At 47.2% G+C, this 72,089-nt stretch overlaps 1 long non-coding RNA gene across 1 annotated transcript; it reads left to right on the top strand.

The window, feature by feature from the left end:
• Positions 1–29,749: 29,749 nt before the first annotated feature.
• LOC114815421 lies at positions 29,750–33,137 on the top strand. The gene is made up of 2 exons (XR_003763185.2): positions 29,750–29,945; positions 32,572–33,137. It is a non-coding gene; the product is annotated as an uncharacterized LOC114815421 (long non-coding RNA).
• Positions 33,138–72,089: the final 38,952 nt, after the last annotated feature.

Genomic DNA, 72,089 nt, shown 5'->3' with positions numbered 1-72,089 from the left:
GGGAGAACAGATATTTAATACCTGCTTTACAAGTGAGGAAACTGAGGCACAGATAAACTTAGGAACTTGCCCATGGACAAAGAGCAGACAACTGGCAGAGTCAGGATTAGAACATAGGACTTCTGACTCCAAGACCCATTGTCTTACTACTAGGCCATGGTGCTTCACTCTGTCACTCACTGTCCCTGGCCCAGGACTAGGAATACATTAGTAGAGTGCCTAGCACATAGTAAACGCTTAACAAATACCATCACCATCTATTTCTGAGAGGTTTCAGGCCCTTTCCTCAGGCATGCAGTCTTGTGTGGATGTATGTTCCCAGAACCGCAGATGCACAGGGAATTCATTTCACATTAGAAAATAGATTAAAGGCAGTTTCCTGAATTTAGAGATGAGTTTGGGCATAAGTTGCAATCACTGTCAGTAGTCAGCATTGCACAAGGTGTATGCCTGCACAAGGTGTATGGCAGTGACACTGCAAGTTGAAAAGAGTACAACACCCAATACAGTCTCAGACGCAGCCCCTCCCTGCCTTAGGCCCCATCTGCCCCAGGGATGTAATGTTGTTTTTCTCGGGCCCCTTATTCCATCCATGGGCTCTGCTGCTGACCCATTCTCTCCTCAGTGAGGTCCTCCTCCCCCAGCCCAGTTCCGACTTGAATCTGTGATTTTATTTAATACTGGTACTGCCTTCCTTTATTTTAACTGGAATTATTATCTCTTCCTCAACCTGCCTTCTCCATCACCTGTCACTATTTCCCCTTCCCTCCCAAACCTACTGTCCCCAACCTGCTCCTTTCCCTCGGAAGACCCTGAATCCTCACCCCAGACCTCACTGTGTGCAACCTTTATAACCTTGTCTTATCTGGCCCTTCCCTGCCATGGAGGGTGCTGTACAAGCCTGCCACACTGGGGGTTGTCCCTCAGTTCAGAAATGAGCATAAAGGTAAGCCTTGGCCCTCTGATCAAACATGCCCACAGGATGGTGACCCACAGAACAGCACTAGGGAGAAGCCAGGAGAGCCCTCCAGCACTGAAGGAGTTGTGCTAGGTTCTGTGAGGTGATTGTGGCTTTCTGGTTGCTGGATTCTGAGACTTATAGGTGGGTGGCTTCCCGGGGAGGAGAGATGGATTGTGCCTGTCTTGGAAATCCCGAGTCAAGCAGAACTAGAGCTCTGGGACCGATGAAAGCATGCATTCAAATGTGCTTCTAACTTGGATTTCTGTGTGTGAGCTTTTCATCCCGAGTGTGAAAACTTCCTCTTCTCTACCTTGGCCCATCCTGACTGCAGCCAGAATGGAGCTCTGTGTCCAGATAAAAATGATAATAATAACAATTTGATGATGATGATAAAAATATCCATAATAGTTGTGATATTTGTTAAGCACTTACTATGTATCAAGTACTAAGTGCTGGGAGAGACACAAGATAAATAAGTTTCATGTGGGGCTCACAATCTAAGAAGGAAAGAGAACATGCATTGAATCACCATTTTGCAGATGAGAGAACCGAGGCTTAAGAAGTCACTTAACTTCTTGCCAAGGCTACACAGCAGGTATATGGTGGAGCTTGGATTAGAAGCCAGGAACTCTGACTCCCAGGCCCATGCTCTTTCTTCTAGGCCATGCAGATGATGCACTACACACACCTTTTGTCTGATGGTGGTACTGCAGCCATGAACATTTTCATAGCATAAGCTAATTACAATATTTGTTAAGAAGTAACTAAGTGCCAAGCACTGGGCTAATGAGGTAGTTAATCAGATAATCAGATGAGATTCTCTGTTCTCCATGAGGCTTAAACTCTGAAAAGTCAGTGAGAAAGATGATCACCTCAGGATGAACTGTAAGAGAGGGTGACCACAGTGGAAGCAGAATAGTGGGGTGGAGGCGAAGCTTGGCACAGGGAAACTAAGTGAAATATAATGCTGTCATGAGGAATGGACCAATGCAGGCTGCTAATTGTCTAAAGATGGGAGTGCCTGCAGTCTGCTTTCAGTTTGGTCCAGGTACCCGAGAGCAGAATCCAAACTGTTCTGTTCCAGTTCACACTCAGATCCAGCATACCTCTTTCAGCTCCACTTGCAACATTTTTAATTGTCCTGGAGACAAAGGGCATTGCCTCTAGTGACAACCTTCAAGATTTCATCTTCTCCCAGACTGGAGTGAGGATCATGGGATGCACCTGCTTCATCATGTTCCACATCTCCCTGTTCATCCTGGGATACAAACCAAAGCCACTGACTTGATCATCCTCTACCTGGACAATAGAGAAGCAGTGTGGCGCAGTGGAAAGAGCACGGGCTTTGGAGTCAGGGTTCATGAGTTCAAATCCCAGCTCTGCCACTTGTCAGCTGTGTGACTGTGGACAAGTCACTTAACTTCTCTGTGCCTCAGTTCCCTCATCTGTAAAATGGGGATTAAGACTGTAAGCCCCACGTGGGACAGCCTGATTCCCCTCTGTTTACCCCAGCACTTAGAACAGTGCTCTGCACATAGTAAGCGCTTAACAAATACCAACATTATTATTATTAGTTCATGTTACCATGCTCTTCATCAAGGGGTCACTATGATGGTATCTGCATTGGAGCTTTGGCTATACCAGATTGTTTCTGGGTGAAAGATGATTGCCTTTGTTTATCATGTCACATAGAGTTTCTCCATCTGTAATAACTAATCTTCACAGCACAGCCCAGGCTATTACTATCAATCTTGGAAGTTCACAATGAGTCTAGCTCAAACCCCATGTCCCACACAGTGCATCCTCCCATCTTGGGTCTTCTTCTGTATCCTTAACCTACTGGCAGAGACCTTCCTCCTACTCCCTATCATTGCCTTCCCAATTGGGACACACCCACAACAATTGTTCAGGAATGACTACTGTTCCAGCACCGCTGGAAATAAGCGTTTTGGCAGCGTTTCTACACTGGTATCTGAAGAAAGAATCCAGGTAAAGTGAACCTGAAAACTGAAATTCTCAGAGAGACTAAGGCAAAAAGGGAAAAGCGCATGCTCTAGGATGCTTACAGAAAAGTAAGAAAGGGCCCTGCATAAAGGAAACAGCATTAAAGGACAGGGAAAAGTGCTATTGATTAAAATTTGTTTATATTGTTACCCAATTTGGTTTTTTTAATGATATTTGTTAAGTGCTTCTATTTCTCAAGAACTGTTCTAAATTCTGGGATAGATGCAAGTTACCAAGGTTGGACAAAGTCCCTGTTCTTCAGCCTCCTTGCTGACCTCCCTGCCTCTTGTCTCCCCAGTTCCAGTTCATATTTCACTCTGCTGCCCAGATCATTTTTCTGTGACACTGCTCAGTCAGTGTTTCACTCTTCCTCAAGAACCTCCAGTCGTTGTCCATCCACCTCCACAGCAAACAGAACCTCGTTATCATTGCCTTTGAGAAGCAGCGTGGCTCAGTGGAAAGAGCACGGGCTTTGGAGTCAGGGCTCATGAGTTCGAATCCCAGCTCTGCCACTTGTCAGCTGTGTGACTGTGGGCAAGTCACTTCACTTCTCTGGGCCTCAGTTCCCTCATCTGTAAAATGGGGATGAAAACTGTGAGCCCCACGTGGGACATCCTGATTCCCCTGTGTCTACCCCAGCGCTTAGAACAGTGCTCGGCACATAGTAAGCGCTTAACAAATACCAACATTATTATTATTGCCTTTAAAATACTCCATCATCTTACCCACTCTGACCTTACTTCACTGCTTTCCTACTACTACCAGCCCACACACTTTGCTCCTCTAAGCCAATCTATGCACTGTACCTTGATTTAGTCTATCTTGCCACTGATCTCTCACTTACATTCTGCCTCTACCCTGGAATATCCTCCCTCTTCACATCTGACAGACAGTCACTCTCCCCACTTTCAAAACCTTATTAAAGACACCTCCTCCAAGTGGCCTTTCCTGACTAGGCCCTTATTTCTTCTTCTTGCACTCTCCATGGTATGGTTCTTGTATTTGAATTTGCACCCAATAATAATAATGTTGGTATTTGTTAAAAGCTTATTATGTGCAGAGCACTGTTCTAAGTGCTGGGGTAGATACAGGGTCATCAAGTTGTCCCACATGAGGCTCACAGTTAATCCCCATTTTACAGATGAGGGAACTGAGGCACAGAGAAGTTAAGTGACTTGCCCACAGTCACACAGCTGATGTGGCAGATCCTGGATTCGAACTCATGACCTCTGACTCCCAAGCCCTCGCTCTTTCCACGGTGTCACCCCTCCCTCAGCCCCACAGCACTTATGTACATATTTACTAACCTGGCCTTCTTCCAGCTCAGGCTGCATGGCAGAGAGGTGAGTCCAAGGCTGCCTGAGCTGGAACAGGGCCAGGGAGCTCTATGCATAGAGCCTCTAGTGTCATAGGACATCCCTGGGTTGTTGCCATTTTCCCCTGCTGTCACCTAATTAACTCTATTGGGAGGTAACACCTCACAAGACTTCAAACTTAGCATGACCAAACAGAACTCCTTACCTTTCATCCCTGGCTTCCCTGTGACTTTCCCATCACTGTAGATAGTACCACCACCCTTCCTGTCTCACAGGTCCACAACTTTGGTACTACCCTTGATTCATCTCTCATTCAATCCACATACTCTGTCACCAAATCCTGTCTGTTCAACCTTCACAACATTGCTAAAATCCACCCTTTCCTCTCCATTCAAACAGCTACCACATTAATCCATGCACTTTTTCTATCCCACCTTTATTACTGAATCAGTCTCCTCACTGACCTCTGTGCCTCTTGTCTCTCCCCATTTCAGTCTAGACTTCATTCTGCTGCCGGGATCATTTTTCTATAGAACCATTTAGTCCATGTTTCTCCTCTTATCAAAAAACTCCAGTGGTTGCCCGTTCACCTTCCAAACAAACAGGATTACTCTTCACCTTCTCCTATAACACAGCTGCCTTTCTTCTGCTCAGGTGCATTACTTCTCCTTCATCAACTCCCATGCCCTTTGCTCCCCCTTCTATTTCGCTCCTGTACCCCCCCCAGATGTCCCCATCTTGTCCCTTTCTTGGTCCTGATGACCTTGCCAACTACTTTACTGTTACAATGGAGACCATCAGGCAAGATCTTCTTAAAATTCTCTCTCTCACCTTCTCTCCTCTCCATCCTTGTTATATCCCTATAGAACAAATTAGGGATGGGAAGGGAGGGGGGCATATTTGTGACTCAGCTTCACAGACAGAACAGACCACAATATTCAGTATCACTGAAAGAAAACATTTAATAGCATGCACAAAACATTAATAGCAATGGATCCTACTTCTGTTAAGCCCTCCAGCCCAGGGGAGAGGAAATCTTTGACACCATTTAAGCCCTACAACCCAGAGACATTGAGAATTTATCCTACCAATTTTCATGATTATTCTCCATCAACATTCAGTCCTTGTACATGCCGAGATCAGTGCAGACATCCCTGGCTAAAAGGTCTCCTCCTGCTCGGGATGTCTCTGCCATCACTTCGGTTAGCAGCAAGCAGCAGCGACTCACATTTCCCCCTAGCCTTTATACTATGGTTGTTGACCGTTACATTGAGCTTCTTCCACATAATGGCCCTAATCTACCAATTACAATTTCATTGTCTTCTGTTATTAGAAGACATCTCCCTGGAGCCTTGTGGGTGTGTCAACATTTGGTCTTCTCTTGGGGCCTATCTGTCTGGCTGTCTTTGATGACATGAAGCTATATGCTCAAGGGCATTAAATTTGACACCTTAACGTGCGGTACAAACTGCACTCTTCACCCTTACATCCACACTCTCATCCTTCCCTGCCAACTCTCAAGAGTTCTCCTGACTGCTTTCCAAGTCCCTCTTTACTTCTGATCCTGAACTCAGACTTGCTCACCTCTGGAAATACATACTCCCATGTTCCTTTCCCTCTGTAATTCTCATCTTCCACTGCTCACGCTCTGTATCCTTCATCTGTTTTCAGATGTACTCAAAAATGCCTTTGATGGAGCCCAGAGAACCCTCCAGTTATCATCCTATCTCATTTTTGTCCAAACACCTGGAACAGGTTGGGCACACCATATCTCTTCTTGATCTACTACCATCTGATTTCCACACTCTTCAGGCCACTGAGATCCCATGCTGTAAGATTATAAATGATCTCTTCTTGGCAAATAATTCTATCAAGTTGGACACAGTCCATGTCCCACATGGAGCTCAAGGTCTTAACTGAAGCTCAGAGAAATTAGATGACTGATCCAATATTGGACAGTAGCCTAACCATCTTTGACCTTGTGCACTGTTATGAGCATGGCCTCATCATAGAACAAAGGGCTGAGAGGCAGGAGACCTGAGTTCTAATTCTAGCTCTGCCAATGTCCTGCTGTGTCATCTCTAGTAAATCACTAATTCTCCTTGTGCTGCAGTTCTCTGATCTGTAAAATGGGATAAAATATTTGTTCTCTCAACATCTTATTGAGACCCATGTGGGATCAAAATGTGTTAGATCTGATTATCCTGTATCTACTCCAGGACTTAACAAATAGTAAGCTCTTGATAAATGATGAAATCATGTTCTAGAAATCATATATATCCGTGGCCTTATTCAATCTTCATTCTCCTACCTCCGTGGCTGCTCCTCCACAGGCTCCTTTTGTGTTAAACTGCCAACTCTCACCCTCTAGCTATAACTGTCCCTCCAGACTCCTCTACATATCACCTGTTCCTACCCTTGTTTGCTCCAGGAACTCATATGCTTCACCTCAAGTTAACCGGTTTTTTTCATGGCATTCATTAAGAGCTTACTATGTGCCAGACACTGTACTAAGTGCTGGGGTAGAAGCTAGCTAATCAAGTTGGACACAGTCCATGTCCCACATGGAGCTCAAGGTCTTAACTGAAGCCCAGTGAAATTAGATGACTGATCCAAGATTGAACAGCAGTCATTCATTCAATACTATTTATTGAGCGCTTACTATGTGCAGAGCACTGTCCTAAGCGCTTGGAATGTACAAATCGGCAACAGATAGAGACAGTCCCTGCCCATTGACGGGTTTATAGTCTAATAGTCTAATCGGGGGAGACAGACAGACAAAAACAATAGCAGTAAATAGAATCAAGGGGATGAACATCTCATTAAAACAATAGCAATAAATAGAATCAAGGTGATGTACATCTCATTAACAAAATATATAGGGTAATGAAAATATATACAATTGAGCTAATGAGCACAGTGCTGAGGGGAGGGGAAGGGAAAGGGGGAGGAGCAGAGGGAAAGGTGGGAAAAGAGGGCTTAGCTGAGGGGAGGTGAAGGGGGAGTAGAGGGAGCAGAGGGAGCAGAGGGAAAAGGGGAAGGTCAGTCTGGGAAGGCCTCTTGGAGGAGGTGAGCTCTAAGTAGGGTTTTGAAGAGGGAAAGAGAATTAGTTTGGTTGAGGTGAGGAGGGAGAGCATTCCAGGACAGCGGGAGAACATGGCCCAGGGGTCGACGGCAAGATAGGCGAGAACGGGGAACGGTGAGGAGGTGAGCAGCAGAGGAGCGGAGAGTGGGCGGTGGGCAGTAGAAAGAGAGAAGGGAGGAGAGGTAGGAGAGGGCAAGGTGATGGAGAGCCTTGAAGCCTAGAGTGAGAAGTTTTTGTTTCATGCGGAGGTTTATAAGCAACCACTGGAAATTTTAAGAAGGGGAGTGACATGCCCAGTGCGTTTCTGCAGGAAGATGAGCCAGGCAGTGGAATGAAGAATAGACTGGAGCGGGGAGAGACAGGAGGAAGGGAGATCAGAGAGAAGGCTGACACAATAATCCAGTTGGGATGTTATGAGAGCCTGTAACAGTAAGATAGCCATTTGGGTGGAGAGGAAAGGGCGGATCTTGGCGATATTCTAAAGGTGAGACCGGCAAGTTTTGGTCATGGATTGGATGTGTGGGTTAACAAGAGAGCCGAGTCAAAGATGACACCGAGGTTGCGGGCTTGAAAGACGGGAAGGATGGTCGTGCCATCCACTGTGATAGGGAAGTCAGGAAGAGGACAGGGCTTGGGAGGGAAGATGAGGAGCTCAGTTTTGGCCATGTTGAGTTTTAGGTGGCGGGCAGACATCCAGTTAGAGACGTCTTGGAGGCAGGAGGGGACACGAGCCTGAAGGGAAGGGGAGTCATGTGGTGGAGCCAGTATTAGAACCCAGGTCTTTCTAACTCCCAGGCCCATGTTCTATCCATTAGGCAACTCACGGTTAGAACTGCCCTTCTGATTTTTTCTCATTAGTGCTCCCTTCCTCTAACATTCCCATCTCTATCAATAAGACCACCATCCTTCCTGACACCAAAGTACACAACCTGATTCCTTACTTTCTTTCTGCACTCTCTTTCAATCGACTGCTATGACCCACTGATTCCTCTTCCGCAACATTTTCCAGACCCACCCCTTCTTTGCCTTCCAAACGGTCATCATCCTGGTTCAGGTTGCTTTCATTTCCTGGCTAGGCCATTGTAACAGTCTCCTAACTAATCTGGAATGTCTCCCCTCTCCAGTCCATGGTATAATGTTGGTATAATCACTTTTCGAAAACACTGTCTTGAATGAATGTCTGCATTCCTCAAAAACTTTCGATGATTACCATTTCCTTGCCTCATCAAGGGGAAACAGCTGACCTTAGGAATGAAGGGACTCAATCACTTCTTTTCTGTTCCCCTGATTCCCCTATGTCTACCCCAGCGCTTAGAACAGTGCTCGGCACATAGTAAGCGCTTAACAAATACCAACATTATTATTATTATTATTATCAAGGGGAAACTGCTGACCTTAGGAATGAAGGGACTCAATCACTTCTTTTTTGTTTACTTCACAGCTTTATTTTCTTACTCCCCAACAACCCACACTTGGCATTCTAACACAAGATAATCTTCTCATTGATTTTCCCATCTCTAATCCCTTGCTCACACTCTTCTTTTTCCCTGGAATGTCCTGGCCTTTCAAATTTGCCAAATTATAGCTTAAACCTACTTCAAAGTCCTCCTGAAATCCTCCACCTGCAGGAGGCCTACCTCAATTTGGTTTTCTTCTTCCCAGTTCATATCCTTTCAATTACCATAGTAAAGCTATTCATACCACTAACCTGCAATACTGGATCACCTCCACAGTTCTCTTCCTCTGCTCCTGTGTGCATGAGCTGCAAAGCACTGCTGGAGGAAATCCACATATCAACTTGGCCTGGTCTACCTTAATTCATTCACACCTGCTTTAATTTTGCCCTCTCCAAAACCAGCAACATGGTTTTTCCATACTTACTGACTCCCATGCTCATTACCCTGACTAGTTGTTAAATTAAATTCCCTCCTTAATCCCTCTGTCCCCTACCTCCTTCCCTAATGGCCTGCCCATGTATTTACTGATGATAATGAAAACAACAGGCATTATCTCCCTAAAATCTCCCCTGCTCCTATCCAGTCCCTCCTTGTATTGACCTTTCTTTGACTCTTCCATCTTTCTCAGCAGTACTTCAAGAGGAGATCTTCTGCTTCCTCTCAATAAGTATTCATTCCTCTGACCCCATCGCTAAGCACCTTATCAAAGTACTTGACCCTTCCTTTCTTCCCTCCCTGATGGCAACCTTCAACTGCTCATTCTCCAGTGACTTCTTCATCAGAACATGTACCACCTGTCCTAAAATGAACAGAAAAATCCATTCCTTGACCCCATGGATCCCTCCAGTTTTGCCTCAGATCCCTCTTGCCATTCCTCTTCAAACTCCTAGGGTCAATCACTCAATCAATCATTTATTGAACACTTACTGGGTGCAGAGCACTGTAATTAGCACCTGGGAGAGTACAGTGTAACAGAGTTGATAGACATGTTCCTTGTCCATAATGAGTTTACAGTCTAGAGAGGGTGACAGACATTAATGTAAACAAATTGCAGATATGTCCCTAAGTGCTGTGGGGCTGTGGGAAAGGTGAATAAAGGGTGCAAATCCAAGTATGAGAGCAACACAGAAGGGTGTGGGAGAAGAGGAAATGAGGCCCTGGTCAGCAAAGACCTCTTGGAGGAGATATGCCTTCAATAAAGCTTTGTAGGTAAGGGAAAGTGATGGTATACTGGATATGAAAAGGGAGGGAGCTCCAGGCCACAAGCAGGAGGTGCGTAAGAGATCAGTGGCAAGATAGATGAGATTGAGGTACAGTGAGTAGTTTGGCATTCCTTCCCAGCAGTATCTTCAGAGAAGATCTCCCCCCTCCTCCCAAGTGCCACCCGCTCCTCATGTGCTTTCAGACCCCATTCCCTCCCACCTTATAAAAACTCTTACCCCTTCACTCCTCCCCTCCTTAACTTCCATCTTCAACCACTCACTCTTCAGTGGCTTCTTCCCCTCTGCCTTCGAACCTGTCCAAGTCTTAATAGAGAAAGGCATAGATTTGGGTATCATCTGTATAGAGGTGGTAGTTGAAAGGAATGGGGTCTGAAGCACATGTGGAAGGGGTGGCATTTATGGACATATCTGCAATTTATTTATATTAATGTCTGTCACCCTGTCTAGACTGTAAACTTATTATGGGCAAGGAACATGTCTATCAGCCCTCTTTCCCCCACCTACAAAGCCTTATTGAAGGCATATCTTTCCAAGAGATCTTTCCAAACCCCTGGAGCAAGTCATCTACAATCACTGCCTCGAATTCCTCTCCTCCAACTCTCTTCTGGACCCCCTCCAATCTGGCTTCCACCCCCTCTACTCCACTAAAACCACCCTCTCAAAGTTCACCAGTGACCTCCTTCTTCCAAAATCCAATCGCTCCTACTCTATCCTAATCCTCCTCGACCTCTCAGCTGCCTCTGACACTGTCGACCATTCCCTTCTCCTCAACACATTATCCAACCTAGGCTTCACTGACTATGTTCTCTCCTGGTTCTCATATTATCCCTCTGTTCATTCTCAGTCTCCTTCGTGGGCTCCTCCTCCCTCTCCCATCCCCTAACTGTAGGGGTTCCTCAAGGATCATTTCCTGGTCCCCTTCTGTTCACTATCTATCCTCCATTGGTGAACTTATTCAGTCTCACGGCTTCAACTATCATCTCTCCGCAGATGACACCCAAATATCCATCTCTTCCCCTGTTCTCTCTTCCTCCCTCCAGACTCGTATTTCCTCCTGCCTCATCGTTTTATTAATGATGTGTATCTATCTATAACTCTATCTATTTTGATGCTATTGATGACTGTCTACTTGTTTGGTTTTGTTGCCTGTCTGCCCCTTCTAGACTGTGAGCCCGTTGTTGGATAGGGATTCTCTGTTACTGAATTATGCTTTCCAAGTGCTTAGTACAGTGCTCTGCACACTGTAAGTGCTCAATAAATACAATTGAATGAATGAATTCGCTCCCACAGCTTCAACTACCACCTCTATGAGGATGATACCCAAATCTATGTCTCGTCCCCTGTTCTCTCTTCTTCCCTGCAGGCTCGCATCTCCTCCTGCCTTCTGGACATCTCTACTTAGATCCCCTCCCGCCACCTAAAACGAAAGAGGAGGTGTTGACATCCTTCTTGCACCCCAGTGTTGCTTTCACACTATCCCACCTCCCCCTTCTTTTTCGTTCCCCTCCTTGGAAGCTCATATCATCCATATCTAACAACTACTCTAGATTCTTGTAGCTATCATCTATCGCCCCCCCAGGTCCCACCTCTATCTTTTTTTAACCACTTTGATCCCTTTCTCACATTCCTTCTCTTTTTCCATGCCCACTTTGATCCTTAGGGCCTTCAATATCCACAGAGATCTTCCTGATGAGCCCTCTGCTGCACCCCTTCTAGCACTCCTCAACTTTCCTGACCTCCTTCTCCACCCCACCACCCTCCTCAACAACCTGGACACACACTAGATATCATCATTTCTAACCAGTGAATATCTCTACCTTCACCAACTCTGAAATCCCTCTCTCTGACCATAACCTTCTCATTTGCCTCCTTTTCATACCCCTCCTCTCCATAAATCTGCACTATTCCCCCACAGAGACCTTTGATCTTTGGACCCCATCCAACTTTCTCAACTCATCATACCCTACTTAGCCTCCATACCAAATTACCCACTCTTGATGACCAAATAGGTGTTATCAGCACCACCTTCTACTACTGAACTCAACTCACTAAGTCACCTATTCCTTCTTCATTCTTGTACTACAAGCTACAGCTCTGGGTCACCTGCACAGTATGCCGCCTTTGCTCCTTTGCTCGATCCACAAAACACCATTGGTGTAAATCTGAATATCAGGGCGACTTTGTCCACTTCAAGTTTATCCTTGCTAGCTTTAACTCTGCCCTCTCCCTCTGCCTGGCAAAACTATTTCTCTTCCCTTACCAAAACCCATACCCATCACCCTCACCACTTGCTCCAGACATACAACTCCCTCCTCAGGCCCCCTGACCCTCCCCATTCCCCTCCCTTACCCCCATTGAGCTGGTCAACTATTAAGAAAATTAACACCATCAGGTGTGAGCTCCCTAAAATCGGCCCTGGTCCTCATCAGCCCTCCCTTGCCTAACCCTCTCTTCAATTGTCTTATCCTTCTCAGCAGTATCTCCAAAGGAGATCTTCTGTCTCCTCTCAAATGGCACCCCCTCCATATGTGCATACGCCCCATTTCTTTGCACCTTATAAAAAGTTTCACCCCCTCTCTCCTTCCCTCCCTAACAGCCATCTTCAACCATTCACTCTCCATTGGCTTCTCCCCCACTGTCTTCAAACATGCCCCTGTCTCCCCCATCCTAAAAAAATCCCTCCCTTGACCCCTCAGTCCCCTCCAGTTATCGCTCCACCTCCCTCCTACCATTTCTCTCCAAAATCCTTGAGCGAGTAGTCTACACCCACTGTCTCAAATTTCTCTCCTGGGCTTCCTCCATTCTGGCTTCCATCCCCTTCACTCCACAGATATCACCCTTCTGCTATAAGAATTTTTACCCTGATCTCAGAGTTTCCTGGTACAATTTGAACAGTACTGCCTGTATTTTGCATCTTTTGACTGCCAACAACTGTGGCCTTTTCTAATGCCTACCCTTGATCCTCACACACCCTCAGCCCAACACCTACTTTTTCTATAAAGACAAGAACTTGGACAAAATGTAGGACTGTTTATGCTCTGAAGGTCCCTCAAAACTCAGTTCTGTGTCTCCTTGTATTGTCTGTTTAAATCCACTCCCTTGGTGAACTCATTCACTCCCATGGTTTCAACTACCTTCTCCACACAAATGACTCCCAGAATTTATTATCCCAGCCCAAACCTCTTTTCCTTCTCTGCATTCTCATATTTTCTTCTCTTCAGGACATCTCTACTAGAATATCCCCCCAATAACTCAAACCTATCATGTGCAAAACATAGTTCCTAATCTTCCCATCCAAACATTCTCCTCTCCATAACATCTCATCATTGTTGTTAACACCTCCATCCTCCCTGTCTCACAAGCTTGTAATGTTGAAATTATCCTGGAATTTTCTCTCTCATCAAACACACGTAGTAAATCAAACACCAAGTCCTGTTGGTTATACTTTCACAGCATCTCTAGAATTCACCCATGCCTTCCCCTTCAAATTACTACTGTGCTGGTCCAAACACTTGCCACTTACTACTGCATCAGCCTCTCTCCTCCACAGTCAATATTTCACATTGCTTTCTGTATCAGTTTTCTCAGGTATCATTCTGTGTTCATCTCCTTATCTCCCCCCACAAACTCTGTCCTCTCCAGAACTTTCCCATCACTGTAGACAGCACAACCATCCTTCCTGTCTCACAAGTCTTTAACTTTGGCATCATCCTTGACTCTGTTCTCTCATTCAACTTATTTATCCAAACGATCGCCAAATCCTGTTGGTCTCACCTTAAAATCTGCCCTTACCTCTCCATTCAAATCGCTACTACATTAGTAAAATCACTGATCTTATCCCACCTAGATTACTGCGTCAGCCCCCTTTCTGACCTCCCAACCTTCTGCCTCTACCCACTTCAGTCCGTACTTCACTCCACTGTCCAGATTATTTTTGTACAGAAATGTTCAGGGCATATTAACCCCTTCTTCAAAAATCTCCAGTGGTTGTCTATCCACCTCTGTATCAAACCTCCTCACCATTAGCTTTAAAGCTCTGCATCACCTTGCCCCCTCCTATGACACCTCCCTTTTCTCCTTCTACAACCCAGCCCTCCCACTTCACTCTTCTGGTGCTAACCTCACTGTGCCTCGATCTCACCTATCTTGCAACTGACCCCTGGCCCATATCCTTCCTCTGGTCTGGAATACTTTTCCTCCTCAAGTGCTCCAGACAAATGCTCCCCTCCTTCAAAGCCTAACTGAAGGCACACCTCTTCCAAGAGGCCTTCCCAGACAAGCCCAACTTTTCCTTACCTCCCACTCCCTTCTTTGCTCTTTCCTCCTCTCCCTAGCCCACAACACATGAATATACCTGAAATTTTGTTTATTTATATTGATATCTAACTATTTGTGTTAATGTCTGTGTGCCCACCACAACGCCCAGACTGTGAGCTCATTGAGAGCAGGAATTGCCTGTCTTTATTGCTGAATTATGCTTTGCCAAGAGCTTAGTACAGTGCTTTGCACACAGTAAGCACTCTATAAATGCGACTGAATGAATGAATAAATGAATGAATCTTCCTGCTCCTCAGTAACCTCAAATGGTTGCCTCACTACCTCTACATCGAAAAGAAACTCCTTACCATTGGTTTTTGGACACTCTACTAGCTCTTTTCCTCTATTTTCCCTTGCTTCTCTCCCCCTATAACTCAACCCACACATTTTACTGTTGTCACACCAACCAACTCACTACGCCATCATCTCGTCCCTTCTTCTATAGATCCCTTACTCACACTTTCCTTCCTGCGTTGAACTCCTCCTTCATACCCATCAGTCCAACACTCTCCCCATATTCAAAAAGCTACTGAAAATATGTCTCAAACAATCAGTAGTACTTATAGAGCATTTAAGGTGTGCAGGGCACTATATTTATCATTTGGGAGAGGACAATACAACAGAGTTGGTGTTCCCCACCCACAAACAGCTTACAGCCTAGAAGGCAAGACAGACATTACTATAAATGAACAAAATATGGGTAAGTACATTAGTGCTGTGGGGCTGAGGATAGGGTGAAAAACAATTACCCAAAAGGTCATATCAAAGCATAGAGAACAGAAGGAAAAGGGAGTCAGGGAAAAAAGGCCTTAATCAGGCAAGGCGTCTTGGAGATGTGACCTTCATAAGATTTTGAAGGTGGAGAATTTTGGTTTGGTTTATATGGAGGGGAAGGGAGTTCCAGGCCATAGGGAATACTTGGGAAAGGAGTAGGCAGTGAGATAGATGAGATAAGGGCACAGCAACCTAGGTGAGGCTGGAGGAAATAAGTGTCCATGCTGGGCTATAGTAGGAGAAGAGTGAGGTAAACTAGGAGCAGGCAAGCTGCTTGCTTAAAGTCAATAGTAAGAAGTTTCTGTTTGATATGGAAGTGGATGGGTAACCACTGGAAGGTCCTGAAGAGTGGGGAGACATGGACTGAACTTTTTTTAGGAAATAGAATAATGATATGTACATAGGTTGGGGTAGGACAAGCAAGTATCAAAGTATCAAAGGTCTCCTCTAGGAAGCCTTCTCTGGTTAACTTCTCACTGCCCCATTCTATGAGAAGCAGAGTGGCTTAGTGGAAAGAGCACGGGCTTGGGAGTCAGAGGTCGTGAGTTCTAATCCCAGCTCTGCCATTTGTCAGCTGTGTGACTTTGGGCAAGTCATTTAACTTCTCTGGATCTCAGCTACTTCATCTGTAAAATGAGGATTAAGACTGTGAGCCCCAAGTGGGAAAACCTGATTACCTTGTATCTACTCCAATGCTTAGAACAGTGTCTGGCACATAGTAAAGCTTAACAAATACCATCATTATTATTTTGCAGATGAAGGTATTGAGGCACAGAGAATTTAACTGACTTGCCCAATATCATACAGCAGACAAGTGGTGGAGGAAGGATTAGAAGCCAAGTTAACTGGCTCTCAAACTTTGGCTCTGAGGGCAAAGATTGTATTTATTGGCTCTACTGTATTCTCCTAACCATTTGCTGTAGTCGTCTGTGCACAGTAAGTGTTCATTAAATACCACTGATTAGTGCACTGATATCCTTAAACTAAACCATCCCATCTTATTCAAGTTCCCCTCTCCTTCCCCATTCCTCCAACCCAGCTCCTGCCCTGTATATAGTCTCCCTTTTCGATTTGCTAATTCAAGGTCAAAAAACCCCAACCAGACACCAAGCCCAGCATCCAGATCTTGTTTCATGGTGAATCTTCCCCATTCATTGTGCTAGTTATGAAATCCTATTGATAGTGAAGACTCCATCCTACTCAACTGTCCCCCTTACTTCTGCTCACAGAGATGGAGGCTCACAGGCAGAACAAGGCTGAGACAACATTCATTAGCTGTTTTTCACTTCTCTACCCTCTCTCAGGAGGTGATTAGTGTATGTGCGAAGGTGTGCATTCCTGAGCATTAATTCACTCTGACATTTCAATAGGTACATCTCTGGAAATGCCCAGACTTTTCTACCCTCTGCCCAATTACCTGGAATGTAATCACACAATGTGATGATGCTGATTGACCTGTCAGAGTTGCCCTGGGGAGACAGGGCTGTATTAGCGCCACATCCTGCAGGCCCTGGATATGTTCCAGCTCCTATTCAGCTTGGCTAGGAGCCCAATCTGTCTCTATAGTGCATGTCTGACACTCTAGCTGTCAGTTTCATGCCTGGCTATGGATACTCCTGTGGCCCAGCTCCCTACAGTTCCCCTCCTAACCTGTACATCTCGAGAGCCATGGGAGTAAAGACCAGTCAAGTGGCAGGGATATGGAAGAAGTAGGTTGCTGCTGCTCCACAGTTTCCATCCTTCCCAAACACTGGAAGAAACAAAAGGGTATATTGACCATGGCAGAAACTTGTGGCCCTCATCTCCCATCTCCCTGTACACTTCTGCCTCCAAGATCCACTACCCAGTAACAGTAGGGTGGTCATGGCAGTGCCTGCCACAATCAATCAAACAATCAAGAATATTTATTGACAGCTTAATCTGTATAAAAATCTATACAAAGTGCTTAGGAGAACACAATAGATTTAGTAGTCATGGGTCCTACCCTCAAGAAGGTTGCAGTCTAGTAGCGGAGGCAGCCATTAAAATAAAGTACAGGTAGGTGGGATCAATAGCTTATAAAGAAAGATATACAAGTGTGAATACTCAAGTACTCCAGTGACATGGAATTGCTGAATGGATAGTAGGGAGAGAAATAAGGTGGGGAGATGAGAGATTACTCATAGCCTCCTGGAGGAGATATGATTTTAAAAGCTCTTTGAAGATTTGTAAATTCATTCAATTATATTTATTGCACTAGGTGCTTGGGAGAATACAATATAACAACAAACAGACAGATTCCTGGAGAGACGTGTCTGCCAGATGTGAAGAGGGTTGGAGTTCCAGGTAGACAGAGGCATGAATAAGAACCTGGCAATGAGAAATGAGAACCAATCATAGTGAATATATCAGCTTTAGAAGAACAAATAATAATAATAATGTTGGTATTTGTTAAGCGCTTACTATATGCCAGACACTATTCTAAGCACTGGGGGAGACAGGGGAATCAGGTTGTCCCACGTGGGGCTCACAGTCTTAATCCCCATTTTACAGATGAGGTAACTGAGGCACCGAGAAGTTAAGTGACTTGCCCAAAGTCACACAGCTGACAAGTGGCCGAGTCGGGATTCGAACCCATGACCGCTGACTCCAAAGCCCATGCTCTTTCCACTGAGCCAGGCTGCTTCTCAGAGGATGGGGCAGTGAGAAGTTAACCAGATAAGGCTTCCTAGAGGAGACCTTTGATACTTTGATATTGTTTGTCTTACCCCAACCTATGTACATATCATTATTCTATTTCCTAAAAAAAGTTCAGTCCATGTCTCCCCACCTCAATACCTTCCAGTGGTTACCCATCCAGTGGTTAACAAAGCATACACCAGTGTATAGTGTTAGGGGAGCGAGGATACCTAGTGGGAGGAGAGATGACTAAGTGCCTTAAAGGTGATAGTGTGGACATTCTGCTTGATGTGGAGTTGGATGGACAATGGTTGGAGGGTTGTGAAGTGTGTGTAATGACTTGTGATGAAGTGATGAAGCTAAGAAGCTTCATGGCTTAGTAGAAAGAGCACAGGCCTGGGAGTTAGAGGATCTGGGAGTCAGAAGACCTTGGTTCTAATCTCGGGTTCACCATTTTCCTGCTGTATGGCCTTGAGAATTAAGTACCAGTTCGTATTTGTTAAGCACTTACTATGCGCAGAGCACTGTTCTAAGCGCTGGGGTAAACACAGGGGAATCAGGTTGTCCCACGTAGGGCTCACAGTCTTAATCCCCATTTTACAGATGAGATAACTGAGGCACAGAGAAGCTAAATGACTTGCCCACGGTCACACAGCTGACAAGTGGCAGAGCTGGGATTCGAACCCATGACCTCTGACTCCAAAGCCCGTGCTCTTTCCACTGAGCCACGCTGCTTCTCACATTTCTTCCTCTTATTTAGACTGTGAGATCCATGAAGCACAGGGACTATGTCTGACTTGATTACCTTGTATTTATCCCAGTGCTTAAAACAAGGCTTGGTACACCAGTTGCTTAAGCAAATACCCTAAAAGCAAACCAATAATAGCTACAAGAACAACCACAACAACAAAAAACTAGGTCCTCTAATTTCCAGGCTCATGATCTTTCCCCTAGGCCATGCTGCTTCCCCAGTTGGGCAAGAGGCCTTCTGATTCTGGCTGCCAAGCCTGTCCAAGGCTCTCCTACATCTCTCCCTGGTGGTAGTGTCATGACATCATCGAGGGTCATGTAAGGGTAGACCTTCTAGATGGCCTAAGCAAGGGTTCAGACTCCTTAATGTGGCCCTGCACAGTCAATGCATTTTTGCCTGGTCCCCCTGCCAAAGTCACGGAGGATGTGGCTGCTGCCAAGCTGCTTTTTCACTAGAAGCTGTACTGGAATCTCTGCTTTGGTGTGGCACTGGGTGAAGAGACCACGGCAAGGTCTCCTGTTGATGATTAGGCCCCTTTTATAGAAATATAATATAAAAAGCAGCTAATATGTAGCTAAATATATATATATTATATATATGTATATCAGCTGCTTTTCACAGCCAATTGCTCCCATAAATATATTGGAATTGGGTGAACTGGGATGTAGCTGAAGAAGAATGAAGATAAAGAGGGGAGAGAGTTGGGAAAATGGGAGTGAAAGAGGAGTGATTTTACCACATTACTGCTCAGGTCCTTATTGGTCAGACCCTAATATCCGAGTATGATCTGGAAGGTGCTGATTGAGGACAAGACTGTGAGCCCTTCCGAGGGTAGGGACTGTGTCTAATTCCCAACTGTGTATTCTCTTCCAGTCCTTAGTTTAGTGCTATGCAGTAGGTGCCTTTTATTCTATTTCTACTACTACTGTTAATATTACTACTTCCATATGCTAGGCTTTTCTCTTTAGGGTCTCTCTCAGGGCATTCTGTTGCCCAGGGTGAAATTTGCCTGCTGGGATTGAGGTTCAGTGCTCACCTTAGGTAGCCCAGGACCAAGCTCTAGGCTGTGAACAGAGAGCTTCTCTGTTCTTCAGGGAGGATGGGAGAGTGATAAGGGAAGTCATGCTCTTTCTTCTACATGCCAATATATTTCTGCAACATGGTCTCTAGACCCTGAATTCTGCTCCCCATGGGCCAAGTAAATCTTGTCCATTTACTGTCAGTGAAATTACTTTTAAGGGAAAATATACACGTTGACCAAGAGCACTCACTAGGACAAAACTTTTCCATATACAAACTCTTATCCTGGACTGTTCAGCTCCTCCCTTTGCTGAAACACTAACCCACTGGCCTTCAGAACGGAATAGCTATTCTTTCTACTCCTGCCTAGTGAAGACCTACTACAGGACCCTGGGGTATTTTGGCTAAAACTTCAGCATGACACAGTCAGGAAAGGAGGTATTTAAAGCTTCTGCTGAAGTCAGCTTCCCAGTTAATTTTTTGGGAAAAATCATTCAGAGGTCTGCAACTTTTCATCCCAGATTTGAGCAACTTGGAGTGGAAAGGGAGAGCATCAAAGTAGCAAACTCTACTAAACACAATGTTATGGTAGATTTTCAAGGGATGTGCCTTACACCAGGAATGGATGACTGTGAGTTTGGGCCAATGAATTCATTCAATCATTAACTCAATACTATTTATTGAGCGCTTACTATGTGCAGAGCACTGTACCAAGCATTTGGAATGTACAATTCGGCAAAGATAGAGACAATCCCTGCCCAATGATGGGCTCACAATCTATATGGGAGAGACAGACAGCAAAGCAAAGCAAAACAGAACAAAACCAAAACAAGACAACATCATCCAGATAAATAGAATCAAGGAGATATACCGCTCATTAACAAAATAAATAGGGTAATAAATGAAATATACAAATGAGCACAGTATGGAGGGGAAGGGGGAAGAGCAGAGGGGGGGAAGGAGAGAGGAGGGGGAGCAGAGAGAAAGGGGGGGCTCAGTCTGGGAAAGCCTCCTGGAGGAGGTGAGCTCTCAGTAGGGCTTTGAAGAGGGGAAGAGAGTTAGTATGGCAGATGTGAGGAGGTAGGGCATTCCAGGACAGCGGTAGGACATGGACCAGGGGTCGATGGTGGGATAGGTGTGAACGGGGGACCATGAATTGAGAGGCAGAGGAGCGGAGTGTACGGGGTGGGCAGTAGCAAGAGAGAAGGGAGGTGAGGTAGGAGGGGATAAGGTGTTGGAGAGCTTTGAAGCCCTGAGTGAGAAGTTTTTATTTCGTGTGAAGGTTGATAGGCAACCACTGGAGGTTTTTGAGGAGGGGAGTGACATGCCCAGAGCGTTTCTGTAGGAAGATGATCCGGGCTGCGGAATGAAGAATAGACTGTGGAGTAGGGAGAGACAGGAGGAAGGGAAACCCAAGAGGAGGCTGACACAATAATCCAGTTGGGATATTTTGCGAGCTTGTACCAGCACGAGAGCAGTTTGGATGGAGAAGAAAGGGTGGATCTTGGCGATATTGTGAAGGTGAGACCGGCAGGTGTTGGTGATGGACTGGATGTGTGGGGTGACTCTTTTTTGAAAAATCCCCAAAACAGGGGAGGAAGGACCCCAGGCAAGAGTTGGCTTAAACAACTAAAGGGCCTTGACCTCAGCAGGAAAGAGTCACCCATCGCCTGTGGATGGGTACATTTGGGAATCAGTGCAACAAGAGAGACAGAGACCAAGGACAGCAAGGCTGAGTTTTATACAAAATTTATTCCACGAGGCGAATTGAATTTTTTGATTATTTTGGAAGGGGTAAACTGAACCTCCCTTTTGGGAGGCCCCTTTCAGGAGGAATATGATTATTTAATGATATTAAAGCTTCCCTAATCGGAAGTAATATACTTATGTGTTAATCATGTGTGGCAAAACACCTAGGTCCCACCCACGAGGAATTCACTTATGCTTTGTTCTCAGTGAGGCGGCTAGCTACCACCCATGAACACTTCCCACCCCGGCAGAATCCATTTATGCATTACATGTCCATTTGTCACCCATCGCCCAGGGACTAGCTCGTTCGGGAATCAGCATGACAAGAGACAGAGGTGGCCCCGGGATGGAAAGATCAAATTTTATGCAAACTTTATTCTGCAAGGCAAATCGAACTATTTGATTATTTTTAAAGCAGCAAATTGAACTATTTGATTATTTTAGTTGCGGTGAATTCAACTTCCCTTCTGAGATGAATGTGATTATTTAATGATATTAGAGCTTCCCTATCGGGAGGAATATACTTATGTGTTACTCGCGGCTGGTAAAACAAGCAGGTCCCACCCAGGAGAAATTCACTTATGGTTTGCTCGCACGTGGTGAGGCGGCTAGCTTCCACCCACGTATACTTCCCACTCGGGAGGAGCCCACTTATGCGTTACACACCCATGATGAAGCACCTGGCTTCCAGCCCACACGGCCATTCATCAGGACAGGGCACTCACCCATTCTACGGCTCCTCATTTGGTGCAGGCAGAGCAGGTATGTCACGCTCTGGGCAGAAGTGACCTGCAGCTGGCTGCTGAAAGTCTCGATCCACTGCACAGAAGGTCAGAGGAGGCAGGTTTTATTTTCTGTGCTCCTTGGCCATTCCAGCTTCTGGCCTCAGTTTAAGCAATTTCCTCCCTCCCCCCTCCTCCAAACCTAATTTAATTGTCACGGGGGCGAGGGACACCTTCTGTTTTCCCGGTTTGGGCTGTCATTCTAGAGGTTTTGGTAGTGGGGGCAGTATCCCACCCGCACTTCCAAGTTCTGCCTTGCTGACTCGAACCGTCAGGAGATGGTGGGTACTCGGGCTTCACCTTGGGACAGAAGGAACTTCCTTATTTCTTACAAATCCAGTCTTTGAAGAATAAAGAAGGGCAGAACCAAACCTGTTCCTTGGGCTCCTAGTAAGGAAACAATTTCTGCTCATTGTTTTCTACCGGATAGAAACTATCAGTGACCTGCGATGAGATGGGAAGAAGAATTACACTTGGCAAAGTCCAATACAACATTAAAAAAATCAATCAGCAGCTATAGAGACTGGTCCCAGAACTGTGGTTGGACTCACAGAGATGGGCAGGATGGGAAGCTCACAGATTTGGAGGGAGGGTTCTGACAGGTGGAAAGATGGGTGCCCGGACACACAGCACAGTGCTCAGGCCTTCCTTGATGATGTTACTCCCATCTCCCTCTTGCTTGACTTCAGGAGACAATTTCTAGCTGTGGGGAGGGAAAATGTTATATTGTTGTGTTGTACCCTCCCCCCATTACTTAGTAGAGTGCCACGTACACCATAATTGCTCAATAAATACAACTGATGGATCGATTAAGTTTGAGGGTAGAAGGTATGGAGGACTAGGATCCCAAACTGAGCACAAGAGATTATCAGGAAATTGAGCCTGGGGCTATTACAGGAGTAAACTCTTCTCTATGGAAATGGGCTCATGACCTGGACCTAAGTTTTGAATTGGATCTTTCCAGTAGACCCTCCCACCCCCTTTCTGTGTTAGCCTACTGTGGGCCAGGAGGAATGAATTACTTTGTTTCCTTAGCTCCTGTTTCAGGGCTGGTAATGCAAATGTTTCATAAATATTTCTGGTGCTAGAATCAATAAAGCAGTGAGACGTAGGGGATAGAACTTGGGTCTCAGGTCAGCAGGAGCTGGTTTCTAATTTTCACTTCACCACCTGCCTTTTGGTGACCCTGCTCAATCAGAGAATCAATTGATTGACCCTGCACAAATCACTTGGCCCTTCTCTGCCTGTTTCCTCATCTGGAAAATATAAATTAAATACTTTTTCTCTCTTGACAACTAGACCCTGAGCCCTTGTGGAACAGGGAATGTTTCCAGCATAATTATCTTTTGTCTCCCCAACTGCTGGGCACACAGTGAGCACATAAAAATATCATAATGATCAATTTTTACTAGGGCACATGCCTGGGAATCTTTCTGTGGGAGCAGGTTAAGGGAAGGGAGCCTGGACTACATGTGTTGCAAACTCCTGCTCAGTTCACAAAAGGTCCTGAAGCCTGTTGTGGTGGTGGCTTTCTCAGGTGGTGACCACTGGACAGTGTCTATTGCTTCAGGGAGCTCTGGGGATGTAAGGGATCTCAAACCTTACAGTCTTCTTTGACTTTCAGTGTCCATTTCCCACCACTAACCAGCTACTGTTGTCTCTACCTCACAAAATCTCTAGAACCTACCCCTTTGTCTTCATCCAAACTGCCACCACACAGGTCCAAGCAAGTCGATCCTGCCTTGACTTCTGGATCATCCTTATCACTGATATCCCTGGCTCCGGGCTTTCTCCAATCCAGTCAATACTCCACTCTGCTGTCCAGAGCATTTTTCTGAAAAATCTTTCTGCACCTGATCCCTCAACCCTAGGGGTTGCCCATTCTTCCCCACACCAAACAGAAATTAATTGCCAACAGCTTTAAAGCACTCAATCGACCCTCTCCCTCTTGCTTATCCTCGCTTAACCCCACTGCAACCCAGTCCATACCACTTTGCTCCTCCAGGGAACCTATTTATTCATCTTATTTCTTTTTCTGTTGACCCTTTGCTTACATCGTCCCTCTGGCCTGGAAATTCTCTCCCCCTTCATATCAGCGACAAAAATTCAACCCATTTACAAGGCTCTACCAAAATCATATCTCCTCCAGAAAACCTTCGTTGACTAACTTCTCATCTTCCTGCTCTAGTTTTCCCTTCTGCATCTCTTATGAACTTGTGATCATTCTCCCCAGCACTTTGTTATTCACTCCACTCCAGAGTCCTAATGTACATATCCTGGTATTCTGTTGCTTCTCCTATCTGTAATTGAGTTTCTTGTCTGATTCCCCCACTAGACTGTAAGCTTTTTATGGGTAGGGAGGGTGTCTACCAACTGCACTGTTCATTCCTAAGGGCTTAGAACAGTATACTGCATACAGGAAGTACTCAGTAGATAGCATTGATTGTTTGGAGGGGTAAGGCGACAGGAGTTGCCTTAGCCCTGGGCACAAAGATAATCAGAGTCTGGCCTCAGTGTCCTTTAGAGCTCCTCCAGGCCTGAAACTACTTTTCTCAGATTGGGGATCCCATCAGGGACTATTACTAGGGAAACTGGGGTAGCCAGAGGAAGAAGTAATTCTAGAGGAATTTTTTGGCTCCCTTTAAAGATCTGGTCTGGTCCCTGGTCCAGGCAACCATTTGCTTGATCTGGCTGGGTCCCGCTCTCCCCATTCCCAGATGTGGATATTCCCTCTTAGCTCAGACTCATTATAATTGAGTGTAACAAGGGCTCCGTGACTGCCTTCTACTGGGTCCTGGGCTACCTGGCATTCTGACCCTGGTGAGTTTCACAATGGCTTTCTTGGACAGGAGGCTGCCCAACAGCTTCAACAAGGTCAAGTTTATCAGGTTCAACATACTGGTGTTCTGCAGCATCTGGGCCTCCTTTTTCCCCCTGTACCAGAGCACAAAGGAGAAGAGAATGGTGGCCACAGAGATCTTTTCCATTCTGCCTTCTGGTACTGGGCTTCTTGGCTGCATCTCCATTTTCAAATGCTACGTGATCCTGCTGTGGCCCACTAGGAACACCCAGGAATGGTTGAAGAGGAACTTATCCTTGGGACATCAGTTCAAGGTTTTTATTGCCTAACATCAACCCCAATTTTACTACAATGGCAGGACCAAATAAAACAGAAATCCTGTCAAAGATACCCAGCAGGGATTTGATGGCCAACCTGATTCAGAGTCAGGAATGGCTGGTCCTATGGATCACTGGGGTGTTTGTCCCATTGCCTCCTGGTCTCTTGCCTCTTTCAAGCTGGTCACCTACTGAAACTATTGCTGTCGCCTGCCTGGTTGCCCTGGAGAACACTCCAGATTAGGACCAGATGATCCCCAGTGCAGTGAAGCGGCTGCTCTAGGCGTAGGACTCCAAGGATCATGGGCAATTTTCCATGCAATGCAGGGTCTGATGGGGACAGTGGAGAAACTTATAGAATTTTCTGAGCTGAGCAGATGCGTAGAGCTGGGAGAGGCGCTCTGTAGCTCAGAGTCTAACAGAGAGGTGAGACAAAAATAGGGGACAAAACCAGCTCTTCACATATCCCTCTATGTAGGTGGGCTCCAGAGGAGCCTTTCCGGCTCAGCTTGGCCTCTGGGTTCAGGGCCATGGAGGAGGAGGGTTTGAGTCTCCCTCTCCTTCCCTGCCATGGGACTTTGACTATGGTAAACATTGCTAAAGAGATCCCCAGTTTCAGGGATTTTTTACCAACAGTTAGACCAGCAAAATACCCAGATGCTATGGTCTTGAAGAAATTCTGGGAGTCTGTCTTTGTTTCTTTTCATTACCTGAATTATATGGAAGAAAATGTTCAGAAAACACTTCCTTGAAGATACTGCCTGTGCACCACTTTTCCCTAAGATTATCTGCCCTGAGTTACAGTGTTTACAGTGCCTTGCATGCTGTGGCACACGGGTTCCAGGAGTTGCTCTTGTCCAGCTCAGACCCTACATCTTGGGGAAACAGGGACCATCTGTTGCCTCATCCGTGGCAGGTAATGCTCCCCCAGAGCCAGGGCGTAGCATTATCAATCAGTTAATAAACAGTGTTTATTGAGAGGTTTCTGTATGCAAAAAAAAAGTTCTGAGCACTCAGGAAAGTATATTACAACAGACTTAGTAGACACATTTCCTCTCCACAAGGAGCTTTTAGTCTAGAGGTCCCAAGAGGAAAGCCCTGCTGAAGTTTGAAGTGGAGGGCCTGATCGAAACTTACAACTTCAAAGAAGCTTCGTCTGTCATCCTCTGAAATGTAGAGGACTCGGTTCAAAGACCAAATCCTAGAAATCAGTGCAATGAAGTAAAATTGTAGGTAAGAGAGAGGGGAAAAAAAAGTTGGTATTTGTTTAGCACTTACTATGTGCCAAGCACTGTTCTAAGCACTGGGGTAGATACTAGATAATCAGGTTGTCCCACGTGGGGCTCACAGTCTTCATCCCTATTTGACAGATGAGGTAACTGAGGCACAGAGAAGTTAAGTGACTGGCCCAAGGTCACACAGCTGACAAGTGACAGAGTCATATTAGAACACATTACCTCTGACTTCCAAGCCCAGGTTCTTTCCACTATAACACTCACTCATCACATAAGAGACATTTGACCATGTCAAATACAGTACAGTACAGTACAACAGAGTTGGTAGACCCGTTCCGTACCTATAATGAAGAATTTGTAATTCACAAATATTAATAATCACAATACTAAATTAGGATGTTGTTCTTCCACTGCACAGAAAAGAGAACATAATGCTAGGCACTTCAAGCACTAAACTTAGCAACACAAAGGACAGGCTTTTTGGCTGTCACTGTGCATCCCAGTTGAGACTTTTCAGCCACTGATACACTAAGAGATGACTATCACCATCAGTGCTTCCTTCTTCAAACATGAAGGAAAACATATCCACTGGAAAAACCAACACTATCCCACGGGAGATGGCAGGGATTCAGAGTGGTCACAGAGTGCAGCTTTGTGTATCACCATACTCATTATAATGATCCTCGCAACTTGCCCTCCTCCCTCCCGCATACAGCTCCTCACTACCTATCTCCACAATGAACTGTTGATTGAAAGGGGTCAGCGGAGTCACTGGTCCTAGGGTGAGGCACCCCCAACTATCAGACCGACATGTCCTTACTTTCCCTCCTCTTTGTCTATGTATGGATGAGATGGAGAATATTCCCATGAGGAGGTCAGTAGTCCCAAGGTCACCTTCTGTGATTTCCCTTTCATGCTGGGAGATAGAGAAAGAGAGAGAGACTTCCCTGATTCCTGGGCTGGGTGACTGATGCTGGGAGAGGGTGGGGGATCTGGAGAAGGGCCATCAGTGGGACCCAAGGTGGAGGAGCAGAAATCCCTTCCCTGTGGTACGACTGCTCCCAGACTCCAGGTCTCCCCTTTTCCATCCCTGGGGCAGTTTTCTTAGGAAGTAATAATGATAATGATAATAATACTGATGATGGTATTTGCTAAGTGCTTACTAGCTTACTGCCGTGAACACTGGGGCCGAAAGGAGATAATCAAATCACACTCTGTCCTTGTTGTAGATGGGAGCCCTTAATTTAAGGGAGGGGGGAAGAAATATTGATTCTCCATGTTACAGATGAGGAAATTGAGGCCCAGGGAAGTTTAATGACTTGGAGAAGCAGCAAGGCTTAGTGGATAGATCAAGGGTCTGGGAGTCAAAAGGTCAAGGGTTCTAAGTATGGCTTCACCATCTGTCTTCTGTGTGACCTTGGGCATGTCATTTTATTTCTCTGTGCCTTAATTACCTCATCTGTAAAATGGGGATTGACACCGTGAGCCCCATGTGGGACAGAAACTATGTTAAACCTGATTTGCTAGTATCCCCCCCCCCCCACAGCGCTTAGTACACTACCTGACATATAGTAAGTGCTTAACAAAATCCACAATTATTATCACTATTATTACTTGCCCTAGGCCACACAGCAGGCAAATGGTAGAGGTGGGATTGAAACCGAGGTCATATGAATTACAGGTCCATGACATTTCCACTAAGGCTTGCTGTTTCTCACTCATCACATAGGAGACGTTTGGCCATCAAACTCCAGCTTCTCTGAGTCACTGATTCAACTGATGACCACAAACACCACTGTTGCTGGTCCCACCTCCCTTTGGGTGAGGAGTCGCCAGAATTTCCTTTTAGGTATTTCAACTCCATGAGTTTCTGAGCAAAGTTCAGTTTGACAATCCTGCTGGGGAACTGGTGATTCTGGATGAGAATCGCAGATCTTCTGCAAAATTTAACATTCTGAACTTTGTGACCCTTCCCAGTGGAAATGGTGAGTTAGTGAAAGTCGGAGAGGTGGACCCCCAGGCACCTCCCAACCACAATATCAACATTAATGAGGCAATGATCATGTGGTCTTGGGGAAGCCTCTCAGGTAAGCAGCCAATGGGAATGCCTGGCTGTCCTAGGGCCGTAGTCCCAAACTTCTAGTAGTGATTGTACTGATGAAGTGCTTAATGCATGCACAACACTGTACCTAGACTGTAGACTGTAAGCTCATTGTGGTCAGGGAATGATTCTGTTTATTATTATATGGTACTCTCCCAACTGCTCAGTACAGTATTCTGCACACAGTAGGTTCTCAATAAATACTACTGAGTGAATGAATGAATATTCAGTGCTGGGAAAGAATACTTAGGTGGCAATGAGTCACTGACCTTGTTCTTCAGGGGGTGCATGATCTGATACTATCAGGGTAAAGGGGACTGCAGTTGTTCATTCATTCATTCCCTTAATCATATTTATTGAGCGTTTACTGTGTGCAGAGCACTGTACTAAGCGATTGGAAAGTACAATTCAGCAACAAATAGAGACAATCCCTACCCAACAATGGGCTCACAGTCTAGAAGAGCGGTGACAGACAACAAAAGCAAAACAAGTAGATAGGCATCAATAGCATCAATATAAATAAATAAAATTATAGCTATGCACATCATTAATAAAATAAATAGAATAATGAACATGTACATATATACACAAGTGCTGTGGGGCAGGGAGAGGGGCAGCACAGGAGGGAGTCAGAGTGAAGGGAGGAGAGTAGGAGCAGAGGAAAAGCAGAGCTCAGCCTGGGAAGGCCTCCTGGAGGAGGTGAGCTTTCAGTAGGGCTTTAAAGGGATGAAACTGGCTAGCACTAAAAGAACCCGAGGTGGGGTTGTCTGGGGGTCCTATCAATACACCCAATCCCTACGTGAAGGGGTTGAACTATGATCCAAAGATGGTGCCGCCTCCTATCATATTTACTTATCTATCTTATCTACCATATGATGCCATGTGATACGATACCAGCCTAGTGTCCTCCCCAAGATTGCTCCCTGCCCCCAAGGGCATGGAGTCTTGGGGGTAGTATGGCAGTCCAGAGGGGGGAATGCTGATGGAGCTCAGCTGCAGCTTAAATCCCTGCAGCATGGCATGGATAGATCACGGTGGGAGCTGGGGTTCTGAGTGTCCTGGAGGGGAGGCAGCAGTTACCGGTGGCATTACTCCACAATCTCTTGGGATGAGATCACTAAGGATTGGATCCTTTGGTTTAGAGCTCATGTAGAGAGAGCCATGAAGTGGCATGGCTCTCCTCAGTTATCTGCTTGGGCTGGAGCTGGTGATGGGTCAGTCACTCTGACCACAGGGTCACCGGGGAATGTGATACCCACATAGTCACTGTGAGATCATGCATTGGTTGTCATGGCAACCAGCCTTGGTGAACTGGGGAGCTCAGAGAGAAGGAAGGGTATGGATACAGCAGGATGCAGAAAGCAAATTTCCCAGTGAAAATTCCCCCAGCACAAGGTCAGCCACATGGAGGGCCACAGAAAAGTAAAAATACTTTAGAATTCATCTATTCATAACCTTGCATCTTCCCAGGACAGTTTCTCAGATGTATCTCCCTGGAGCCAGTAAAGAATTTAAGGTTTTAGGAGTTTTAGGGGGGAAGAAACCTCCCTGTACTCAACAAGGGTTAAAGGTGGAAGGGATGCCTGGATATCATTCTTGACTCAAATCAGAAATGGTCCATCTGGCCCCCTGCAGCCCCAGACTCTGAGCAGAGAGGAGAAAAGGGGTGGTGGGGGGAAGTGGAAGAAGGGGGCTTCTGTAGCCCAGGCCTTGTTGGAGCTCAGACCTTTCATTCAATAGTATTTATTGAGCGCTTACTATGTGCAGAGCACTGTACTAAGCGCTTGGGATGAACAAGTCGGCAACAGATAGAGACGGTCCCTGCCGTTTGACGGGCTTACAGTCTAATCGGGGGAGACGGACAGACAAGAACAATGGCACTAAACAGCCTCAAGGGGAAGAACATCTCGTAAAAACAATGGCAACTAAATAGAATCAAGGCGATGTACAATTCATTAACAAAATAAATAGGGTAACGAAAATATATACAGTTGAGCGGACAAGTACAGTGCTGTCGGGAAGGAAAGGGAGAGGTGGAGGAGCAGAGGGAAAAGGGGAAAATGAGGCTTTAGCTGCGGAGAGGTAAAGGGGGGATGGCAGAGGGAGTAGAGGGGGACGAGGAGCTCAGTCTGGGAACGCCTCTTGAAGGAGGTGATTTTTAAGTAGGGTTTTGAAGAGGGAAAGAGAATCAGTTTGGCGGAGGTGAGGAGGGAGGGCGTTCCAGGACCGCGGGAGGACGTGACCCAGGGGTCGACGGCGGGATAGGCGAGACCGAGGGACGGTGAGGAGGTGGGCGGCAGAGGAGCGGAGCGTGCGGGGTGGGCGGTAGAAAGAGAGAAGGGAGGAGAGGTAGGAAGGGGCAAGGTGATGGAGAGCCTTGAAGCCTAGAGTGAGGAGTTTTTGTTTGGAGCGGAGGTCGGTAGGCAACCACTGGAGTTGTTTAAGAAGGGGAGTGACATGCCCAGATCGTTTCTGCAGGAAGATGAGCCGGGCAGCGGAGTGAAGAATAGACCGGAGCGGGGCGAGAGAGGAGGAAGGGAGGTCAGAGAGAAGGCTGACACAGTAGTCTAGCCAGGATATAACGAGAGCCCGTAATAGTAAGGTAGCCGTTTGGGTGGAGAGGAAAGGGCGGATCTTGGCGATATTGTAGAGGTGAAACCGGCAGGTCTCGGTAACGGATAGGATGTGTGGGGTGAACGAGAGGGACGAGTCAAGGATGACAACGAGATTGCGGGCCTGCGGGACGGGAAGGATGGTCGTGCCATCCACGGTGATAGAGAAGTCTGGGAGAGGACCGGGTTTGGGAGGGAAGATGAGGAGCTCAGTCTTGCTCATGTTGAGTTTTAGGTGGCGGGCCGACATCCAGGTGGAGACGTCCTGGAGGCAGGAGGAGATGCGAGCCTGAAGGGAGGGGGAGAGGACAGGGGCAGAGATGTAGATCTGCATGTCATCTGCGTAGAGATGGTAGTCAAAGCCATGAGAGCGGATGAGTTCACCGAGGGAGTGAGTGTAAATGGAGAACAGAAGAGGGCCAAGAACTGACCCTTGAGGAACTCCAACAGTTAAAGGATGGGAGGGGGAGGAGGCTCCAGCGTAGGAGACCGAGAATGATTGGCCAGAGAGGTATTGGATGTTATTGAGAGGCCTCTGGGTGGGAGGGTCGCAGGATCAACCAAGCAGGTTTGGGGCTGTGGAGCTCCACCCTCACTGTCACTGTCCTCTGTCTGGAAAGTTCAGGCTCCACAGTCACAGTGCAGCAGGAGCTGTGGACACGGCTTCAGAAAACGGGCCCAGCAGGGGGAGGCTGTCTGTTGCTATTTTAGTGTTCAGTGCCCAGAGGGGGAGATTTCCAACCAGACAGGTAGGTCCATGTAGAAAACCATCTCCTTGCATGACCTAGCATATGCTCCTGAAGGGGTCTCACTGCCCACAGCCTGTGTGCATGAGCCAGATAGTGACAGACTAAGGGCATGGGGAGACAGAGACAGGCAATGGTAAAGCCCAAGGGTCAGACCAGAGATGGGCTCACCTGATGTCAGACGCAGATGTCCTGGAGGTTTTACTCAGCAGCTCCCTGTCCACATACTGGGGTGACTGCAGGTTGAGGGCAAGGCATGGAAAACACAGTCTTGGCACTGAGCAGGGAGTCTGGGAGATGGGTCAGATTTGAGGAAGATGAAAAATCCCAGCCAGGGCTGTGCCATTGATGGGAGGAGGGAAAACTGTGCTGCAGGGGGCAGTGAGATTCTGTTCCTTCCCTTTTTCCTTCCTCTTTAAGGCACTCCATATTCACTCCACCCTCAGCCCTACAGCACTTACATACATATCCATCATTTATCAATTTATTTATATTACAGTCGGTCTCCTCTTTCATACTGTGAGTTCCTGCTAGGCCAGGAACATGTCTACCCTTGCTGTTGAATTGTACTCCTCCAATCACTTAGTACATCATTCTGCACATAGTAAGTGTTCAATGAATACTATGGATTAATTGATTGATTGAATGAATCTTTCCTTTCAGATGCAGAACAGTGTGTGAAGTGTCCCGAAAATAAGTATCCAAACATTGCGAGAGATGGCTGTCTCCAACAAAGTGGTGAATTTTCCATCCCTCAAAGAACCTCTGGGGCTGATCCTGGTCTGAACGTCTCTCTCCTTCTATCTCCTCACAGCCCAGGTTTTAGGGGTCTTCATTAAGCACCGAGACACCCCCCTAGTCCAAGCAAAAAACTGCACTCTCAGCTGCACCCTCCTGATCTCCCTCAAGCTCTGTTTCCTCTGTGCCCTGACCATTATTGGCCAACCCACCCCAGCCTCCTGCCTCCTCCAACAAATGGCTTTTGGTGTCGTGTTCACTGTGACCGTCTCCTCCATCTTGGCCAAAATTTTCACCATGGTTCTGGCCTTCAGGGCCACAGGCTTGGGGAGCAACATTAGAGGGTGAGTGGGGACCAGAGCCTCGACTTCAGTAGTCCTGTCCTGCTCCCTGGTCCAGGTAACCATCTGTGTGATCAGACTGGGCACCTCTCCCCCATTCCCAGAGATCAATACATGCTCTGGGCCTGGACTCATTATAATCGAGTGTAATGAGTACTCTGTGATTGCCTTCTATTGTGTCCTGGGTTACTTGGGCTTTCTGGCTCTTGTGTGCTTCACCGAGGCTTTCCTGGCCAGGATGCTGCCTGACAGCTTCAACGAGGCCAATTTTATCACTTTCGGCATGCTGGTGTTCTGCACCGTCTGGGCTTCCTTCCTCCCCCATGTCAGAGCACCAAGTGGAGGGCCATGGTGGCTGCGGAGATTTTCTCCATCATGGGCTCCAGAGCTGGGGTTCTTGGCTGCATCTTCATCCCCGAGTGCTATGTGATCTTGCTGCAGCCTGACAGGAATACCCGGGAGTGGTTGAAGAGGAAATGAAGCTTGGGACATTAGTTCAAGGCTGTTGTTTTTTTTGTTTATCATTTTTCTTCACACCAATTTTCCTGCAATATCAGGACAAAAGGAGAAAGAAAAATCCCATCAGGGACATCCAGAAGGGATTCGGTGGCCAACCCAAATCAGAAGTCAGGCCTGGATGATCTCATGGATCACTGGAGTGTTTGTCCTGTAGCCACCTAAGCTCTTCTCTTTTGCAGGCTGCACCCCTACATGAACTGCTGATGTCTCCTGCTGTTTGTGCTGAGGATCACTCCAGTCTGGGCCTCAGTGATCCCTAGTGCAGTGGAGTAAGTGCTCTGGACACACAACTCCAAGGGTATTGGGCAATTGTCTATGCAGGAGAGGATGCAGCAGGTATGGTTGAGAAACTCGCTTAAGTACCTGCTTAGAGCTGGGGAAGGTTTGCTTTCCAGCTAGGATAACTAATGGAAAAGTGGGACAGAAACAGGGGACAAAACCTGACCCCTCATATTCCCCTCCTGGGTAGGTGGGACAAATATAGGTGAACAAAACTGGCTCCCCACATCTCCCTCCCTCTAGGTGGACTCTGAAAGAAGTGTGGTCTGCCTCAGCTTGGCCTCTGGGTTCAGGGCTTGTGGGGAGGAGGGGTGGAGACTCTCTCTCCTCCCCTGCCTCTGGCTCAAGGGCACTGGGGAGCAGGGCTGAGGCTCCACTCTTTCGCAGCTGGAGTTCTGGGAGACAGGACCAGAGCCTTTCCCTGGTAGCCTGGACTCATGCTCAAGGACAAACCCTCAATCTCCCTGCAGTAGGTTGTTTGACTCCATTTGTTTCTGGTAGTTGCCCATAATCCCCTGGATTGTGCTCTTTCCTGTCACACCCCATTTTCCAGAGGCCTCAGCCATGAACTGAACTCACCTCTGTAGGAACTGATTGTACAGTCCTTTGCCACTTCAATAGGGTTTTGGACTCAGTGGTGCTTGGTGGTTTCTGTGAAGAGTAGACCAGTGGACTGGAGTTGGCTCAAACCTGGGGCAGTGGGTGGGGAAGGGGACGATGGGGATCTAGGTCTCCACTATGGGAAGGTGGAGACCCTTCCTAGTGGGACAGAACTCTTAGGAAGGAGAAGGGAGGTATCAACCCTCAGTTCCTTTCCCTATACACCCTACTTTCTGCATCAGCTATTCATTTGGGTCTGCACACTTTAAGCCTTTGATATTAACCCCACCCAAAGCCCATCTGCTATTAAGTTTATATCCTTATCCTCTGCCAGTTTCACTATATGTAGTTTATTTCATTTTTTGTCTCCCCATCTGCATGGTAAGCTTTTTGCTGTCAGGGATTGTGTATACCAATTGCATTGTATTGTAATCCTCCAAAGGTTTAGTGCAGGCCTCTCTACACCTGAAGTGCTCAATAATTACCACAGATTGTTGGAATCATTGACTGATTCATCGGGGTGAAAGTGTATCTTTCTTTAAACCCCTGTACTTCCCCCCTCTCCGCTTCTTTTTTCCCCAGTGACCTGGTCTTCTTCATTGAGAAAATTGAAACCATCAGATGTGATCTCCCTGAAATCTCCCCTGCTCCTCTCCATTCCCTCCCTCCTCCTGCCTCTTCTTCAACATTCCCTCCTTTCCCAACAGTATGTCAAGAAGAAGTGTCCTGCCTTCTCTCAAGTTCCAACCGCATCACCTGCGCCTGACTCCATCCTTTCACAATTATCAAAGTATTTGCCACCTACTTTGTCCCTCTCTGATAGCCATCTTCAACTGTTAATTCTCCAGTAGCTTTTCCCCTTTGCTTTCAAACATGCTCATATATTCCCTATCTTAAAAAAACCCCTCCCTTGTCACCTCAATTCTCTCCCATTATCACCCCTCCCTCCTACCATTCCTCTACAAAGTCCTAGAGTGAGCTGTCTACACCTATTCTCTCAAATTCCTCTTCTCCATATCTTTCCTTGACCCCCATCTATCTGGTTTCTCTCACTTTCACACCAAAGAAACCACCCTCTCAAATGTCACAAATGATCTTTTTCTTGCTCAATCCCACAGCCTCTATTCCATCTTAATCCTCCTCGACCTCACATCTGCCTTTGAAGCTGTCGAGCACCTGCTTTGCCTGGAAATATTATCCAACCTTGTCTTCACTCACATTATCCTCTCCTGGTCCTACTCCCTGATAGCTCCTTCTCAGTCTCTATCATGGGCTCCTCATCTGCCTCCCACCCCCTAACTGTGAGCATCCCTCAAGGTTCAGTTTTGAGTCCCCTTCTATTCTTCATCTACACCCACTTCCTTGGAGAAATCATTCGCTCTCATGGCTTCAATTTCCTTGGCTAAGCAGATGATTCCCAAATCTACATGTCTTCACGACCTTGCTATTTGAGAAGCAGCATGGCTTAGTGGAAAGAGCCTAAGCTTGGGAGTCAGAAGTCGTGGGTTCTAATCCCTGCTCCACTTTGTGACCTTTGGGCAAGTTCTCTGGGCCTCAGTTATCTCATTTGAAAATAGGGATTAAGACAGTGAGCCCCACGTGGGACAACCTGATTACCCTGTATCTACCCCAGCACTTAGAACAATGCCTGGCACATAGTAAGTGCTTAACAAATATCATTCTCATTATTATTATGTTCCCACAACACCTCACACTTAACATGTCTAAAACAGAACTCCTCATCTTCTCACCCAAAACCTGTCCTCCCCAATTTTCCCATCATTTGTAGACAACACCACTATCTTTCCTGTCTCTCTAGCCATAACCTTGGCATTATCCTTCATTCAACTCTCTCATTCTCCCTCAAAGAAGCAGCATGTGGATAGAGCATGGATCTGGGAGTCAGAAGGTCATGAGTTCTAATCTGGGCTCCACCACTTTTCTATTGTGTAACCTTGGGCAATTCACTTCACTTCTCTGAGCTTCAGTTACCTCTTCTCTAAAATGGGGATTAAAACTTGTTTAGATACAAGCTAATCAGGTTGGACACAGTCCTATCCCACATAGAGCTCAGAGTCTTATTCACCATTTTATAGATTGAGGCACCTGAGTCCCAGAGAAGTGAAGTGACTTGCACAAAATCACATGGAAAACAAGTGGTGAAGCTGGGATTAGAACCAGATCCTTCTGAATCCAGTCTCTGCTCTATCCAGTAGGCCAAGCTGCTTCTCTAATTCAACAAATGAACATGAATAGCAGCATATACTAAACTCAGGCAAGGAGGCTCCCAATTTTGTGGGAAAAATGATGTCACTCAATCTGCCAGGGGATAAACTGACTTGTGTCCAGAGTTAACTTGGCCCACATCAGGGTCGACCTAGCAGGCCAGGATTGTGTCCTGGTTCCATCAAGGGAAACTCCCCAAATGCAGAGAGAAATCTCATGGAGGGCTAAATTTCACTGTACTCAACGCAGCTAGATACTGTCTTGGAGAGAAGATTTTAATTTTTTTATGGTATTCATTAAGCACTTACTATGTTCCAGGCACTCTACTAAGTGCTGAGTAAGATATAATCTAATCAGGTTGAACACTGTCCATGTCCCACATGAGGCTCACAGTCTTAATCCCCATTGTATGGATGAGGAAATTGAGGCACAGAGAATTGAAGTTACTTGCCCAAGATCACACAACACACATATGGTGGAACTGGGATAAGAACCCAAGTCCTTCCAATTCCCAATCCCATGTTCTATTCACTAGGACACACTGCTCCTCAAAAAACTGGTACGCTATCCCTGACCAAGTAATGGTCTTACATTCTTTCCTAACCATCTGGGGCTGGCAAAGTCCCCCCCCCGCTCCCAACCTGCCATATATTGCTTCCTCTCCTCTAAACCATGGGTAAGTGGAGGCATCGTTCCCCATAGTAGTAAATCTCCCAAACTATGAGCAATTGGGATTTGGCTCATGTTCCCCAAAATGCATTGCATTGCCCTTGCTGACACTGATGATCACCTGCCCCGGATCTGACCTGGAGCTGCTGCTGCCAGAAACCATTATTTGAGCTTGCCCACTGCTCCCCAGGACATGAGGCTCCACAGCCCCTCTCTAGAGCTTGTTCAGCTTGTTGTGGGCAGTTGTGTGTACTAACTCTGTTGTATTGTCCTTGTCCTCTGTCAAGTGCTTAGTGCAGTGTTCTGCACCCACTAAGTGCTCAATAAATATGATTGTTTGATTGATTGAATGGACCATCCAGAGCAGCTGACATTCTGTGGACTACTGGACCCGCCAGAAGAGTGTGTTTGTCCCTGGAGTTTCAAGAAGAGGCCAATCTCCTGCAGAAACTGCCGTCTTTCTCACACCCTGATCCCTGGCCTGGGAGAATTTAGGTGGGATTTAGTGGAGAATAGCTGGTGTGAAAATGGATCCTGGGCCTGGGGCCTCAGACCTAGATCCTTCTGTTTTTCTGAAGGAACGGCTGTCCTGGGGTGGTAGTCCCAAGCTTCTAGAAGTGATAGTACTGATGGACCACTTACTGTGTGTAGTACCTAGACTACAGACAGTAAACTCATTGTGGGCAGAGAATGTGTCTGTTTATTGCTTTAATGAATTCTCCCAAGTGCTCAGTACAGTGTTCTGCACTCAGTAAGAAGCCAATAAATATGATCGAACGAATGAGTAAATATTTAGTGCTGAGAAAGACTACTTAGGTGGCAATGAAACACTGAACCTGCTTCTCTAGGGGTATACGATATGAGAATAAAAGGGGTAGAGGGGACTGCAGACCGATAAATCAGGGACAATGAAACACTGAAACGAGGCTGAAGAAGGGGTCCCTGGTAGTCCTATCAATTCTCCTAGTCCTTAGGCGAAGGAGTTGAACTACAATCCAAGGTGGTGCAACTTCCTCCTCTCCCTGTCATATAATACCTGAGACACCAGCGTAGTGCCCTCCCCAAAGACTGCTTTCCATCTGCAGTGGCTTGGGGTCCTGGGAATGCAGCGAAGCAGTCCAGCAAGGGCGATGTGGATGGAGCTCGGTTGAAGCTTAAATCCCTGGCATGGACAGGTCACAGGGGAAGCTGGGGCCCAGTGGTCCTGGAGGTGAGGCAGCAATTACCAGTGACTTCACTCGGCCTTCTCTTGGGCTGGCCTCAGTAGGGATTGGGTTCTTCAGTGTGGGGTTCATGTGGAGAGAGCCCTGACCTGGGGTGGCTCCCATCTGGTCATCTTCTTAGACTGGAGCTGGTGATGGGTCATTCACCCTGACCATAGGTTCACCTGGGGAACATGGTCCCCAAGTAGCCATTGCCAGGTCATATGTTGGTCATGGCAACCCAGCTTGGGAAATTGGGGATCTCAGAGCAAGGAAGCATTGGGAAACCAGTGTGGCTCAGTGGAAAAAGCCCAGGCTTGGGAGTCAGAGGTCGTGGGTTCTAATCCTGGCTCTGCCACTTGCCAGCTGTGTGACTTTGGGCAAGACACTTAACTTCTCTGTGCCTCAGTTACCTCATCTGTAAAATGGGGATTAAAACTGTAGGCCCCACGTGAGACAACCTGATCAACTTGTAACTCCCAGCGCTTAGAACAGTGCTTTGCCCATAGTAAGTGCTTAACAAATACCACCATTTAGAGAAGCAGATTGGTTTAGTGGAAAGAGCAAGGGCTTTGGAGTCAGAGGTCATGGGTTCTAATTCCTGCTCCACCGCTTGTCAGCTGTGTGACCCTGGGTAAGTCACTTCACTTCTCTGGGCCTCTGTGACCTCATCTGTAAAATGGGGGTGAAGGCTGTGAGCCCTACGTGAGACAATCTGATTGTCTTGTATCTACCCCAGCGCTTAGAACAGTGCTTGGCACAGAGTAAGCGCTTAACAAATACCACATTATTATTAATATTATGGGTATTTGTTAAGCGCTTACCCTGTGCCTAGCACTGTTCTAAGCGCTGGGGTAGATACAGGGTTATCAGGTTGTCTCACATGAGGCTCACAGTCTTCATCCCCATTTTACAGATGAGGTAACTGAGGCACCGAGAAATAAAGTGACTTGCCCAAAGTCACACAGCTGGCAGGTGGCGGAGCTGGGAAGCAGTGTGGCTCAGTGGAAAGAGCCCGGGCTTGGGAGTCAGAGGTCATGAGTTTGAATCCCGGCTCTGCCACTTGTCGGCTATGTTAACTTGGACAAGTCACTTCACTTATCTGTGCCTCAGTTACCTCCTCTGTAAAATGGGGATTAACTGTGAGCCTCACGTGGGACAACCTGATTACCCTGTATCTACCCCAGCGCTTAGAACAGTGTTCTGCACATAGTAAGCATTTAATTCCAAAATTATTATTATTATTATTAAGGAAGGGGTGTGGACACAGTGGGAAGCAGAGAGCAATTTGCCCATGGAGAACTCCAGGAGCAAAATGTCAGTCTTAGTGCAGACCATGGAAAAATGAAAATATTTTAGCATTCATCTGTTCTGACCGTTGCACTTTCCTGGCACGGTCTCAGACGAGCCCCTGGGCTCTCCTAACCCTTTTGACCTGAATGCCCCATAGACAGTTCAACCATCTCATCTGGGCATCACCCAATTATGTTGTTATTGCTATCGCATATTAATTGGTAACTGTTCTAAATGCTGTCATTTACCTCACTGACCTCACCATGATTCTTCAATCCCCCAGCTCCTCTCTGCCCATCCCAGCCCTCACCTCCTCCACCCCCTCTCCCACCCAACTCCTCCCCTCACCTTGGCCCACGCCCACCTCTCCTCCCCGCCCCTTCTTTGGAATCTCTCTGTTTCAGGGCCACCCCTCATCCCCCCCTCCCCCTGGGCAGGCACCGCCAACGCCATCCCATCCCATCTCCTCTCCCCCCGGCCCATCCCTGTCCTCCTGTCCCGGAGCCACTCTTCTTTTCCTCACCCGCGCCAGCCCCCGCCAATTTATTTCCAACCAAGCTCTCCCCACCTCTTCCCCTCCCTCCACAGCTGCTGCCAAGTGTGGCCTATGGAACCCCCACTCCATTATGGGTAAGTTTCCCTTCATCCTTGACTTGTTCCCGCCCCACTCTCTCCTCCTCCTCGCCACCACTGAGACCTTGGCTTGCACCTGACTACATAGTCTCCCCTGCTGCTCTCTCCAGTGGAGGCCTCTTCTTTCACTCCCCCCAGACTCACCAGGAAAGAAGGAGGTGCTGGCTTACTTCTTGCACCCCAATGCCGCTTTTGCATCATCCCTCTTACCCCTTCCCTTTCTTTCCCCTCCTTTGAAGCCCATATAATCCACCTCTACCACCCCCTTGAGATTCTTGTAGCTGGCATCTATCGCCCCCCCCCAGATCCCACCTCCAACTTGTATAACTATTATGACCCCTTTTTAACATTCCTTCTCTCTTTTTCCATGCCCACTTTGATCCTTGTTGACTTCAACAACCATATAGCTGTCCACCTTCAATCACTCCTCATCTCCCCTAACCTCCTGGTCCACCCCATCTCCCCCCCACCAACCTGGACACACACTCGATCTCATCATCTCTAACCACTACACAATCTCTGCCCTCACTGACTCTGAAATCCCTCTCTCTGACCCCAACCTTCTCACTTGCCTCCTCTCCAAACTCCTCCTCCCTGTAGATCTGAACTATTCCCCAACAGAGACCTCTGCTCTCACGATCTCATCCATCTCTAAGTGCATCACACCCCAGCTAGCCCCCATACCCACTCTACCCATCCTTGGTGACCAAATAGATGCTCTTTACTTTCTCAACTCAGCTCCCTCACTCCCCTACCCCTTTGTTGCTCTTGCACCACTAACCCACAGCCCTGGATCACCTCCATTGTTCTCCTTCTTCGCTCTTATAGTCGAGCCTCTGAACGTTGTTGGTGGAAATCCAAACATCAGGACAACCTTGTCCACTTTCAGTTTTTCTTTTCTTGCCTTAACTCAGCCCTCTCTGCCCAGCAAAACAATTTCTCTTTCCTTATTGACACCCATGCCCATCTCCATCGTCAGTTGTTCCAGGCATTTAACTCCCTATTCAGACCCCCTGTCCTTCCCACTCCCCCATCCCCCAAAGAACTGGCCAGCTACTTTATTAAGAAAATTAACACCATCAAGTCTGAGCTCCCCAAAATCACACCTTCCCTTCCTCCATCCCTCCTTCTTCACCCCCTGTTCTACCTTCCCATCCTTTCCAACAGTATCTTCAGAGGAGCTCTCCTCCATCCTCTCAAGTGCCTCCCCCTCCCCATGTGCTTTAGACGGTATTCCCTCTCACCTTATAAAAACTCTCGCCCCTTCCCTCCTTCCCTCCTTAATTTCCATCTTCAACCACTCACTATCCAATGGCTTCTTCCCCTCTTTCATTAAACACGCCCCCGTCTCCCCCACCCTGGAAAAACCCTCCTTTGATCCTACTGTCACCTCCAGTTATTGCCCCATCTCCCTCCTACCCTTTCTTTTCAAACTCCTAGAGCAAGTCACCTACACTCACTGCCATGAATTCCTCTCTTCCTACTCTCTCCTGTACCCACTTCAATATCCCCTACTCGACTGAAACTGCCCTCTCCAAGTCACCAATGACCTCCTTCTTGCCAAATCTAATGACTCCTACTCCATCCTAATCCTCTTTGACTTCTCAAGCTGCCTTTGACACTGCTAACCATCCCCTTCTCCTCAACCTATTATCCAACCTTGGCTTCACTGACTCTGTCCTCTCTTGGTTCTCCTCTTATCTCTCCAGCCATTCATTCTCAGTTTTGTTCACGGGCTCCTCATCCCCGTCCCATCCCCTAACTATAGGGATTGCTCAAGGGTCAGTTATTGGTCCTCTTCTATTCTCCATCTATACTCACTCCCTGGGTGAACTCATTCACTCCCACAGCTTCAACTATCATCTCTATGTGGTCAATGCCCAAATCTATATCTCCCCTGATCTTCCTCCCTCCCTCCCGGCTCACATCTCTCCCTGCCCTCAGAACATCTCTACCTGGATATCCTCCTGCCACCTAAACCTCAAAATGTCCAAGACAGAACTTCTTACCTTCTCTCCAAAATCTTGTCCTCTCCCTGTCTTTCCCATCACTGTGGATAGCACTACCATCCTTCCCATCTCTCGAACCCATAACCTTGGTATCATCCTTGACTCTGCTCCCTCATTCACCCCACACATGCAATCCGTCACCAAAGCCTGTAGGTCTCACCTTCACAACATTGCTGAGATCTACCCTTTCCTCTCCATCCAAATTGCTATCACGTTAGTACAGTCACTATCCTCTCCCGACTGGATTACTGCATTACCATCCTTTCTGACCTCCCCACTTCCTGTCTTTTCCCATTTCAATCTATACTTTAGTCTGCTGCCTATTATCTTTCTACAGAGATGCTCAGGGCATGTCACCCCCCTCCTCAAAAATCTCCAGTGGTTGCCTTTCAACCTCCATGTCAAGGAAAAACTACTCACTATTGGCTTCAAAGCTCTCTATTACCTTGCCCCCTCCTACCTCAGTTCCCTTCTCTCCTTCTCCATCCCAACCCACGTACTCTACTCTTCTGGTGCTAACCTTCTCACTGTGCCTTGTTCTTGCTTGTCCCATCATAGACCCATAGCCCACATCCTACCTCTGGCCTGGTATACCCTCCCTCCTCAAATCCACCAAACTATCACACTTCCTCCCTTCAAAGCCTTGCTGAAGGCTCACCTCCTCCAGAGGCCTTTCCAGACTAAGCCCCCCTTTTTCTCACCTCCCCTTCCCCTCCCCATCACCCTGACTTCCAGCACTTGTGTTTATATGTACATACCTATAATTTTATTTATTTACATTAATGCCTGCTTACTTGTTTTGATGTGCATATATCTATATTTCTATTTATTAATATTGATGCCTGTTTATTTGGTTTGATGTCTCTCCCCCCCTTTCTAGACTGTAAGCCCATTGTCCACAGGGATTGTCTCTATTCCTGAATTGTACTTTCCAAGGGCGTAATACATTTTTCTGCACACAGTAAGCATTCTATAAATACAATTGAGTTAATGAACCACGATCTAGTAATCTGTCTTTTCTTGTCCCCCAGCCCAATCCCCCAACACAGAACGTGTGTTATTCCACCATAGAAACCTTTAATCTTCTCATTTGCACCAATTTTCTCAGGTCATCATGCCCCATTTAGTGTCTATCCCCAAACTATCTTCTTTTGGTGTACAAATTGAGACCCTAAACATCACCCTCTCTACTGAACTCAACTCACTCGCTTCCCTATTCCTTCACCAATCTCATACCACTAACACAAAGCACTGGATCACTTCCAGAGCCCTCTTCCTCTGTTCCCATAGACATGGTGAGGAACAGCACTGGTAGAAATCCACATATCATGCTGACCTAGTCTATGTCAAATACATTCTTGCCTGCTCTAACTTGCCCTCTCCTCCTCTCCTCCCCCCAGCAACAATATTACACCATCCTTATTGACTCCCATGCCCATTGCCTTGGGCATGGACCCTGGAAGTGCTGGGATTGGAACCCACATCCTTCCGACTCACAGGCCCATGCTCTATCCACTTAGCCACACTTCCTACACCCACTTTACTACACAGGAACCTCCCCCTCAACCATAACCGGTGATCTCCTTCTTGCCAGATACAATGGTTTCTACTCCATTCTAATTCTCCTAGCCCTATCTGCTGCCTTCAACATTGTGGACTAAGGCCTTCTTCTGGAAAAATGATCTAATCTTGGTTTCACTGACACTTGCCTCTCTTGGTTCTCTTCCTATCTGTCTAGCTGTTCCTTCTCAGTCTCTTTCACAGGCATCACCTCTGCCTCCCATCCCCTTAATAGTTCAAGGTTCAGATTTGGGTCCCTTTCCATTCTCCATCCACACCCACTCCACTGGAGAATCACTTGCTCACCTTTCATCTTTATGCAAATGATTTCCAAATCTAAATCTCTGAACCATATCTCTCTCCTTCTCTGCAGTTTCACATTTTCTCCTGCATTCAGGAATGCTCTATCTCGATACCCCACTGACACCTCAAATTTAACATGTCCAAAACAGAATTACTCATATTCCCACCCAAACTCTGTCCTTTCCCTGACTTTCTTTTCACTGTAGGGAACACCACCTTCCTCCCTTTTTCATAAGCCCATAACATTGGCATTATCCTTGACTCATTTCTCTCAACTCTCGAATCTGTCACCAAATACATTTGATTCTTCCTTTGCAACATGCCTAAAATTTGCTCTTCCCTCTCCAGCCAAACTGCTAATATGCTAATCCAAGTATTTACCCTAGTCTGACTTGACTTACTGCATTAGCCTCCTTGCTGGCCTCATTTCTTCCTGACTCTGCTCACTCCAGTCCATACTTCACTCTGCTGCTTGGGTCATTTTTCTAAAAAAAACCTTTCAGTCTTTGTTTCCCCACTCCTCAAAGAACTTCTAGTGATTGGCCATCTACTTTCTCTTCAAACAAGAACTCTTTACCATAGGCTTCAGTGCATCCAATCACTTTGCCCCTTCCTGTCTTACCTTGTTGATTTCCTATTACAACCCAGCCCACACCTTTAACATGCTATAGCCAACCTACTGACTGTATCTTGATTTCTTCTATCTCGCTGCTGACCCCTCACCAACATCCTGCCTCAGGCCCAGAACTCTCTCATCCTTCATATTTGACAGACTTTCTCTGCCTTCAAATCCTTGTTAAAATCACATCTCTTTCAAGTCTTTCAAGAAGATTTCCCTGATTAAGCCCTCATTTCCCCTACTCCCTCACATTTCTGGTTGGCTCTGTACCTTTTATTGACCCCACCCTTATTTTCACAGCACTTATGCTCATAGCCATAATTTATTTTAATATCTGTCTTTCCCTCTAGTCTGTTAGCTCACCATAGACAGGGAACATGCTTGTATCACATTCATTCAATCATTCAATTAATTAAATAAATAATAATAATTATTATTAATAATAATATTGGTATTTGTTAAGCACTTACTATGTGCCAAGCACTCTTCTAAGCACTGGGGTAGATAAAAGGTAATCAGGTTGTCCCATGTGGGGCTCATAGTCTTATTCCCATTTTACAGGTGTGGTAACTGAGGCACAAAGAAGATAAGTGACTTGCCCAAAATCACACAGCTGATAAGTTGCAGAGCCAGTATTAGAACCCATGATCTGACTCCCAAGCCCATGCTCTTTCTTTAATGCTTACAGTGTGCAAAACACTATATTAAGAACTTGTTCTCCAAAGAACTTACTTCAGTGCTCTCCACACAGTAAATGTTCAGTGAATATGACTGGTTGATCAAAATCTCTTTAAGGATAGGTATTGTGCTTTTTTGGCTTCATTTTCCTTTCCCAAAGTGGGAGCTAAGTAAATACTTTTGATAATTTTGCAATGTTCTCACAACTCTCACTGAACTCTATTCTTCTCTACTCAGATCATCTACAGCCCATTTGATCCAGTACTGAGTGACAAGGTCCAATTTCTGTCTATCAGGTTGCTCTCTGGATCTCCTCTCTGTGCCAGGGTATGGTCTAGTTAATGGTGCATTTAGGCTGGACCTGGTTGCGTTGGTGCTGTCAGATGATGTGAGAGGAGAGAGATTCTTCTCAGACATGACCAGGGAGATGGTCAGGAAAGGTGTCTGTGTGGCATTTACTGAGAAGATCTCCAGTGGGAAGTTCAAATTTTATTTAGTCTGGAAAATCTACTCCAGAGTCACGGCAACATCAGCCATAGTGATGGCTGCTTATAGAGATGCAGAGTCCCTAAGCTTTCTTAGAGTTGTGATAGAGAGTTTTGGACTATCCAAGAAGGTTTTGGTGACCACTTTTCACTGGAACCTTGCTTTGAGAATGCGTTATGTAGCAAACAACTATGATTTTCATAGAACTTTGACTATAACGGGCTTTGTTAAAGAGGTTTCTGTTTTCAGGGATTTTTTACAGACCATTGAACAAGCAAAATATCCAGAAGACATTGTCTTGAAGAAATTCTGGGAGTCTGCCTTTGACTCTTCATTACCTGAACTGGGTGGAAGAAAATATCCAGAAAATGCTTCCTTGGAGATGTTACCTGGGTACCATTTTTCCCTAATGAATCTGCCCTGACTTACAGCATGGACAATGAAATGTTTGCCATGGCTCAGGGGCGCCAGGAGTTGCTCCTCCCCAGCTCAGACATGGATTCTCGGGGAATCTGGCACTGTCAAGTCCCTCATCCGGGGCAGGTAACATTCCCCAACTGGTCGAGGGAGCAGCACAATCATTGGTGTTTACTGAATGCTTTCTGTGTACAGAGCACAGTCCTGAGCACTTAGAGTACATTACAGCAGAGGTGGTAGACACATTCCTTTTCTGCAAGGAGCTTTCAGACTAGATGCCCTAAAAGGAGGGAAGACTCTGCTGAAGTTCAGAAGTGCAGGGCCTCATTACAACCTATACCTCCAGGGAAGCCTCATCCATTATCCTCTGACTCATACAGGACTGGGGTCAGAAAATGAGTCATAGAAATTAATGCACTGAAATAAAATAATAGGCAAGAGAGAGGAGGAACACTGCCCAAATGTAAGAAGTCATTTGGGGACATCTGGGTAACTGTAACAAAGGTTTGACCAATAAAAGTGGTTTGTTTTAATCACAGGTATTAGGTACCCCAGGCAGCCCATTACTTCAAGCATTATCAAAACACTTGCCCACTACCTCCTTTCCTACCTAACAGCCATCCTCAACTGTTCACTCACCATGAATAGTTCACTTCTTCTCCACTGCTTTTAAACATGCCCTTGTCTCCCCTATCCTAAAAAAACTCTCTGTTGACCCCACAGCTCCCTCCAGCTGTTGCCCCAACTCCCTCGTAACAGTCTTCTTCAAACTCCTTGAGCAAGTTGTCTATAACCACTGTCTCAAATTCTTCTCCTCAAAAGCCCTCATTGACTCCCTCCAATCTGGCTTCCATCCCCTCTCTCCACAGAAACTGCCTTCTCAAAGGTCACCAGTGATCTCCTTCTTGCCAAATCCAATGGCTCCTACTCCATCCTAATCCTCCTCGACCTCTCAGCTGCCTTTCAACACCCCCCTTCTCTTGGAAACATTATCTAACCTTGGCTTCACTGACTCTGTCCTCTCCTGGTTCTCCTTTATCTCTCTGGCCATTCTTTCTCAGTTTCCTTTGAGGACTCCTCCTGCACCTCCCACCCCCAACTGTGGGGGACTCTTAAGGTTCAGTTCTGGGGTACCTTCTATTTTCATCTACCCCCACTCCCTTGGAGAATTCATTCAGTACCATGGCTTCAACTATCACCTCTATGCTTATGTTATCCAAATCTTCATCTCCAGCCCTGATGTCTCTCTCGCCTCTCTGCAATCTCACATTTCCTCCTTCCTTCATGATATCTGTACTCAGATGTCCTCCCATCACCCCAAGCTTAACATGTCCAAAACAGAACTCATTATCTTCCCTCCCAAACCCTGGCCTCCCCCTGACTTTCCCTTCACTATAAATGGCACGGCCATGCTTCCTGTCTCACAAGCCCATAACCTTGGCATTATCCTTGACTCCTCTCTGTCTTTCAACCTACATATTCAATGCGTCACTAAATCCTGTCATCCCACCTTAACAACATCGTGAAAATCCACACTTTCTTCTCCATCCAAATTGCTACTATCACTCATCTTATCTGGACTGTATTACTGCATCAGCCTCCTTGTTGACCTCTCTGCCTCCTGTGTCTCCTTACTCCAGTCCATACTTCACTCTGCTGCCCAATCATTTTTCCGCAGAAACATTCAGGATGTGTTTCCCACCCCTCAAAAAACTCCAGTGGTTGCCCATCCACCTCTGAATCAAATAAAAACTTATCATTGGCTTTAAAGCAATCCATTACCTTGTCCCCTCCTACCTTACCTCACCACTCTCCTACTAGAACCCAGTCTGCTCACTCCACTCCTCTCATGCTAAGCATCTCACGATGCCTCGATCTTATCTATCTCACTGCCAGATCCTCTCCCATATCTTCTCTCGGGCCTGGAACACCCTTCCTCCTCAAATCTGACAGACAATTATTCTCCTCCCATTCAAAGCCTTATTGAAGGCACATCTCCTCCCGGAGACCTTCCTGACTTATTTTCCCCTTGTCTTTTCTCCCACTTTCTTCAGCATCACCCGGACTTGCTTTCTTTATTCACCCCTTCCCGCCACCTTCTACCCCTCAGCACTTATGTATATACCTTTAATTTATTCACTTATGTTAACATCTGTCTTCCCCACCCCTAGACTCTGAGCTTGTTGTGGGCAAAAAAGAGAATGTGTCTGTTTATTGTTGTGTTTTACTCTCCCAATCACTTAGTACAGTCCAGAATTCCCATTTTACATATGAGGAAATTGAGGCCCAGGGAAGTTAAGTGACTTGCCCTATATCACATAGCAGACAAATGGCAGAGCTGAGTATGAAACCCATTTGCCTATGACTCTCAGGTCCATGTGCTTTCCACTAAGCCATTCTGCTTCTCACTTGTCACAAAGGGTAGTTTGGCCATCAAACCCCAACTTCTTCGAATCACTGACCCAATTGTCCATGTGGCCTAGAGGAAAGAACGTGGGCCTGAAATTCTGAGGACCTGGGTTCTAATCCTTGCTCTGCTAATTGTTCTGCCAATTGCTAGCTGTGTGACCTTGGGAAAGTCACTTAACTTCTCTGTGCCTCAGTTTCCTCAACTGTTAAACAGGGATTAGATTCCTGTTCTCCCTCCCACTTAAGACTGTGAGCCCCATGAGGGACAGGGATTGTGTCTGACCTAATTGACTAGTACCTACCCCAGTGCTTAGAATAGTGTTTGGCACATAGTAAACACTTAACACACCTCTCAGGGTCACATCTGGAAAGTTTCCAGGACTCTACCAATCTCAACTACAGGAGGGAGAGTCAAGCAGAGGCATATCCATTCCATTCCTAGTTTGGGCAGTCAAAATTCAAAATTTACCTGTGTTGGACAGCAGCGGCATGTGAGAGAGTTAAGTTCACAGACTCAGGTTTACTGTGCAGAAGGAGGCAATGGTAAACTGCTTCTGTATTTTTACCAAGAAAACTCTATGGATACACTACCAAAACTATTGTAGGTGGATTGCATTCTGGGAGAGATGCGTCCATGGTGTGACTCTGGGTCAGACATGACTCGACAGCATAAAATAACAAACACTTAACAAGTGCCATCAAACAAATAAACAAACTGACCATCGTAAACCCCACTGCAGCTGATCTCATCTTCCTTGGAGTCAGAAGTCTCCAGAATTTCCTTTTATCCATTTCAGCTCTATGAGTTTCTGAGTAAGGTCCAGTTTGACAGTCCTGCCATGGAAATGGTGATACTGGATAAGAACTGCAGATCTTCTGTTAAATTCTACATTCTAAACTTTGTGATCTTTTCTAGTGGAACTGGTGAGTTGGTGAAAGTTGGGGAGATGGACCCCCAGGCACCCCTCGACCAAGACATCGTGATCAATGAGACAATGATAGTGTGGCCTGGGGAACTCTCTCTGGTAAGCAGCCAATGGGAATGCCCAGCTGTCCTGGGGTAGTGGTTTTATTTTTCTAGTAATGATTGTACTTATGGAGCACTTATTTTGGGCACAACACTTTAACCAGACTGTAGACTGTAAGCTCGCTGTGGGCAGGGAATGTTCACTGTTCTGTTCACTGTTCTATTGTACTCTCCCAAGCAGTTAGAACAGTGCTCTGCAAACAGTAAGAGCTCATTTAATGTGATTGAATGAGTTAATAAATACCTAGTTCTGGGAAAGAATACATAAGTGGCAATGAGACATTGATCTTGGTCCCCGAGAGGTGAACAATCTGAAAATATGAGAGGGGATAGCAGACAGACACACAAGGCCCAATTAAACACTAAATGGGGTGACTGGGGGTCCTATCAATACTCTCAATCCCAAGACAAAGGGGTTGAACTACGATACAAAGTGGCACTGCCTCCTCCTCAACCTGTGTCCCAGGTGACCCTGGGGTACCGACCATCTCAAGGTCAAATGCTACCTCGTGACCTCTTGAGCCAGTAGGCGGAACTCGGAAGTGAGGGTGGGACACCCCCACAACCCAAATTGCCAGATTGACAGCCCAAGGTGGGAATATAGAAGATGCCCCTCGCCCCCGTGCCAATCAAATTAGGAATAGAGGAGGGGGGAGGCCAGAGATTGGATAAACTGAGGCCGGAAGCTGGAATGGCCTAAGGGCACAGGTGATAAATACCTGCCTCCTCTAACCTTCTATGCAGAGGAATGGGACTTGCAGCAGCTGGCTGTGGATTGCCTCTGTCCAGAGCGTGAGAAGGCCGCTCTGGCTGCACCAAGTGAGGAGCCGTGGGATGGGTGAGTGTTCTCTCCTGCTGAGAGCTCGTGGGGTTGGAAGTCAGATGCCTCACCATGGGTATGTAACGTTTAAAATGGATTTGATGTCTAAGTGGGTGCCTCCTCAGGCGGACGTGAACAGGGTGAGAGCTAGCCGCCTCACCAAGAGCGAGGAGCACATAAGTGGATTTGATGTCTAAGTGGTGCCTCCCGAGTAGGACGTGAACAGGGTGGGAGCTAGTGGCCTCACCAAGTGCCAGTAACCATAGGTGGGTAATGCATAACTGGGTTTAACGCATAAGTGTATGTAACTCATTAGTGTTTAACGCATAAGTGTATTTGACGCAAAAGTGGATTCCTCCTAGGTGGGGTGAGCACATGGTGGGAGCCAGCGGCCTCACCACGTTGTGAGTAAATCATAAGTCATCAAATCATAATCATTTGTGGGCTAGGGACTCCGCCCACACGCGAGTAACATACCAGTGTATTCCTCCTGTTAGGGAAGCTCTAACCCCATATTCCTCCCAAAGGGGAAGCTTTAACACCATATTTCCCCAAAAGGGAAGGCCGATTGTCACGTCTAAATAATTAATTAAATTCAATCCGCCCCGCGGAATAAATTCTATACAAAACTCAGGTTTTGCCATCCCCAGCCTCTCTCTCGCTGCGCCGATCCCAAAAGAACCTGTCCCCGGCGACGGGTGACATAAATGGCGATGAGGATGGGATCGGTGATGAGCGACAGAGAGCCGGGAGAGCTTCTTGAGTTCCTTGCAGATCAGGAATGGAAAACCTCAAGCTTAGCCAGTCGGCCACGTGGATGTGAGTCCACAAGAAAGCAGCTGCCTAGACTTGGGCCTAGGTCGTGCCCTCCAGTGGACTAACCTCACTACATTAAACCAACGCTAATCAAGTTTATCTAGTTTTAAATTGCAGGCACCAGACTATTCTTACATGAGAGAACAGTGTGTGCTGAAATCTGATTCTTAACGCCCTCAATGAAGAAGTTCCTTATGATGACCAGAAAACATCTCCCTTCTGTTTTAAAGTACCGAAAACATGTGAATCTGGGATTGGATGCACCCTCCTCTTGAGTAAGAATGTGAATGAGCAGAGTGTTCTGCTTTAAAACATCTTGTTTAATAGGGGAAATTGGCTTTACCCCTGTGTCGGTGTGAAAGTGTGTTTAGGATGCGTTATGTTTGAATGACTGGCCAGTGTTGGGAAACGTGTATTGTTCATTGCAGAGAAATTCCTAGCTGAATTTGGGTATCTCTTTAGATTGAGAATCATTGTATTGGCCTGGAGTTTTTAATTCTTCTCCCTTCTCTCAGGTCAGTTAAGGCATGGAGGTAAGAGATTTAGCCAATTTTCCTCAGGGCCAGAGCTATCATTTGGAAGATTAGAAGGGAATTTCTTTGAGAAAAGGCACCTCCCTCTAGCAAAGGGTTGCCTCCCTCAAGTAAATGGTTGCACTCTTCAATCTAAGGTACCTCCCTCTAGAAACTACAATGGTGGTAATTGGGTGTGAATTTGCCATCGTTCTCCCAGCCTAGGAATAACTGTAGGGGTGGTGATTTAATCATTATTTCTGAAACTCTATTGCACTAAATTTGGCTAAATTGGTAAAAGGTATATAGGCAAATCAAATACAAAGGTCATCTTGACATATTTGGAATATACATATATATACACACATCTGGCTGGTATAAAGGGATATTGTTGGTAAAAGAAGTGAACTAAAATGGGGTTAGGCTGAGAAACTTTGTCAGCCATTGAATTTAAGGAGTCTCATAAGGAGACAGCTGCACGCAAAGTACAGATTTAATTGCTGAATATTACAAATTGGTTGTATTAAAAATGAGGTTTATTTGTTCATCTTTGCTTGTTACATTGGTTCAAGTGGTCTTTAATATAAAATTTCCATTATGTTAAGGTAAACAACACAAGCTCTGTGTTGTCTCTGCTGCAGCCTAGCTAAGGGGCTAAAAGCAGATGTATGTCATTCGGTATCATGGAAAAGCTATTGTTACAAACTTAAGCATACTGTCTATAAGATGCTCCTGGGTACTTCTGTCCCTCACAATTCTATGATTAGGATTGCCTGACTTTCAGACAGATATAGCAAAGGAATCATCACTGAACTACTGCCCAGAGATCCTGTCTTCAGCCATAGCCATGACATAGCAGCAGGGAGGAGAACCTGTTTCTACCAGACCACCTGCTTCAACCTGACCTGTGACGTTCGCCCCTTCATCCCGGTGATTCTGGACAATTGGACGTGATCATCTCTGGCAATATACCACGTGGCTGATGAGGAGTCTACACCACGGAAGGAGTTTGGAACTGGTTCTAAGGCCTCCTTTGAGAACTGAGGCAACTTCCTAATCCATGGGTTATTAACTAAGGGTGTTACTGGGGGAGGGCATTTGTTATATGTCCCACTGCTGTTGCGCTCAGTCAGCATGTAGCGGACACTTCAAACATCCCTGGCCCCTTACCTCAGTGCAGTGCCTTAAACCATGGTGATCCACCAACCACTTTCCATACCTCCATACCTCCTACTCACCTTCCTTAAGGGCGGTGGGGGAGCTGCTTTCTGTTGGCCCTGGCCATGGAATAGGAATTGTCCTCTACCCCAACCCATGGATTTGCTTTCCTGGTTCCCGTGGCAAGCCAGGGAGGTTATCAGTCTATGTGGTCAGGGGAGAGACAGCACCGGAAGGCACGACTTCCAGTGCCACCCCACCACCACACAACCCAGAGGGGACGTAGGAAGGTGTGGAGTCAGGTGGGCACGGATGGCGAGGGCCAAGGGGTGGTATGTTCATTCAATAGTATTTATTCATTCAATAGTATTTATTGAGCGCTTACTATGTGCAGAGCACTGTACTAAGCGCTTGGAATGTACAAGTCGGCAACAGATAGAGACAGTCTTTGCCACTTGACGGGCTTACAGTCTAATCAGGGGAGACAGACAGACAAGAACAATGGCAATAAATAGAGTCAAGGGGAAGAACATCTCATAAAACAATGGCAAATAAATAGAATCAGGGTGATGTACATGTCATTAAACAAAATAAAATAAATAGGGTGATAAAGATGTATATAGTCAAGCAGATGAATATAGTGCTGAGGGGGTGGGAGGGGAGAGTGGGAGGAGGAGAGAGAAAAGGGGGGAGAAGAGGGTTTAGCTGCAGAGAGGTGAAAGGGGAGTAGAGGGAGTAGAGGAACAAAGGGGGGAGCTCAGTCTGGGAAGGCCTCTTGAAGGAGGTGAGTTTTAAGTAGGGATTTGAAGAGGGGAAGAGAATTAGATTGTCTGAGGTGAGGAGGGAGGGCGTTCCAGGACCGCAGAAGGATGTGGCCCAGGGGTCGATGGCGGGATAGACGAGACTGAGGGATGGTGAGGAGGTGGGTGGCAGAGGAGTGGAGCGTGCGGGGTGGGCGGTAGAAAGAGAGACAGGAGGAGAGGTAGGAAGGGGCAAGGTGATGGAGAGCCTTGAAGCCTAGAGTGAGGAGTTTTTGTTTGGAGTGAAGGTTGATAGGCAAACACTGGAGGTGTTTAAGAAGGGGAATGACATGCCCAGATCGTTTGTGCAGGAAGATGAGCCCGGCAGTAGAGTGGAGAATAGACGGAGTGGGGCGAGAGAGGAAGAAGGGAGATCAGAGAGAAGGCTGACACAGTCGTCTAGCTGGGATATAACGAGAGCCTGTAGCAGTAAGGTAGCCGTCTGGGTTGAGAGGAAAGGGTGAATCTTGTCGATACTGTAAAGTGAAACCGGCAGGTCTTGGCTTTTCCGTCTCTCAGGCCTGCAATCTCGGTGTCATCTTTGACTCGTCTCTCTCGTTCACCCCACACATCCTATCTGTTACCAAGACCTGCCGGATAGGATGTGTGGGGTGAACGAGAGAGACGAGTCAAAGATGACACCGAGATTGCAGGCCTGAGAGACAGAAAGGATGGTCGTACCAACCACAGTGACAGGGAAGTCTGGGAGAGGACCTGGCTTAGGAGGGAAGATGAGGAGCTCAGTCTTGCTCATGTTGAGTTTTAGGTGGCGGGCCGACATCCAGGTGGAGACATTCTGGAGGCAGGAGGAGATGCGAGCCTGAAGGGAGGGGGAGAGGACCAGGGCAGAGATGTAGATCTGCGTGTCATCTGCGTAGAGATGGTAGTCAAAGCCGTGAGAGCGAATGAGTTCGCCAAGGGAGTGATTGTAAATGGAGAACAGAAGAGGGACAAGAATGGACTCTTGAGGAAGTCCAACAGTTAAAAGTTGGGAGGGGGAGGAGGCACCTGCGAAGGAGACTGAAAATGACCAGCCAGAGAGATAAGAGGAGAACCAGGAGAGGACGGAGTCGATGAAGCCAAGGTGAGATAAGGTGTGGAGGAGGAGGGGATGGTCGACAGTGTCAAAGGCAGCTGAGAGGTCAAGGAGGATTCGAATGGAGTAGGAGCCATTGGATTTGGCAAGAAGGAGGTCATGGGTGACCTTAGAGAGAGCAGTCTTGGTAGAGTGGAGGGGATGGAAGCCAGATTGGAGGGGGTCCAGGAGAGAATGGGAGTTAAGGAATTCTAAGCAGCGATTGTAGATTGTTCTAGGATTTTGGAAAGGAAGGGTAGTAGGGAGATAGGGCGATAACTGGAAGGGGAAGTGGGGTCGAGAGAGGGTTTTTTTAGGATGGGAGAGACATGGGCATGTTTGAAGGCAGAGGGGAAGGAGCCATTGGAGATTGAGTGATTAAAAATAGAAGTTAAGGAAGGGAGGAGGGCAGGGCCGATGTTTTTTATAAGGTGAGCGGGAATGGGGTCCGAGGTGCAGGTGGAAGGGGTGGCACTTGAGAGGAGGGAGGAAATCTCCTCTGAGGATACTGCAGGGAATGATGGGAAAGTAGGGGAGAGGGTTGGTGGGGGGTAGGGGGGAGGAGGAGGGGTGGCTTTGGGGAGCTCAGACCTGCTTGTGTTGATTTTTGTGATGAAGTAGGTGGCCAGATCATTGGGGGTGAGGGATGGGGGAGGGAGAGGAACAGGGGGCCTAAGGAGAGAGTTAAAGGTCCAGAACAATCGGCGGGGGTGACAGGCATGGGTGTCGATGAGGGAGGAGAAGAAGCTTTGCCTGGCGGAGGAGAGGGCAGAGTTTAGGCAGGAAAGGATAATTTTAAAATGTATGAGGGCGGCTTGGTGCTTGGAATTTTGCCAGCAGCGCTCGGCAGCTCAAGCATAGGAGCGTAGGAGGCGAACAGAAGAGGTGATCCAAGACTCCCATAGAGACAGCCTCTGTCGCTTGCCTGGTTGCCCTGGAAGCCACTCCAGTCTGAGCTTGAAAGATCACTAATATAGTGGAATAGCTGCTTTGGACACACTTCCCCATGGATCTTGAGCAATTGCCCATGTAAGACAGGGGCCAGCAGGGATGGCGAAAAACTCACAGAAGTTCCTGAGCTGAGCAGATCCTTGGAGCTGGGGGGATCCAAGCAGATCCCTAGCTTGGGTCTAACAGGGAAGTGGGACAGAAACAAGGGGATAAAACATGCTCCCCACATCCCCCACCCAGAGAAGTGTAACAGAAGTAGTGCATAAAACATGACCCTCATTACCCCCTCTTGGAGATGTTGGACAAAAGCAGGGGACAAACCTGCTCCTCTCATCCCCCTCCCTATAGGTGGGCTCAACTCAGCCTCTGGGTTCCAAGCCCTTGGGGAGGAGGCATTGAGGCTCCCTCTCGTGGCTCAGTGGAAAGAGCACGGGCCCTGGAATCAGGACTCATGAGTTCGAATCCCGGCTCTGCCACTTGTCGGCTGTGTGACTGTGGGCAAGTCACTTAACTTCTCTGTGCCTCAGTTCCCTCATCTGTAAAATGGGGATTAAGACTGTGAGCCCCACGTGGGACAACCTGCTTCCCCTCTGTCTACCCAGCGCTTAGAACAGTGCTCGGCACATAGTAAGCGCTTAACAAATACCAACATTATTATCTCCTGCTTCTGGCCTGGGGCCCTGGGAAGCAGGGCTGGGTTTCTGCTCTTTCCCTGCCTGGAGTCCTCAGAGACAGGATTAGAGTTTTTCCTTGGTAGTGTGGACTCATGCACAAAGACAGACCTTCTGGCTCCCCAAGGAGGAACTGTTGGCTCAATTTGATTCAGATTATTGCCATGAATCCCCTGGATTGTGCCCTTTCCTATGATGCCCCAATTTCCCAGAGGCCTCAGCTGCAAACCAAACTTGCCCCATTGGCAACTGACTATATGATCCTTTGCCACTTCAATAGTCAGTCATTTAGTCAATCGTATTTACTGAGCTCTTACTGTGAACAGAGCACAGTACGAAGCTCCAGGGAGAGTACATTTCAAAAGTATAATAAACACATTCCCTGTCTACAATGAGTATGTAGTCTAGAACAAGAGACAGACATTAATATGAATCAATAAAATTACAGATATGTATGTGCTGTGGAACTGGGAGGTCAGTCAGTCATTAAGGCATGTTTATAAAACATTTATTTATTAAGGCATTGCATCACCTTGCCTCTCCCCTCCCTCTCCACCCTTCCTTTTGCATTGTCTATAAACATGGGTTAGTACCCCTTAAGCACTTTGATTCTCACCTCACTCAAGTCCTTAACCTTATCCTCTGCCACCTCCCCCATGTCTAATTTATTTTAGTGTCTTTCTCCCTTTTAGACTATAAACTCCTTGAGGTCAGAGATCCTACCTACCAATTCTATTCCATTGTACTCTCCCAAGCATTTTTTGCAAGACACTTTACAGAGTAAGTGCTTAATAAATCCCAAGGATTGTTGGATTGATTGATTCATAGGGGTGAAACTGTCTTCTTTTTTAAGTATTAGAAAGAAACTTTTCAGGAAATCAATGTTCTGTTAATCCATCTCAGAAAATCACAGTTCCCTATCCCACTGTCTGCTTCTCCTCTTCTTATCTCACTTATTCCTGTACCACTGCAAATTCTCCTGTCCTGAGAATGGAAATGACTTCAGTCAACCCACCAAGGAAAAAGCTGTGTGTCCATAGTTAACTTGGTCCAGGTGGGGTCATTCTAGCAGGCAGGAATTGTGTCCAGGCTCCATCATGGGAAACTCTCCAAACCAAAGGAAGTTGCTCATTGAGGGACAAAGCTTACTAATCTTTACACATGCAGATGTTCTCTTAGAGGGAAGAAAACTGGCCAGGCATCTCCATGGTCTAACCAGGTAATGGTCTTATGTTTTTTCCTCACCAACTGGGGCTGCCAAATATCCACTTCTATTTCTCCTCCTCTCCCGTCTATGCAGGCTTAACACCCCTGGGCAAGTGGAGTCATTGTTCATCATAGCAGTGATTTGCACTGGGCAATTGGATGTTGGCTCGTGTTTCCCAGAATGCAATGCATTGCCCTCTCTGACACTGAAGCTTGACTGTCACTTTTCTGGTCACTTGCACAGCTGAAGGAGGTTTCCCTGCAGACTTTCCCATCAGCTGGGGAGGCCAAATCCAGGAGCTTTTACCACTGACCGCGAACAGGACTCTACCAGGACACAGCCAGTTGGGTCGAGACCAACAAGTTGCTGCTGACTGTATGGACTTGCACTGTGGGACTGTGGTATTCTGTCATTTGGAGGACCTCCTAATGGCCCATAATGAGTCCTGATCTAGAACCGCTACCTCGCAACCCTGATCTGATCCCAGACTGCTGCCTCAGGAACTTTCAGCTGAGCTTGCCCACTGCTCATCAGGACATGAGGCCTCACAGCTCCATGGACAACTGTCTAGATATGGTATTCCAGGGAATGGAACTTCCACAGCAGCTGACATCCTGGGAATCAGTGGACAGGCCCAAAGGTGCATGTGCCTTAGGAAGACCCCGATTGCTCCCCAACAACTCCTTCTGTGATATTTGGCTACATCAGGGCCCATCCATATCTCGTTATAAGCAGGGAATGTGACTGCTAATTTTGTAGTATTGTAGTTAGTATAGTGTTCTTCACATAAAAGGCACTCAGTAAATACCAATTACTGATAGAGTGACTGATAATGGTCCATCTGGGTGAGTTGTTGCCATCCATCCAGGGAAAGACCTCCCTGCAGGGCCACGTCTGAGAGCAGGGAAAGTCCATGGAGTAAAATCTAATGCCGCTTCCATTCAGCTACCTGGTCATTTTGGAAGATGACTGCTGAAACAGGCCAAGTGTGCATGTTGTTGCCATGGTAATAATAGTAATGTTGGTATTTGTTAAGCACTTACTATGTGCAGAGCACTGTTCTAAGCACTGGGGTAGATACAAGGTAATCAGGCTGTCCCACGTGAGGCTCACAGTTAATCTCCATTTTCCAGATTAGGTAACTGAGGCACAGAGAAGTTAAATGACTTGCCCACAGTCACACAACTGACAAGTGGCAGAACCGGGATTTGAACCCATGACCTCTGACACCAAAGCCCAGGCTCTTTCCATTGAGCCACTCTGCTTCCCCTGATTCTGGATATTCCCAGTTCTGGGATATAGTGTGTGTGAATAATGCAATAATGTGTTTGCATGGGGGGGGGGGAGGTAGGGTGTCATTCATTCATTCATTCATTCATTCAATCATATTTATTGAGCTCTTACAGAGTGCAGAGTACTGTACTAAGTGCTTGGAAAGTACAATTCAACAACAAAGAGAGACAATCCCTACCCAGCAACAGGCTCACAGTCTAGTAGGGGGGTGGGGACAGACAACAAAACAAAACAAAAAAAGTAAACAGATGTCAATAGGATCAATACAAAAAATAGAATTATAATATATACACATCATTAATAAAATTGATATAATAATAAATATGCATACATATACACCAGTGCTGTGGGGCGGGGTGGGGGATAGAGCAGAGGGATGGAGTCGGGGTGATGGAGAGGAGAGGAGGACCAGAGGAAAAGGGGGACTTAGTGTGTGGGAGAGAGGGAGACAGAGAGAGAACATAGAGAAAAGAAAGACATAAAGAACATAAAGAAAAGAAAGACAGAAAGAAAGCAAGAAAGAGAAAGAAGAAAACAAGAGAATGAAAGGAAGGAAGGTGAGAGACAGAGAAACAGAAAAAGGAAGCATTTGGGAGGAAGTATAGAGATCTCACCCTCTCACCACATTTGAGGATGAGACAATTTGTTAATTGTCTTTTAGTCTCCATTCCTCTTAATGATTTCCTCTGTTCCTAATTTGAAGTCTACTCTTGACATTTTCAAATTTCTGGTTCATTTTTTTCCTTATTGCCACAGTCCTCAGAGGGACGGAGGAAAGAGGAAAGGAGGGGCTTAGTCAGGGAAGGTCTCCTGGAGGAAATATGCTTTGAATGAGGTTTTGATTGAAGGGAGAGTAATTGTTCGTTTTGAGGAGGTAGGGTGTTCCAGGCCAGAAGCAGGACATGAGCAAAGAGTCAGTGGTGAAATAAGTGAAATTGAGGTACACTGAGAAAGTTAGCATTAGAGGAATGAAGTGCACGGGCCGGGTTGTAGTAAGAGGGAAACGAGGTGAGGTAATAATAATAATAATAATGGCGGTATTTGTTAAGCACTTACTATGTGCAAAGCATTGTTCTAAGTGCTAGGGAGATACAAGGTGAACAGGTTGTCCCACGTGGGGCTCACAGTTTGAATCCCCATTTTACAGATGAGGTAGCTGAGGCACAGAGAAGTGAAGTGACTTGCCCAAAGTCACACAGCTAAGTGGCGGAACCAGGATTAGAACCCATGACCTCTGGCTCCCAAGCCCAGGCTCTTTCCATTGAGCCATGCCGCTTCTCTATAGGAGGCGGTAAAGTGATGGAGTGCTTTAAAGCCAATGGTGAGAAGCTTTTGTTTGATGTGGAGGTGGAAGGAGAACCCCTGGGGTTTTTCGAGGCATGAGGTAACATGATCTGAACGTTTTTGTAGAAAAATGATCTGGGAAGCAGAGTGAAGTATGGACTGGAAGGTGGAAAGGCAGGAGGCTGGGAGGTCAGTAAGGAGACTGATGCAGTAATCCAAGCAGGGGAAGATGAATGATTGTATTAATGTGGAAGCAGTTTGGATGGAGAGGAAAGAGCAAATTTTAGCAATGTTGTGACAGTGGGACAGACAAGATTTAGTGATGGATTGAATATGTGGGTTGATTGAGATAGAAGAGTAAAGGATAATACCAAGGTTATGGCTTAGACTGGAAGATTGGTGGTGTAATTTACACTCATGAGAAGGGCAGAGGGAGGAAAGGGTTTGGGTGGGAAGATAAGGAGATTCAAAGGGTAAATCACACACACACACACACACTTATCAATGTAGTCAGGAGGTTCTCCTTCATCTCCGACAACCACACCTGAAAGACAATGAGTCGTTGAGTGTGTGTCTCCCTGGCCCAGACTCCCTGGCTCATTCACCAGATTGAGCTGTGAACCTTGGGCATGAATATTCCAGGTGCAGAATAGTGCTTCGTGCTCTGAAGGCAGGGGATAAGGTTGAATTCAAACTTTGTCCTTCATTGGAGTGCAAATGCCCAATTCATGCCACCCATTCAATCGTATCTATTAAGTGTTTACTGTGTACAGAGCACTGTACTAACGGCTTGGGAGAGTAAAACACAACAATATAGCCAGCCCCTTTTGGGAAAGGATTGTCTTTATTGCTATAGTGTACTTTCCAAGAGTGTAGTACAATACTCTGTAAACAATAAGCATTTAATAAATACAATTGAATGAACAATAAACAGATACATTCCCTGCCCATAATGAACTTACAGTCTAGAATCGGGGGAGACAGAAATCAATAAAAATAAATAAATTACAGATAGGTACATAAGTACTGAGGGGCTGACGGGGTGTGTGTGGGGGAGAACAAAGGGAGCAAGTCCAGGTGACCCAGAAATGAGTGGGAGATGAGGAAAGGAGGAGTTAAGTCAGGAAAGGCCTCTTGGAGGAGATGTGCCTTCAACAGCATTTTGAAGATGGGGAGCATAAATGTCTGTCATATTTTAGGAGGGAGGGCATTCCAGGGCAGAGGCAAGACATGAGTTAGTGGTAAGGAGTGAGATTGGCAAGATAGAGGCACAGTGAGGTGAGCACTAGAGAAGCAATGAGTGCAGACTGGATTATAGAAGGAGAGATGTGAAGTGAGGAAAGAGGGGGAAAGGGGATAGAGTGCTTTAAAGTCAATGGGGAGGAGTTTTTCTTTGATGCAGAGCTAGATGGGAAATCACTGGAGTTTCTTGAGGAGTGGTGTGACATGTCCTGAATGTTTTCATAGAAAAATGATCCAAGCAGCAGTGTGAAGTATAGACTAGAGTGGGGAGAGACTGGAGGGTGGGAGGCTGATGTAGTAGTCCAAGCAGGATAGGATGAGTGATTGCATTAATGTGGTAACAGTTTGGATGGAGAGGAAAGGGAGGATTTTAGCAATGTTGTGAAGATAGAACAGAATGGATTTAGTGATGGACTGAATTTGTGAGTGGAATGACAAAGAGGAGTCAAGGATAACGCCAAAGCTTTGGGCTTGTGAGACAGAAAGAATGGTGGTGCCACCTAAAATGATGAGGAAGTCATGGGAAGGACAGGGTTTGGGTAGGAGGCTAGCTCTTTAGCAGCCTTTTTGCCATCGACCGCCGACTTTAGCGGCTTATTGGCCGCCGACCACCAACTCATCCACACCGAGACCACCCCCCTCTCGTGAGAAGCTGAGCCTTGTCATTGCCCGGAGCCTTGGAGCCATTACCACGTGGGCCCGGGATCTCTGCCACCCTGGGGACCGCCGACTCATCCACGCCGAGACCACCCCCCTCTCCCGGGAAGCTGAGCCTTGTCATCGCCCGGACCCTTGGAGCCATTACCTCGTGGGCTCGGGATCTCTGCTCCCCTGTGGCGCAGCCTCGGCCCGCCCAGCCCCGATTCCCGACAAGCCCACCTTCGCCTCCCGCTCGCCGACTCATCTGCGCCTCCTCCGTTTCCCCTGGGGGGCTGAGCCTCGGACCGCCCGGACCCGAGCCCGCCTCATCCTTTCCCAACCTGGACCTCCGCACCCCCGCTCGGGAACTCCGACACTAAGGATCTTCGCCCCCACAGACCCCCAGCCACCAGCTCCCATTCCACCCCCCCGCTCGGGCCCGGGGACATTGCGCTCCCCCTCTCGATTCTGGGAACATTGTGCTCCCCTGCTCGGCCCCAAGGACATTGTATCCTCTGGGGACATTGTGTCCCCCTGCTCGGGTCCGGGGACATTGTGCTCCCCAACCGCTCCCCCACTCCTCCCGCGGCGGCCATTTTGGGAAGCCCCCACTCTGCCTGAGGCGACCATTTTGGGAAGGCCTCACTCCCTCTTCCCCCTTGAGGTGACTCCTCTCCCCCGCCCCCGCCCCGGGCGAAGACGTCATTGTTCTCACCATGTTACCTTACCTTAGCCGCCGCCTACGGCCGCCACCCACCCCGGACAACCTCAGGGCCCCCCCGCCGCCACAGGGACATTTGGTCATGAGCTCTGGGACTCTCTCGGCCGCTGGCCGCTTGACTTTGAGTCTGATCGGGTAGGGTCGGCTTGTCCCCCGACCGTGGTCATCGCCTGCTTATTAACACTATTGTAGTTATCTTACTGTACCATGTTGCTATATTAGCGATTTCGCTTGTTATTGTTTATTGTCGTCACACTTTGAGTTTGATCAGGTCGCCCCTTAATCGAGTCTACCCCCGACCCTGGTCATCGCCCTTTTATTAACACGACTATATTGTATCATACTGTATCATGTTGCTATATTAGCACTACTGTATTGTATCATACTGTATCATGTTGCTATATTACCGATTTCGTTTATTACTGTTTATTGTTGTCAGTGCTGCCACCCACCTGTCTGGCCTCGCCATGTCCCTCCTCCCCCTCTCACCCCTCCCGCTCCTTCCTATCCTCCCCTTCCCCTTCCCCTCTCTCGCTCAGCTCTTTCCCGCTGTCTCCTCTATCTCCTCCCCCCGCCCCGCCCTAGAACCCCACTTTACCAGCGCTACCCCTCTTCCCCCTCCCCCTACTCTTCCCCCCCCAAACCCCCTCCTCACCCGCTCCCCCCTTCTCTCTTCCCCACCCACGCCCCATCCCAGTCCTCTTGTCCCACCGCTACCCCTCATCCACCTCTCCCCGTCCTGGGCCCCGCCACCTCTTTCCCATCCAAACCCTCCCCTCCCCCCGCCCTTCCCCCCTCCCCCCCTTGCACCCACAGCTACTTTCAAGTGTGGCCTCTGGAACCCCCGCTCTATTACAGGTAAGCTACCTTTCATCCATGACCTTTTCCTCTCTCGCTCTCTCCTCCTCCTCGCCCTTTCGGAAACGTGGCTCCCGAAGACACGGTCTCCGCCGCCGCTCTCTCCAGCGGAGGCCTCTCCTTCTCCCACTCCCCCAGACTCACCGGTAAGGGAGGAGGCGTCGTCTTCCTCCTCTCGCCCCGTTGCCGCTTCCACACTATCCCTCCCCCCCCTCTTCCCCTCCTTCGAAGCCCATATCATTCGCCTCTTCCACCCCCTCCAGTTACTTGTCGCTGTCATCTACCGCCCTCCTGGTCCCACCACCGACTTCTTCAACCACTTTGACCCCTTTCTCACCTTCCTTCTCTCGTTCTCTCTGCCCACTCTGATCCTCGGAGACTTCAACATCCATATGGATGTACCCGACGACTCCTCTGCCGCCCGCCTGCTATCCCTCCTCGACTCTGCCGACCTCCTCCTCCACCATACCGCGCCCACTCACCGACTCGGTCACACCCTCGATCTCGTCATCTCCTACCGCTGCACTATCTCCTCCCTCACCAACTCTGAAATCCCTCTCTCTGACCATAACCTTCTCACCTGCCTCATCTCTCACACTCCCTCACCCTGCAAATCTTCGCTACTGCCCCACAGAGACCTCCAACTCTCTCGATCCCATCCGTCTTTCCAATAGCATCTCTCCTCACCTTGCCGCCCTGTCCTCTCTTCCCACTCTTGATGATCAGGTCTCCACTCTCAACTCCACCCACTCTACTCATCTCGACTCTCTCGCCCCCCTTTCCCTCCGCCGCTCTCGCTCCACTAACCCACAGCCCTGGATCACCTCCTCTGTCCGCCTCCTACGCTCTTATGCTCGAGCTGCTGAGCGCTGCTGGCGAAAGTCCAAGCACCAAGCCGACCTCACACACTTCAAATTTATCCTTTCCTGCCTCAACTCTGCCCTCTCCTCTGCCAGCCAAAACTTCTTCTCCTCTCTCATCGACACCCATGCCCATCACCCCCGCTGATTGTTCCGGACCTTTAACTCTCTCCTTAGGCCCCCTGTTCCTCCCCCTCCCCCATCACTCACCCCCAATGATTTGGCCACCTATTTACTCACGAAAATCAACACAATCAGGTCTGAGCTCCCCAAAGTCACCCCTCCGCCTCTCCCCTCCCCCCCACCAACCCTCTCCCCTACTTTCCCATCCTTCCCTGCAGTATCCTCAGAGGAGATCTCCTCCCTCCTCGCAAGTGCCACCCACTCCACCTGCGCCTCGGACCCCATTCCCTCTCACCTTATTAAAACCATCGCCCCTGCCCTCCTCCCTTCCTTAACTTCTATTTTTAACCACTCAATCTCCAATGGCTCCTTCCCCGCTGCCTTCAAACATGCCCACGTCTCCCCCATCCTAAAAAAAACCGCTCTTGACCCCACTTCCCCCTCCAGTTATCGCCCTATCTCCCTACTACCCTTCCTTTCCAAAATCCTAGAAAGAGTCGTCTACAATCGATGCTTGGAATTCCTTAACTCCCATTCTCTCCTAGACCCCCTCCAATCTGGCTTCGGTCCCCTCCACTCTACCGAGACTGCTCTCTCTAAGGTCACCCATGACCTCCTTCTTGCCAAATCCAATGGCTCCTACTCTATTCTAATCCTCCTTGACCTCTCTGCTGCCTTTGACACTGTCGACCATCCCCTCCTCCTCCATACCTTATCTCACCTTGGCTTCATGGACTCTGTCCCCTCCTGGTTCTCCTCTTACCTCTCTGGCCCGTCATTCTCGGTCTCCTTCGCTGGAGCCTCCTCCCCCTCTCATCCTTTAACTGTTCGAGTTCCTCAAGGGTCAGTTCTTGGCCCTCTTCTGTTCTCCATTTACACTCACTCCCTCGGTGAACTCATTTGCTCTCACGGCTTTGACTACCATCTCTACGCAGATGACACGCAGATCTACGTCTCCGACCCTGTCCTCTCCCCCTCCCTTCAGGCTCGCATCTCCTCCTGCCTCCAGGACATCTCCACCTGGATGTCAGCCCGCCACCTAAAACTCAACATGAGCAAGACTGAGCTCCTCATCTTCCCTCCCAAACCCGGTCCTCTCCCAGACTTCTCTATCACCGTGGATGGCACGACCATCTTTCCCGTCTCTCAGGCCCGCAATCTCGGTATCATCCTTGACTCGTCTCTCTCTTTCACCCCACACATCCTATCCGTTACCAAGACCTGCCGGTTTCACCTATACAATATCGCCAAGATCTGCCCTTTCCTCTCCACCCAAACGGCTACCGTACTGCTACGGGCTCTTGTTATATCCTGGCTAGACTACTGTGTCAGCCTTCTCTCTGACCTCCCTTCCTCCTCTCTCGCCCCGCTCCAGTCTATTCTTCACTCCGCTGCCCGGCTCATCTTCCTGCAGAAACGATCTGGGCATGTCACTCCCCTTCTTAAACAACTCCAGTGGTTGCCTATCAACCTCCGCTCCAAACAAAAACTCCTCACTCTAGGCTTCAAGGCTCTACATCACCTTGCCCATTCCTACCTCTCCTCCCTTCTCTCTTTCTACCACCCACCCCGCACGCTCCGCTCCTCTGCCGCCCACCTCCTCACCGTCCCTCGGTCTCACCTATCCCGCCGTCGACCCCTGGGCCACATCCTCCCGCGGTCTTGGAACGCCCTCCCTCCTCACCTCCGCCAAACTGATTCTCTTCCCCTCTTCAAAACCCTACTTAAAACTCACCTCCTCCAAGAGGCCTTCCCAGACTGAGCTCCTCTTCTCCCTCTACTCCCTCTGCCACCCCCCATTTACCTCTCCACAGCTAAACCCTCTTTTTCCCCTTTTCCCTCTGCTCCTCCACCTCTCCCTTCCCATCCTCACAGCACTGTACTCCTCCACTCAACTGTATATATTTCCATTACCCTATTTATTTTGTTAATGAATTGTACATCGCCTTGATTCTATTTAGTTGCCATTGTTTTTACGAGATGTTCTTCCCCTTGACTCTATTTATTGCCATTGTTCTTGTCTGTCTATCTCCCCCGATTAGACTGTAAGCCCGTCAAACATCAGGGACTGTCTCTATCTGTTGCCGACTTGTTCATCCCAAGCACTTAGTACAGTGCTCTGCACATAGTAAGCACTCAATAAATACTATTGAATGAATGAATGAATGAAAGATGAGGAGTTATGTTTTGGTCATGTTGAGTTTGAGGTGATGGGAGGACATCCAAGTAGTGATGCCTTGAAGACTGGAGGAAATGAGATACTAGAGAGAGAAGAGAGAGAACAACACTGGAGATATAGATTTGGGTTTCAGCGACAAAGAGGTGGTAGTTGAAGCCTTGGAATTAAAAGAGTTCTCCAAGGTGTAGATGGAGAATAGAAAGGAACACAGAACTGAACCCTGAGGGACAATCACAGCTGGGGGAAGGAAGAGCCCGCGAAAGCGGCTGAGTTTGAATGGTCAGAGAGATAAGAGGAGAATCAGGAAATGTCAGGCAGTGAAGCTAAATTTGGATAAAGTTTCCAGGAGAAAGAGGTGGTCCAAAACGATGAAGGCAACTAAATCGAAGAGGATTAGGTTGGAGTAGAGGTCATTGGATTGGGAAGAAGGAGATCATTGGTGACCTTTAAGAGAGAGGTTTCTGTGGAGTGAAGAGGATGGAAAACACACTGGAGGGAGACAAGGAGAGGATTGCAGGAAAGAAATTGTAGGAGAGGGTTCACAGATTTGCTTTTCAACCTTCCTTCTGGCCTTTCAGATGATGGTCTTTTTCTGCGAATCATACCTCTGAATTTCTCCATCAGTATCTCCATCCTGTGAGTTTTGCCATCAGTAGCCAAGGCTATTGAGGTGGGAAACTGCTGAGTGGTGAGATGGTGATTCATCTTCATGGATTCCAGGGAGAATTTTCTGGAATCTCATTACCAATCAAAAAGTTGTTCATCTATGAATGGCAATTTAAGAGTCAGAGTCCAAAGATTTTAGAACAGTCACACTCATCTTTTGCTCTAGCTCTCTCTTTCTCTCCCTCTTCACCTATCTGGTGCTGGCTGTGCTTCCACACCCAAGGTTCGGCCTTTGTCTCCATCCAACCATCAGCAGCCCATGGGAGGGACAAGGGTTTCTTTTCTCTGTGCGCCTCCCTTCTGTGCAGAGGGCAGGACTCTGCACACAGGAAGTATGGGAGACTTTATGAAGACTGGGTAACTAACTGACCTCTCCTTAGGCACTCGTACAAGTAAGTGAGCAGGCCACCTTGTTGTCCTGCCAAAAGCACAGTTTGTGAAATCACAGGGAAGGAAATGGTGAGGAAGAGAGAGCCAGAGGGAAGGAATCCTTTCTACATCCTCCCTCTCTGCAGTTGAGGCCCTCACTTACACTAATTTCTCCATTCAGAGAGCTTCTTTCTCCATACAGCCTTCCAGGACTTGCACAGGCATCTGTGGGATTTCCAGTCATCTTCAGAGAATAGAGGAAGGTGAGAAACTGCAAAAGGGCATGACCAATCAGAGTAAGACACAGATACACTGACGAAAGCTCAGAGAAATCAAGACTTTGAGAGCAAGACACGGCCTCTTGGAAGACTGGAACTCAGGTTCTTGAAGGGACTGACACTGTTCCAGCCCCTCCAACCAAAGTGCTGAGCTGTGCAGGTTTTAACTAGATCTGGGCCTGTCCATGGGAAAAGACAGAGATACGGGAAAGAAAACCTCTCTTTGAATCTCTCTCCCCCCTGCCCTCCATTCACTGCATTGGATTCTGGCAGCTGATGAGTCTGAAGCATTTCAGAAATACCCTGGAAGGAGGCAGTAAAAAGGCTCATGAGACCCTCTGCTTGGAACAAACTGGAAGCAATGGATCATAGGGTTAAATCTAAAATGTCTGGTCTGCCACAGTTGTCTCTTAATTCCCATCTGAGATACAGCATTGAACATTTGGACACAACAAATATTCAGTTTCTAATCACAGCCTACCATGGTTAAGTTAAACACACATAGTTTACCATTTATGAGTGTTTCATGAAACAACTGTGTACAAATCAACCAAAGGCATTTATTGAATGCTTATTGTATGCAGAGCACTGGCTCTAAATACTTGGGAAAGCACATTATAACAGAGATGGGAGACAAGATTCCTGCCCACAAGGACTTTAAACTCTTCAAACCAGATGTGATGACAGTAATATCTGAGGCTAAGAATGCACACAGAGATATATTGTTGCATGGCCACAAACTCAACCAATACTTCAGCCAAGCATCTCACAAACATGATTTTGGGAGCAGAGTTTGCACACAGATTATTGATGGCTCAGAGCAACACACCACCACTATCAAATAATAACTCAGATGCATATGTACGGATGGTGAGATACCCCTACCTTAATCTCAGAAAAAAGTCCCTTGCAAGTGGTGGTTTGGAATATTTATTTCCTTGTAACTGAAGAGGTTTAGTATCTATATTCTCTCTCAACCCCCAACTCATGTTAGCTTGCCTTCATTATGATTCTGTTAATTATTTCTCTACAAGGTCCTAGCACTAGTAGTAGTAGCACGAAGAGTAGTATTAGTAGTAAAAGAAGGAGGAGAAGGAGAAGAATGAGAAGGGAGAGGAAGAAGAGAAAGAGGAGGAGGAGGAGAGTTGTTCCTCAGGAGCTGTTGCTGCTGACAATGAGATTTTATCCATGAGTATGAGTGTCTTTGAGAGAAAGAATCTGCTCCTCACAACTTCGATGGAGGATGGGAACAAAGATTTGAACACTTGGGCCTGGAAGGTGAGGAAGGAGCAAAGAGAATGGCAGTTAGTGTCCTTTGATGTATGGGATTAAATAACCCCAAATGAGGGGCTATCAACTTTGCTGTGGAAACTTTCAACAAATGTCCCCATTATTTGGGGATGGACTCATCAGTTCCAAAAGCATCAGTGGGTGCTTGAGAAAGAAGGAGGGTTAGAAGAGAGAGAGGGAAAAGAAAAAGACAATTACTTCCATCCCCATCCCTTGTCTCTAATTACCTGACCACCTACTTAATTGAGAAAATCGAAACTAAGAGGTGTGATCTCCTTAAAATCTCCCCTCCCCCTACCAAGGCTCTCCCTCCTCCTGCCCCTTCTTCAACTTTCCCATCTTTCCCATCAGTATTGCAATTGGGGCTATCATGTCTTCTCTCAAAATCTACCCCCTCCAACTGAGAATCTGAGCCCATTCAGTCACATCTTATCAAAACATTTGCCCTCTTCCTTCTTCCCTCCCTCACTGCCATCTTCAACAGTTCATTCTCCAATGGCTTCTTCCACACTTTCAAAGATGCCTATGTCTCCCCTATCCCTTGACTATACAGCTCCCACCAGTTATCACCCCACCCCCATCCTTCCATTGCTTTCCAAACTCCTTGAGGTAGTTGTCCACACCCACTGTCTCAAGTCCCTCTCCTCCATCTCTTCCTTTGACACCCTCCAATCTTGTTTCCATCCCCTTCTCTCCACAAAACCTGCCCTCTCAAAGGGCACAATTGATCTATTTTTTGCCAAATACAGTGACCTCTATGCCTTCCTACTCTACCTCCACCTTCAGCTGCCTTCAACACAGTTAACCATCCCCTTTTCCTGGAAACATCATCCAACCTCAGCTTCACTGACACTGTCCTCTCCTGGTTGTCCTCCTATCTTTCTGGCCTCTCATTCTCAGTCTCTTTCATCGGCTCTTCCTCTGCCTCCCATCCCCTAACTGTGGGCATCCCTCAAGGTTCAGTTCTGTGTCCCCTTATTTTCTCCACCTACACCCACTCCCTCGGAGAACATTCAATCATTCATTCATTCAATCATATTTATTGAGCGCTTACTGTGTGCAGAGCACTGTACTAAAAACTTGGAAAGTACAATTCGGCAACAGATAAGACAATCCCTACCCAGCAGCGGGCTCACAGTCTAGAAGGGGGAGACAGACAACAAAACAAAATAAGTAGACAGGCATCAATACCATCAAAATAAATAAATAGAATCATAGATATATGCACATCATTAATAAAATAGAGTAATAAATATATACAAATATACACAAGTGTTGTAGGAAAGGGAAGGCGGTAGAGCAGAGGGAGGGAGTAGGAGCAATGGGGACGGGTAGAAGAGCAGAGGAAAAGGGAGGGCTCAATCCGGGGAGGCCTCCTGGAGGAGGTGAGGCCTCAGTAGGGCTTTGAAGGGAGAAAGAGAAGTCTCTTGGTGGACGTGAGGAGGGAGGGCATTCCAGGTCAGAGGTAGGACGTCGGCCAGGGGTCGATGGCGGGCCAGGTGAGAACGAGGCTTAGTGAGGAGATTAGTGGCAGAGGAGCAGAGTGTATTGGGTGGGCTGTAGAAGGAGAGAAGAGAGGTGAGGTAGGAGTGGGCCAGGTGATGGAGAGCTTTGAAGCCAGGAGTGAGGAGTTTTTGTTTCATGCGAAGGTTGATAGGCAACCACTGGAGGTTTTTGAGGGGGGGAGTGACATGCCCAGAGCATTTCTGTAGAAAGACAATCCAAGCAGCAGAGTAAAGTATAGACTGAAGCAGGGAGAGACAGAAGGATGGGAGATTCTACTCTAGATCCTACTCTATTCTAATCCTCCTTCACCTCTCAACTGCCTTTGACACTGTCGACCATCCCCTTCTCCTCTACACCTTATCTCACCTTGGCTTCTCTGACTCCGTCCTCTCCAGGTTCTCCTCTTATCTCTCTGGCCGGTCATTCTAGCTTTCCTTCACAGGCTCCTCCTCCCCCTTCCATCCTCTAACTGTTGGAGTTCCTCAGGGTCAATTCTTGGCCCTCTTCTGTTCTCCATTTACACTCAGTCCCTCGGTGAACTCATCCGCTTTCACGGCTTCAACTGTCATCTCTATGCAGATGACATACAGATCTACATCTCTGGCCTGTCCTCTCCCCCTCCCTTCAGGCTCGTATCTCCTCCTGCCTCCAGGACGTCGCTACCTGGATGTCTGCCCGCCACCTAAAACTCAACATGACAAAACTGAGCTCCTCATCTTCCCTGCCAAGCCCGGTCCTCTCCCAGATTTCCCTATCACCATGGATGGTATGACCATCCTTCCCGTCTCTCAGGCCCACAACCTTGGTGTCATCTTCGACTCAGCTCTCTCGTTCACCCCACACATCCAATCTGTT

This window comes from Ornithorhynchus anatinus, chromosome 12 (genome assembly GCF_004115215.2).
Source record: "Ornithorhynchus anatinus isolate Pmale09 chromosome 12, mOrnAna1.pri.v4, whole genome shotgun sequence".
NCBI classification, from domain to species: Eukaryota; Metazoa; Chordata; class Mammalia; order Monotremata; family Ornithorhynchidae; genus Ornithorhynchus; species Ornithorhynchus anatinus.
The sequence above is the reverse complement of the archived record's forward strand: the minus strand, read 5'-3'. Positions and strand labels throughout refer to the sequence as shown.